This window comes from Hermetia illucens, chromosome 4, assembly GCF_905115235.1.
Source record: "Hermetia illucens chromosome 4, iHerIll2.2.curated.20191125, whole genome shotgun sequence".
In the NCBI taxonomy this organism is placed as follows: domain Eukaryota; kingdom Metazoa; phylum Arthropoda; class Insecta; order Diptera; family Stratiomyidae; genus Hermetia; species Hermetia illucens.
The window spans coordinates 32,748,773-32,820,558 of NC_051852.1; the positions used below are offsets into that span (position 1 = coordinate 32,748,773).

Here is a 71,786-nt window from a genome sequence, read left to right on the forward strand (position 1 = left end):
GAATGAAGTTTTGGGAAGTTCGTGCAACGTTGCGCAAGTCAGAAGTTATCCTAGTGAACTCCAGGGGTCCGAAAGGTGCGCATATTGCCGTTTTCGGAATGTCTTCGGGAGGATTTGGTGATACTCCTTAGCTAGATCAAAGGTCGTAAAAATGCGGCAACTCGTCAGCGATTGCACCAAATCATGGATGAGTGGAATAGGGTATCGGTCTGGAACTGTTTGTGCATCCAGATGCCTATAATCTCCGCAGGGCCGCATTCGCCATTTGGCTTAGGGACCAAATGAAGTAGAGAGGATAGATACCCTGTTTCACCAAATCACTAAATTCTTTTTTTGCAACAGCTAGCTTCTGTAGTGACAGTGGAAGCACCTTTGAGAAAATTGGGAAATCGGTAGTGTTGATGTGGTGGTGCACATCGTGCTTAACCGGCTGGGAGAAATTACTTACGAATGCGGTGGTCGACAACTCGAAAATAATTGAAAGAGTGTCATCTTTACAGGTAGAAATTATCCATGACGTCTGTAAAGAAATTGCGGAGTCTATCAAGGCCATGTTCTGCAGATCCACCAACAACCCATAGTAACGCAGGAAGTCTGCGCCAAAAATGCGAGTGCTAATGCCCGCTAGGACGAATAGCCACGCAGTCCGAGACTCACGCCCACCTGCCTATAGCCATAGGTACAGATGGGAGAGGAGTTCGCTGCCGCAGTCGCAGATTCTGTGGGATTAATGTGCTATTGAGCTCGTTGACCTCCCGAATCGCGTCTCGGGTAATCTCTGCGACAACGTCGACAGCGTCGTGACGCCAGCCAGAACAAACTGCACCTCCAATTGGCGTAACCACACCGCCGAATTGCGCCGCCAAAACTGACGCACCCTAACCGCAACGGCTGACAACGAGGAAATCGGGGAAATTGGCACTGGCTAATGTCGGCTGAGCACGTTACTTGCTGTTATTCTGCATTACAGGCTTCGTGACGAGTTTGGTGTTAAATTGCACAACGCTCTAGAAATTCCAATCACAGCTGCAATCTCTCTGATCATTTACTTAACGCTGTTATTTGGGCCTATAACAGAACCTGGTAACACGGGAACACTTTGTTCACTACCAAGTTCCGTTTTTTTGGCGACCGGTTCCTCTAGTTGAACTGTTGCCCTTTGTTCGTTCAACTGTCGGGGTGACTACTTTAGGGTTCAGTTTACCAAATAAACCATTGTAATGAGCCGCAACCCTCACCGCTAGCTCCCAACTGTCATCCCACTTCGCTTCCCTCCATGCGTTATAAAAACGTCAAGATAAATGTCAAAGACTGGCTGACCACGCACTCCGGCACCACATTGCAATCAGTGATGAATTCTAGCAGGCGTTGGTTCTAGAAATTGTTTTGGCTGGACTCTGTTGAAATTTTTGACCATTGCTTTTAATGGAAGGAATACTTTATCAACTTTCTTTGGCAGTTCTTCTTCTTTCGGTTTCCTTTGATGATGAGAGTGTACACGTCAAAATAAATACCTAACTAAGTGCCTGGGACATACATATGATTATACCTTACTTGTCGCTCAAACACAGTTTGCTTTTGTCGTGGTTACTAAAAGATATCGTTGGGGCAGTTCTTGCACAAATTGGCAAGGGTCAAGGTATCCTCTGGACTAGGTCCTCAGTTATCTAACTGCTTTGACTTCGGCGGTCCTCCAGACACCAAACAGTGACCGCGTGCCGATGTTTCGTCTTCACCTCAACCGCAGCAATGGATAAGGTTGTGCTGAAATGTACCAGTGAAGTGGAATTTTCTGAGCATTGGGACGTTCTTCCTTGCCCAACAATAACTTCATGCTGAGGTCGTAGCATCCCTAACATTTTCACTACAGGATAATTGTTGTAGTATTTTCAAGGAATTCTCTGCCGACATTAGAAGGTGGGATACTCATTCAAATTCTCTCAAATATCCTTCTCCCACTCTCTTGATGGAAAACCTCTATGACCTCCATCATATTAAAACTGCTGGGAGCTGGGGTTTAAAAACGGATTAGAAATATTACCCGCCGGTTGCATGTAAGGGAATATAAATATGTGGGCTTTGCAGGTTGCTACAAACATCTTGATACGGAGATGCCAACAGTCCTACATATAGGGGTTTACTTCAATAGCTGCGACCTTTGGCTATCGGAAGCGGCACCAGCTTGAGTGCGGATTCCGGTGATAATAGTTTGATTGTCTGGGCTTACGCAAAATGGGATAGTAGAGGATGCCACTCCCTTTAATGGTATTGTGCTTCTGTACTCTGAAGCTTATGGCAGTTATGCTTTTAACGCAAGCGAGAACGGTTGCCATTATAGGGGGGGGGGCATAGCGCATAAACTATACTTACGGGCAATCGTTTTTGGTTCCTGACAATGTGCTTCAATTCTCAACACGACGTTTTGAGAAGTTTGCACTCACCCTTCACAGTGCAAGGGTGATACATTCACCAGTTATCCTGTGATAGTGGGCTCCATTCAATGGCGTACCACGCCTTTCGCCTTTTGTCGCCTTTTGTCTTGCTGTGTACAATGTCTGCCACTTCATCAACACATACACTGCATTCCACTAGCCGACGTAGTTGCTCGTTTATTACTATCTCAGGACAGATTACTCAAATGGTGTGACTCAGACACGAGATAATGAAAGCTTGGAGTTTTCTAGTAACAGTGGCAGTTACTTTCCATGTGCTAATTTTTTCATCTAGCAACACAGCGGTAATATCATCGAGAGACAGCTCCCACTTGATTTTGATATTTGTATTTTCAAATTTTGGATGAAACACCGATAGATTTTAAGCGCTATTAATATATCAAGTGACATTAAGTTCATCGCTTAACAATGCTTCCTATATTCATATATAAAATCTCACTCCGAACCCCACGTTCACATTGTGGGAAGTCTCCAGTAAATGCCTACTATACAAAGATTTGTACTTTCCAAGTTGTGAAAAGTCACAGACTTCGAGCCCTCTATTGAATTTGAGGAATGTAGTCGCAGTCGAGGTGCAGATTTTGAAGACCTCCCCAGATTCTGGTTTCCCACAGAGAAATCTGTGAAAGACAAGCTCTCTATTACAGTGAAAAGTCTGCGCTTCGTCCCGAAAGCTCCGTTAGCTAAAAGAAAAATATAACAACCCCCATAACGAGAGAAACAAGAAACTCCACTAAGACCGCCTTTTCCTTGCTGGTCAAATCGACCAGAAAAGGGAAGAGAAAAACTCAACAGAATTGAACTTCAGCGACTATTGAAGCGGAGGGCAGGCTAAATCTTGCCTGTCAGAAGCTTCTCTTCCATGCACTTTATCATGGTTCTTAACCGTGTCACATCCTGTGAAGTACCACCTTGAGTGGATTGCCCTTTCTGGTAGAAAAGGGATGATTTCGGCCATTAATGCAATCAAACAGGGTAAAGCGGCTGGGTTTGACGGTCTCTCTCCAGAATTATTCATTGTTGAACATGCAGTTTCTACAAATCTTCTACCACCACTCGTAGGGAAATCTTGGAAATCCGAGACATTTCGAAGGGAGTGGAAGAAAGGGATAATCGTTAAGATTCCAAAAAAGACACCCGTTTTGAGTGCGACAATTGGAGGGGTATCTGTGTGCTTCCTGCCGTCACAAAATTATAGCTAAAATAATTCTGGGACTCATCAAAGAACACCTCGATTGACATCTTCTCGGATCCTCATGCACGGGCCCTATCTACACCCTACTGATCATTTTGGAATACCGGCTCTTAATCAATTACGAGACGGCAGGGAAGATACTTGCCGTGGCTTCACGCAAGAGGGACATTCTAGAGAGACCAGTAGTGACATACGGTGACATGAGATAAAATACGAGAGGAATCTAAGGGTATAAAGCTGAGTCCACCAGGGTTGCATCTTGACACCGATATTATTTCTTCTTGTTATTGGTGGACGTTGACATCTCAAGCACCAAGCCTATGCTCTCACCGGGTCATGGAACTTGATCAAATGGCTCCGGATTTGGAAGTACGCTGGCCTGATATTATCAAGCAAAGAACTTGGTCGGTGCATAGGCCTGACACCCGTGGGAAATGTGATCGGGAGGTGTAAGTGGCAGTGGTTAGATGACATAAAAATGGAAGGGCAATTGCATTCCTGGCTCTCTATGCAGTGGAACCCACTCTTCCAAGATGGCTAACGAATGGGTCGCCTCAAATCATTTGACGCAGAAGGGGCAGTGCGGGTTTTCGGGAAATCTTGGGAAAGTAGGGGGAAAGAGTTGAAGCGCATTTCTTCGGACCGCGAACAATGGTACATAGATGTGGTGATGAAAATAATCGTAATCATAGACACAAACATGGGGGGCGAATTTGAGACCCTTGTTATCAAAACTCAAAGTGGTTTCTATGCCTCTTTGACGAAAAGCGAAGGTTGATTAGAGCGCCACAAAAATACGTAATTTTGAAGAACCTAGCCAGTACTGTAAATTAGCGCGAACTGAGTTAACCAGTCTCTAAAAATCTATAAATTTCCACCTGACGCTGTTAATATTACTGGTTGTTGTCGGCCCATACAGTGCTCCTTTTCATTTTCACCATAAAATACTTTCCAGCTACCGATAACTGGAAACCCACCACCAGAGAACAATTCAGCAAGGATCAAACCAAGTGCTTCATATATGGACATGTTCCCGCGCGCTGTGCTGACCAAATTATGAGGAATCAGTACCCCGATTAGTCCAAATGCTACTATAGATGTATGTTCCGGAAAAGTAGCATCTGGGATGACACCACCGCATGCTTAGAATTTATCAACCAAGGATTCAACGTATCGTAGGATGGTATGCAACAGCAATGATATGAGGGAGAAGAATTCGTGCGTATGGGCCAATGAGCTTGCGAAATGTGTGTGGTCATACAATTATGTTAAAAGGAGCGAGTATTAGATATTCGAAACTATGTTTTTGTCACAACGAATCAATTGTCTCATTGTGTATCTTCATTAAAGTTTACCCAAAAGATAAATGTTGGTGCTAAATTATTCTAAACACTTCGGAAATTTCTCATTAATTTTTCCAGTTCTTAACTTAAAAACAAAGTAGATAACGATTTCACGCATCCATTACGGTCATGTTGATCCCCCACCAGGTCTCGACCAAGACCATGTTCGCATAACCGAAGGAAAAAATCCATTTCCATAAAATTCCCCGATAAGCAATATAATAAAAGATATTTAATGAAATATGAGGAAAAAATGTAACGAGCTATAAAATAAGAATATTTATTGACACTCATAATTCATCGAAGGATACTAAACTCGGGAAAAAAAACTCGCGCCTCCTTGCTCTTTCTCTTGTACGTGCTGCGCGCGGACGGGAGAGGCCTGTTGTCAGCTAAGGAAAAAGATATCATGAGGAGTCGTGATAATGTTTTACTGTGGGTGGTGGGAAGGACGAAAAATGTTTTAATTTCAACTTGTTTCATACCATCGCGTCTTTTTTTGGTTCGACTCTTTTGTAAGTCGATTTATTCAAGGACCTTTACACGTGGAAAATTTGAGCTCGAACTGTATGGAATCAGACGTAAGTAAGGAGAAAATTTCCTCGTCGTATGTGCTTTTCTTTGCCAATTTTGGAAATTTGGTACTAACAAATTAACAAACTCTCTCCCCAACCCAAGTTGAATCAACATTATAATTATAAAAGGGTAGCAGATCATTTCCGTTAACCTTAACTTGGTAGAGTAGGTGGAGTGTTCGTTTGGCTTAAGTGGCCGCTCGGCAAAAGGCTTCTGAAGATTCAATTTGGGCTGTAATTCAGCGTAAATAATCGCTTCCGTATTTCAGAGCTTGGGATCCAGTTGGCAGCTTTCAAGTAAGCTAATAGTCTTAGGATCTTGTGGCTGTAGTTAACCTTGGATTATATTACAATCCAAGAATGTCCTCTTCAACGTTTGATACCTTACCAGAGCCGAGCTTTCGTAAATGAAATCTGCAAGTGTGCTAGTTTCCCACCTCGCTCATTGGTGGGAGGGATAGTCTGGTGTGTCGGCAAGAACTATATCCACAGCGGCTACTAGGTCATATTTCTCTCTCTCCCTCTCTCTTTTGGAAGGGGTGCGTGAAAGCGTCTATGAGCTGACTGTTGAATTCATTCTCGCAACACGGTTATAGTGTACCTATTAATCATAGTATCTCAAGCAAGCCTATAACCGTCAGGAACTTCAGTATGTTCCCTACTTCCAGATTTTTCAACTTTGCATCTGGTATTAAGTGTTCCCGCAGATACCTCCATCTACTTTGCACAAGTGCGGGACACTGTCCGAGGATGTGTATAGAGGTTTCGCCATACTCCGCACGAAACTTGCAGGCAGTGCCCGTAGATATCCCTAACTTCCCTAGGTGATACTTTAGCTGACAGTGACCAGTGAGAACCCCCACTATAATTCGGAGGTTCTTTAGGGTGAGGTTTATACAATCCTTTGTGCGCACGGGTTTGGATCCCCCAATAAGTAAACTGGACTGCTCCATCTCTGGTAGGCCGGCCCAGTATAGTTCCCTCAACCTTCCTCTTCATTTCTTAGTGGCATAGCCATGAAGCCGTTTCCGATTCCAAAAAAGGGTTCTAGCCCGTGTAAAGGCGTTGCCTTCCAACCTTGCATGGCCTGGAACCCAAAGCATCCAGACCTTGTTGGACGATCCGAATGTATTCAGTCTCTCAAGGCATTCCCATAATAGCTTAGAGTTCACCTGGTTGGACCTAAGTGCCTTGATCGCTGTTTGGCTATCGGTGAGAATAGCAATGTTCTGCCTCCTGTAGTTCCTTTGGAGATTAAAGGAGGGATATCTGTCTATGGCGTATATTTCCGCCTGAAATATGCTAGTGTACCTGCCCATTGGCGCGAAGTCCATTTTCCTTGGACCACTGATATCAGAACCCGCTCCCTCTGCTGTGAGGGATCCGTTAGTGTACCAAGCAATCAGTTGCAGGTTTAAGCCATATGTGGCAGAATGCTCTCCCAGTTTGCCTTGTTATTCCAACGTGTTTCAAACTTCTTATTGAAGTGAAACCTCGTTGTAATGTTATTCCTTGGTATCAGTAATTCGGGATACCGCCTAGAAAGAATATCAATCTTCATTCGATTTAGGTAGGGCCCCTCTTTGCCTGCATCTGTATGTGCACATGGATAGGGGTTCATCTCAGAAGGGATGTCGTTGGGAATGTCCTCATTGCCCCATACAAGCCAGTCTTTGGAGCTTGTGTAATTCCCTGGCTTGTGTGCTGAGTTGGGTTCTTTCTGCCCAGATTACCGCTTAATAGATAATCATTGGCCTTACTATTGCAGTATATATTCAAAGTAGCATCTTCGGGCTGCAACCCCATTTTTTCCTCGTGGTTTTCCGGCAAGTGTTTCCGACATGTGTCTTCCAGAGTAATTTTTGGTGTAGCGTAATTCCCAAATATTTGACCTTTCTTTCTCGTTTCACCTCCATGTCATGTAATCTTATGGCTCTCAGGTGATCAAGCTTACGCCTCTACCATACTACCATAGTGTTTTGGCTGGTCGAGCGTAAGGTAAGGTACTTTTCCATTGGTTTTTATTCCACAATAGTCTCGTTGATCACTACGGGACGCAAGTTTGGGATCTTCTCTTCAATCTAGATGACTACTTCGACTTTTTTTAACGCAAAGCTGAAACCATAATCAGGCATCCATCCACTTTACCTGTCCCATAAATATGCCCCAATAAGTGCCGGAACATCATCTGCATAAACAACTAGGCGCGACTCTTTTGGCGTGTCGAATCCTAGAAAACTATCGCAGGATCCATTCAGGGAATAAAGCCCTAGAATGGATCCCTGTACCTTTGGCCCTTTAGTACCCTGTAGAGCAGAAAATCGGCAATGGAGTGAATTTTCTAATGTGAAGAGTATGAAAGATAAGACTCTTTCAACATTCAAAAGTTACGTCTGGAAGAGGTTCTCTGGTATAGGACAGACTGGGGACAGCATGCTGTGGAAAGCCATTAACAATTGAGTGTTTGGCCTTGACATGACCGAAAAGGCAACGATGGTTGATATTGATGGCAACCTAGCGGGTATTGTAGTTGAGAAGTACCCAAAAGACGCAGAGCTATATGGTAGCGAAACCATTCATGGCATCAAATCATGGTTCTGGGTAGTCTCCCTGGGCTAGACGAAAAGATGGTGATGGTCCAATTGCTAATCATAGCACAACAATACTGTTAATTTCCATGTTTCAAACTCGATCATTGAATACCTGGGAGTAATGATTAATGCTAATTTGAGCTTTAAGGGGACAATTGAACAATCTCTGAGGAAAGACAGCAAGGGAAAATTTATCGTGATGATGATGCCTAAAATCTGCGTGACTGACCCCATTACCCTGATCTCGTATATTGAGAGTGAGTCAAACGCAGAAACGTGGAATTCAATGCTCACCTGACGCAGTAATTGTTTCATCATTCCTGATTTATGGAGGAGGGAAGTAAATTGTACAGTTCGTGTACGTGAAACCCTATAACCCCTGTAGAGGAAATGGTATGGGATTGCGTCAAGGTAAATAAGCTCTAAAACCGTTTCGGACATGTTTCCTAAATGTAAACCAAAATCCACCCCTGAAGCAGTAATTCATCATGTGATCTCCCCGGGGATATTCATGGACGCCAGCAGTGTATTTTTAAAGTTTCCACCTCTAGCCATAGAAAAGGTAGTGGGCCCAAGGCTTTTATAGCTATCTGTACTAACTACCAAATTCCCTTGAGCAGTTGCGTACTGTTTCAGCAATTGACATCCTTTCTAGATTGTTAAATGATCTGCCTGAAAATTGTTGACCTGAGCCAGAATCACTAGCAGGGGCTATGTACTCCCGAATACACCCTCCTCCGATTTGTTGGATATAATCCTGCCAATTACAGCTTCCAAAGACCTCCCTTAGCAACGGTGCTACTATCCTTACTCCTCCAACGTAATTGGCAGTCAAAGTCGAACCACAAATCCCGCATGACAAATGACAGAGCCGATGTCAGTGCCCTTGTTTGCCCAAATTCCGAAGGAAGCTCCTAAATTTACTGCTGGCCGCAATGTGAGATTTTCGCATTCCTTGGATCGTTGTAATCATAAAGTTGATCGCATTAAAATCCTCCTGACATCCTAGCATTCTGCGGACAAAATTTTCCGGTGATAGTATTTCACCCAAAGTCCTCTCTAACTTTTCCCTTTCTTGAACGAACTTTGGGCAATAGAAGAAGGCGTAACCGCAGTTTGGACAATTAAGTGAGGTGTCCAATCTTACCCTGACACTGACGGTGAGATTATAATTGGTGACCTCGTGCTTTTTCTCCACACATTCCCCGATGTCAGGAGTCAACCTGCAGGTTCACCGACCCTTTAAGAGTGACGTCATCGCTGCTGCCTTCTACTACTGTTAAGATTTTAATGGGTAGCATTCCTGAGACGATCAAAATCTCATTTCAGATGGTTCTGAAGCCAAAACGCAAACTTAGGGCTGCTCTTCTGTAGATCACACTCATTTTATCTACTACCTTGATCCAATATAAGGATTGTTGCGCCAACGATTATTATTATTATGTGCTCCAAATTGCAACTACGCAAGATAGAACTCGCCACTCTGGCTATAAGCAACCTGCAATTATGCCGTGGAGTTAAGTACACCAAGCATAATATACGGGCTCCCTTAGGGGCAAGCCCAGTACGGAACCCAGTTTGATACCCGCGGAGACATCGTTCTTCTTGGGTTCATCATCGGCGTATTACCAGAGAATGTCTTCTTGGAAATAGCTATCGGTAACAGAGATAGACGGGAACACCAATCATTGCGAGGGACATATATATGCACCTTCAGTTGGCATTCTTCATGTCCGAGTTTACCAGTATGTAGTATTTGCTAGTACTACTTTTTGCGTGAATAGAATTTGTGGCCAAGCCAACATATTATAGATTACCCACTCTAACCTTTTTACCATAGCATCCAGAAGGACAATGGCCCACTTGGAGGTTCGCCAGCTTTAGGTAGCAATATCAACTTCTACTGTAAATAAATATCCGGTCGGACATACATATTTTGACCAATTCAGAAAATATGTCCGGTCTGGATATTTCGGCGAACTTAAGGGCCTTATTCCGTATAGATAGAGAAAGATAGATAGAGACCGATGAAAGATCACACCGCCTCTCTCTTGCTGGGGAAATAACCCTTGAATGACATTCAACAACAAAGTAGAACACATAATTTGTAGAGATGACCAATCGCTAAGTTGTTCCGTCATAATCCTCTAGGTGCTATACCATAGGTTAGGTTTACATTCGCCTTCAAGCACAGCGGCTTAAAATATTCCCCCATGTTCGACTGGATAGCGAGCCTCAGGTTTCTCTGGGTTTTCTCGTATGCACGCTCTGCCTGAAACTTGATCGATTATCTTGGCCCCCTAGCAGGCGGATCGAAGGCTGGGAACTTCACTGATTCACCAGTAGTTGGGTCTTCTATTGGGGAATATACGGCTTCTAGGCATAGACACGTTACATGACATAGCTATGCACTCTGGGAGCTCTTTCTGTGAGAAAGCCAATCTTAATAGAGCTTTTGTAGATCTCCATGATGCCTAATCTGTCAAGACACCACCCAGCAGTGCAGAGTTGACAAAGGAGAACTGAGCCAGGCTCCTCTTTCCAAAAGATATTTACATTACCTTCGCTGGCCAACGGTAACTAGACAAAGGCATCTAATAGAATTCGGCTTTTCGTTATTCTCTTTGGTTCCCCATTCGAGGAATTCGTGCATCGTGAACAAGGTTGTCTAACATGTCTTCAAACTCAAACTGAGTGGAGCATAACAGCTATGCATATAAACACCAAATCCCCGCTCCATCAATGGAATATGTAACGTCATGGGTTCTGTAGGGCAATTTCCAACTCAGATTCACAAATAGTATGCTAAAAGATTGACTAAATAATATGTTGACTTTCAGTTAACGCCTTCCTAAATTCCGTGCGTTACCATTAGGGCGGGCCGATATGTACTTAGCCTACAAAAGCAAAACAAAAATTTTGGAAACGTAGCGATTTACTTCTCAGCGTAGTCTCATCTTTGCTCGATGCACTTCACCCAGCGATACTGCAACTTCTTTAACTTCTCTGAAAAATACATTTTCTCGAGGTCAGCAAAGTAGGCCTCCGTGCAGTGATGAGCAAAGTAGGCCTCCGTGCAGTGATGACCTCTTCATTCGACTCAAATTTCTACCCGGCGAAAGGATTTTTAAAGATTGGAAACAAAAAGAAATCGCGTGGGTCTAGAGAATACTGTTAATGGGGTAGCAGTTCGTAGCGTAATTTGATCAATTTGGCCTTGTCGAAGAGCCGGTGCATTGTCATGGTGGAGAACATTTTTTCTGCAATTTGGCATCGAATCAGCCTAATGACTTGACCTTCTCCAGGTAGGCGATGCAGATCAGGCTATGTCAATTCCAGAAAATGGGGGCCATCACCCATCCGGCCGATAGGGCAGTCTTCGCCTTCTCCCGAGCATGTTCACCGGGTGGCATCCACTTTTTCGACTGTTCCTTGGTCCCTAGTATGGACCAGTCGAGCCATATTTTGCCGACTGTCACGAAACCAAGCAAAGTCTCCTTTGAGCAGCGTCAAACACTGCTCTGAAGTGGTCTAATGGTTGTGGTCCGAACGTCAACGAGTGAGCAAACGGGGCAGTCTTCTCCTGACCAAAATTTCATGCAAGGTATGACCCACGCGGTCCGTTGAGATGCCTACCATCTCAGTTATTTCGCGCACCTTCAATGGAAGGTCTGTCTGACAATGGATTTTAGCGACGTTACCCTCGGTGGCAGCCATTTTCGGGGCATCTGGAGGTGGCTCATCAAAAGCCGATGTGCGACCACGTTAAAACTCGTTAAGCCAATTTTTTAAGGTCCCATCCCAGAAGCAGAGCCACCGTACACTGGATCCAAGCGGTCTTTGATTTCGCTCCGTGATTTTCCTTCCTCTTTCTGCGGTCAAAATAAAACTACGAGTCCGATTCTTTTAGAATTTGGCAAATAGCCGTCTAGGAGAAATTACTTCACGATGGTGAATTTTTATTGCGATATTAGCGCCATAGGATAGTGCAGCTAATTATTTATCGGGCCACTCTCGTACTTCCGGCATTATTTCCGCATTTCCGTTCTCCCGATAGCTTCTGCATCGATCAGATCATTCAATGCATTTCAAATACATCTTCCGATCCGATTCGAATTTTCCCGGGCATATGCAAAATCACAATATACTCCTCGGCAAGTCCCTCCAATTTGAATTGTATGCATGCAGTTGTATGAAGGGTAATTCTTCCGGATTAGAATTTTATTCTTCATGGGTCCCGACGAGATATCTCCTTTTAAATTGGCTTTAAATTTTGGTGTTTACTGATCTCCCTTTGCTTATCTTTTTCATGAAATTTTGGCATTAGATCCCAGAGCTGACAAGCTTTTTCTGGAGTACCACGATAACAAGCTTTCTTCTTGAACAAATGCTTGAGTGTTGTTTTAGCTTTTGTCATTTTTTTTCGGCCTAGTTACTGGTGTTCTCGGTATGATGATAGAAAACCTCCTTCTCTAAATCGGTCGAGGGATATATACGATTACTTGTTCGTTTGCTTACTCCCAAAAGCCGGTACTGGGGTCCCGAACCACTACATTGTAAGTTTACTCTATCTTTCGTCTTCCATGGTCACTTTGTGTTCTGAGTATCTTTCCTGTTGCTATTTTGGTCCCTGCTCTAAAGATAACACCATGCACGGTTTGAAAAGAAAGTGAACACGTAACAATGCATTATTTGTCATTAGTGAGGAAAATACGGGGGTCTTTCGGTGGGTTAAATACTTCAAGGATCCATTCTCAAAAACTACCCAGGCGAAAAATCTGGACCCAAAATATTCTTTGCTACGATACCTGCTCCAATGAAGTTAATAATAGTACATTATTATATTTTGAAAATAGTTATAGGTATAGGTAATATAGGTTTAAATAAGAAGCATTGGACTAGAAAGTTTGGTGGAAGTCCTAGCATTACTAGCAAAGCTGTAGTCAGTCAAACTTGTCCCTTTTGCTTGAAATTACTAGTCCCTAAATAATAAAATGTCAGTATCGGGTATATTCAACGTATATACCCTGCGCACTATCATTGATATGACTCCAAAGATATTTGGTCCTAGCCGCAAAGAAAGTCGGAACGGCTGGTTAGACGCTGAATGTAAGCTAGCAACGGAACGGAAGGCTGCTCCATACCGAGTATTGTTCCATTCTCAAAGAACGCGGACACGAGCAAGGACTTATCACGAACTTGGATGAGCAGAGAAGCGACTTTACAGACGGAAACAGGAAGCCAACCATTAGGTCTGTGAACTCGAAAATTATATGGAGTAACCGTATTTTGATGAACTGCTCAAGAACCAGTATAGGGAGCAGTTGGAGGTCCCGCCAATTGAAGACGACGGACAAATGCTGCCACCACCAAGCATAGAAGAAACAGTCCGTGCAATCCACCGGCTGCATAAAGTGATTCACGATACCGGGGTAAATGCAAAAGGTACGATCCTCTTTAAGTTCGCCAATTACTGGCCTATGCTGATGACATCGACGTCATGGGAAGAACGACCCGAGACATACAAATTGCCTTCATCCAGATCGAGCAGGCAGGCAAGACAAAATATATGATGGCAACATCAGCACCAAAAACCAACCAACTAACGACATCAAACTGCACTGGTCAAATGGGAAGGAAATTACAACCACTAACAGCTATATCGAAGAAATCGCGCACGGTTGTTGGCGGCTAAAAGAGCCTATTTCAGCTTATAAAAACTGTTCCGTTCGAAACGTCTCACCATAGGGTCAAAACTCTTACTGTACAAGACTATGATCTTCCCAGTCCTCATGTATTCATCGGAGACCTGGGTTCTTAACAAGAAAAATTGCGAACTCTTGGTCGCGTTCGAGAGAAGAATCCTTCGAAGAGTTTTTGGCCCCCTACATTAGGATGGACGATTCCGTAGGCTACATAACGACGAAATCTATGAGCGATACTACGACCGTTAGGTCATGGCTAAAATCCGACTGAACAGGTTGCGGTGGGCGGGTCATTTAATCCTTGTGGATAAGGATGATCCAGCCAGGAAAGTCTATGAGGGCAATATCTATGGTAGAAAAAGAAGACGAGGCAGATCCGGTCTAAGATGGAGCGATGACGTAGGTCAGGACGCCAGACAGCTTTTAGAGATATCGAATTGGTGGACCTCGGCGCAAAACCGGGGTGTCCTATTAAGGCAGGCCTAGACCGGACACCGGTTGTTGCCCCGTTGAGGATGATGATATGCACTACGAGCTATATATAGCTGATTTTTATATAAAAACTGCATAAAGTCTTCTATACCCTAGACGACTTGCTTTTATTACCTTTAATTAATTATTATTAATCAAATTTAATAATAGTTATATTCTGCATTGAAATCCCAAAGGAATCTCTACGTGTATGGCACCCCATAAGGACAACCTCACCTAAGATCAGACGTGCAGGGTGGGAAACCGATAACCACTGTGTAGTGTTTTCATTTTACTTTCCTAGTGCAAAGTATCCGGAACGAATCTCATTGAAGTGAATTTAATGTGTTGTTTCGTCTTCTCCAATGTATTCTCTTTTTTCTATTAACCGACGGATCACCAACCCCCAAAGTAACGGTATCGAAATTTATCCTCATCATCAGCAGGATAGCGAATAGATACGACGTATTGAAGTTCGCGCGACCCTTCATTTCGTGGCATCATACTCAAGTCAATAATTTATGGTTAGGGAAATTATCCGCGTATAGGTCGCGGGAGAGGCATTTTTTCGTCTTCGTTCGGAAGAGGAGTTTTCCTCCGTATCTAAATGTTATCCTGTTGAGTTTGGAGACTCCCCCTGAAGATTTTATTTATGGAAACTGAATATGAATGATATCAATAAGGTTTTTGGATTTTGCTAGGATCAGGGCTCACTGGCAAACGCAGCGGATGAGAAAAGTTAAATTTTCAAAAAAAGCCCAGAGGTGAGCGATATTTTTCTTCTGGAAAAGATTTGTATAATCTTTAATTAACAGCTACGATTTTACCACTACCGGCGGAAGAAACCTTGCCTACCTTTCAGCACAAATGCACATACACCTTTAGATTTTTTTCCTTCTACCGAATACCATTATTATCCGCGCTATATCATCTATATTCATGGATTAGGATTCAATTTTTATAATACCACCCAACCCCGTCGTGCCAAGTATAATTCAACCCCGCCGCGAGTGTTCCTTTCAAAATGTTAGACGCAGGGAAATATATTCATAAAACCATTCAGGTCGTTAGTATTTATATATGAACGTTATCTAATCCTGGAGAAAATTTAAAACAATTGGAAAATATTCCTTAAGGATCTATTGAGCGTTTCGAATGGGTACAGCGATGTGCCTTTATTTGCTACAGAAAGTTAAGAGCTTCATCTTTCCAGCGGATGAGTAATCGGTAATGAAATTAGCACGATCTTCCAGGTGTATTGGCTCAGCCTTTGAAAAGTGGACAAAAAGGGAGAGCTAGATTCCTCACTACGTTTATATTATTTTTGCAATTTAAGAATTTCCTAGAAAAGAACATGACATCATCATTTATCATCGCGATTTCACAGATTTTACACTTCCCTGAAAGTACTGCTGACTTTTTTGCAAAGAGGAACCTTTGATATGAAAAATTCGTGATAGTCCTTTTTAGGGTTCTAACCTTAGATGTGCTCAGCGATTATGACATATTCTCAAGAAGGGCTTACCAATTGATACTGAGATGCATTTGTATTCTTCATTTCGTTCCCTATAGAATTGCTATTGGATTACGCTCCCATCGTTAAATACTGCTGAGATAAAACTCGCTGTCATACCAGTCTAAGTGCAGTCCGGAAGGGGAAAAAAACTGTTAATTCAAAGAAGCCCTTGCCATCAGCTCCCTCCAACAGTTGAGTTGAGTCTTTTTCGCAAAAATAAGAGACCGAAAGTGATGCACAACGTGACTCCATCTGCTACCGCTTTTCAGCATCTCTCTGACAACGTTGCATTGTCTGAAGAAAGCTCCTCTGTGTCTGCATAAAGTTGCTGCATTCAAGGGCCCTAGCATTAAAGTCGCCTCATCCGCGCTGAAGACTGGACACCGTCCAAATCTCCAGTGTGCGCAAAGCCATATTCGCCAGGATACCTGAAAAGAGCGCAATTCTTGCTTTCGCTGCAGGTGCTCGCTTGGTGACCTACTTGACCGCATCTGCGGCAGTGTCCTTCTGCCGGGTTCTTGGCAAGTTACTGATGTGTCACCATTGTCCAGACACTTGTAACACTTGCTGGGAGTTATCCGCATTCGTAACCGCTGTTAAGAATTTTCCACGCGTGCTGCTCGGCGACTTTCACCGCTACGAAGTTTGGGCCCGAGCATTCAAAGGGAAAACTGATCCGGGCATTTTATAGCCCATTCCTCGACCTCCACATAGAACTTTTCTGAGTGGCAGTTAAGATCTCGGATTTCTTGAGAGAATATGGAATCTAAACTAAAAACGAGGCCCCCTTCTAATAGCCCCTTGACCACCTTACACAATGTACTCTTGCTAGCCGCTTTCGCTAACTTAACGGGGATTCCGCCATCCTTCGTTTTCTGTATGTAAGACGTTTTCGATTCATTCACTGAGTACTTCCGAAAATGTTTTTCTTGCTTCGGCCTTATGAACCGACGGAATGGAACCGTTCGTTCCTGTTACTCGTTTTCTATTCGTAGCCTGAAAGGAGGAAATCATGAGAAATGGCAAGATCATTGTCTTGTGCAGTAATAGCTTTGACCCTATAATGAGACGTTTCAAGCGGAACAGCTTTTGTAAGCTGAAATAGGCTCTGTTCGCAGCCAACAACTGTGAGCGGATTTCATCGTCGTAGCTGATATCGGTTGTGATTTTCGACCCTAGATATGAGAAATTTTCAACAGTCTCAAAGTTATAATCTCCTATCTTTATTATTTTCCTTTGACTAGTGCGATTTGATGTTGGTGGTTGCTTGGTTTTTGGCGCTGACGTAGCCACCATCTACTTTGTCTTGCCTTGATTAATGTACGGCCCAAGATCTCGCGCAGCCTGCTCGATTTGGATGAAGGTAGCTTGCACATCTCGGGTTGTTCTTCTCATAATGTCAGATTTGTCACCATAGGCCGGTAGTTGGGAGGACTCGAAGAGGGTGGTGCCCCGTTTTCACGTCTGCATCGTGAATCACTTTCTTCAGGGCCAGATTAAAGAGGACCAATGGTAGGGTCTTAGACAGTTGTTGACGTTGAATGGTCTCGAGAGTGATTCTTTTTTGCAAAATAACCAAAGCACCTTATTTCGAGGGTGTGCGTGGGTTCTAGACTGGAAACTACTGCTTTTGTGCCTAGAATGCTCTGTACTGTCTTGAGGGAGGTAGTGTTCTTGTTTGCTTTCGCCCAAAGGTTGCCGGTTCAAGTCCGGCGGATAGCCTTCTTCTGGGATGGCTTTGTTACAGATTTCTACAAGAACTGTCGCTTAAGATTTTGCTTCATTCGGTTTGGTGACCTTCTCTTTCTTCTCCTCTCTTCTTCTCCTTCTCTTCGAAGTCCGGTCTTCCTCTAGATCACTTAGCTCGGCAGATCATTTTAGCTCGAAAACAAATATCCCGCAACTACACGATCTCTCCATTACACCGATAGTTTGTGTGCTTTTTTGCGAGGGCCCCCCGCCTTGCATTGCAGCATCGCATGCTCTCGATATGCGTCTCATCATTTGCTCTACCCTTTCTGGTAGCTGCACCAGCGGAGTCGTACCCTCCCAATAGCATCTCTATGAATGCATCCTCTTCAACCTTTTTCACGGACCAACCCTGATTTTCAGCTCTGCGGAAACGTACATCACCACATGGCTCATATTCGATCTGGAGGAAAATTGCCTGGTGGTCGCTATGAGTATAATGCTCACTGGTCGTAATAGGACTGTCCCAATCCACGTCTCACACGTTGAAATAAGACGCTATGATCTTGGGGTTTCGACTTCTTGCATCCGAGACTAGCATACCTAGCATTCCTTCGAATTCTGCTATCGTCGCGCTTGTTGGAGCATAAAAACTATATATGTATATGTACCAGCTATTTGTGCCATGACGAATCCAACTTCTGGAAACTCCATCACTTCCTAAATAGCTTGCACTCCAGGCATCGCTCTTATTATTGCGATAAGCTCGCTGATTATTGTAGCTTCGATTCCCTTCTCATAGATGGTCTACGAGAGAAGGATTTCCGTTGCCTCGCAGTGGTTGAGCTTGATTTGTACCGTCAAGACTCTCCTAAACTCTGGGCATCTGCTGCTGCTTGCAACGTACATTGATGCTCAGACTTGCACTCCCTGAACATATGACATCTGAAGCGGCGTTTGAGGGACCCCTACTACCTGAGTTGCAAACGACCCAACCTATTTTTACTTGACCAGCGGCCAGTAATTTGAACGCTGCTTCAGCTGGTAAACTTATAGTTGACGTTTGCGTGCCTCAGTATGCCTTCCTCAGTCCTCTGATTGCGGAATCTTGCAAGGCAAGTGGTCTGAACTGCTTTTGTTAGGAGTCGCGGATATCCTCCTTGGTCGTGATTTCATCAATGTCCTTACATTGTATAAATATCCCCTGATTTCTGGACCGTACTTGTGCTTCTTCTTCTAAAGACTTCTCCACCTTGGCGAGGAAATCAGCTCCAGCATCAAATCTAATTTATTGGGGGTATCTGGTTCGGCTGACGTTTTCTCCAAGGCCCATCAGCTCAGGATCGGATTTGACCTTCCTGAGGATATCGGCATAAGTTTTTGGAGATGATAATTAATTCGGGCCGTAATCTTCTTTAATGTGTCGCAATTACCACGCGCATGGACCACCATGCTTCCTTGATTCCTTTTTGGGGCTCTACCTCGCTTGGGTCGATTGGAGCCGGCGCCGCAGTTTCCACGATTTTGGTAGCTTTGTTTGCCGTCCCCTTTGTTGGTGAGAGGCCTTTTTGCCTTTTCACGTTCTGCAAGGATCCGAAAGAATCATTTGCGTCCTCTCTACTCCCTCTTTCATGCCGCCTACCGCCCTGGATTTTGAGAGGGTGTCGCTTGTGTTGTTTGCAGATTGTGTTTGTCCTTTATAAACTCGTACAACTCTACTATTTTCCCTCCGAGTAGGGCAAACAATGATTCGTCTATATTCTGACACTGCTCCTCTGCTGGGTTGTCCCTGGGGGCACTGGGAACTGTCGTAACTATTAGCCTTCCGAGAGCTACCCTGGCTTTCTTCCTTCATCAACGTTGATTTCGGAGGAAATCGCGGGATTGTTAAGCTTCTCCTAAATGGACCAAACACAAGGCTCCCTGCAGTATTCGACAACACGGTGGCCAAGCAATCCGCCACCGAGGTGCTGTAGTCGAGGGATATTGACGACCAGGAGCCTGCTTGTCCACTCCTATCAGCCGCCGGTACTGGGGTTCCAAGTCGCTGCACCTTACATTTTTCTCTCCTTTCTTCTCCCATATCGGTTTCCTGTTATGGGTGTTCTTTCCATGGCCAATTTTGTCCACGGGTGGGTGTCTTTCTCCCACCTACCCGACCTGCGCATAAACATACCTTTGGACGCGCACCTCAAAATGCGTACATGTGCATATTCCTACGCATCCACCGAGCATTCCCTTATCCGCACGAAGGGACGCGCCTGATGGGAGATCCGCCAACTCCGGACAGGTGACTGTCTGTCCGTTACATGTATTTTTTCCGGAGATGGTTATAGCGATTCACACCAAATTTAGTGGAAAGGTGGAAATTGTGAACACCCGCGTATACAGTGAGTTTCATAATCCTATATTATACATTTTTTTGTCATCAAATATAGTCATGAATGAAAGGTCTCGCTTAGTACTTTTCAAAGCCGGTCTTAGTTTTGACACTTGTTGCGAAGGTGGGGAGTTCATGGGGTCGAAATTGATCATTTTTTTAACGGACCCGTTCTTAGAAACTTCCCAACCGAAAAATTTGAAAAAAATCAGGTATATGGTGCCTAGGCTGCGAAATATCCTACATACCGACGTCTGTTCAAATAAAGTTAATAATAGTATATTACTATAATTTTTTGTAATTGGCTGCAAATCCTCCCTTAGACTCACTCTTATACAATGAAATTTTGCAGCAATATAGGTTAATGTAGAGCAAGATCGTATCAAGTTTGGTGGAATTCCCCCTCTGGCGGCCTGTGCTGTTTCCTCACTTCTTCTTCGGCTCTCTTCCAGGAGTTTTATTCCGTGTAATAAGGTTCAGAAATTCCTTCTTTTGCAGTTCGTTTCGCTGGATCATGGTAGCAGCCATCATTTTCCGTAAGACTACCCTTTACCTCTTGAGTAGTTTTTCTGCTCAGCCCTTGTTTTTCAGATAAGGTTTCTATTCCCACCTGGTTCACGAGTTCGGCGCACTTTTTTCGTCAAGCTAGTGTCATATAACTCGGAGCTTGCCGTCTTTTCTCGTCACCCTTTTTTCGACTTCAAACTTAATAGTGTCTCTACTCGTTGGTCACCATAACTGTTACTCTTCACCGTGCAACTTCCTTTCTCACTACCAGTCGCCTTCTCCGCTCAAGAAATAAACCTTCCTACGTTTTGGCCCCAGAGTTGAGCTACAGTTAGCATTGCGCATTCACCCACAAATGTTTGTTGGCTTTATCCTTCCTTCTCCTTCCCAAATTGAAATTAATATGATAACTTCACATAGAAATTACAAAACACCTTCCCACAGAAATCTAGCCAGCTGAAATTAAACATCACCAATAAAAAAATCACTGCATTGTATATTTCACCACATCTTCCAAATCAACCTTTTTATGCTTTCCTCTTAAGATACTTGTTATCAAACAAACATTTCGCGATAGCTGCAGACCACTTGCATGGATCATCGTTCTTTTGGTCATCGGTGGTGCATTTCTTCAGATTATCCTTTTCCACTACCCATCCAGTCGCCTCGAACGATGCAATGCCTCTCTCGATATTGAACCCATTGGTATCATCCCAGATTCCAGACTTCAATCCAATGCAACGGTAGTAGCAGCCAGGCTCGTGGGGAAACTCGCCTTTCTTGATTTGCTCTTGACAATGATGGGAGACTTTCTCTGATTCGAAGCATTCTAGACGGTCCTTAATCAAATCTTCTGGCGCCTTTGTTTTCCAATCGGCTTGAACCTGTCCATTGGAATAGAAAAATGGATTCAATATTTGGATGAAAATATGCACATTTGATTGGGACACTTACCAAGGCTAGAACTGCACAAAGCACTATCAGAAACTTCATTTTGAAAGAGAAAGTGGTTGCCGGCTAAAACTCGAAGAACGAATGGTTGAATTTTCACTATGACATGACGCCTTTATATGGCCACATAGCTTTGTTGGGAAGACATATAAGAGTTCAAGCTTGAACTTGATAAGAAAGTGATAACGATTGTAATGACCATCACGAAGTCAATATAACCAGAAGATTAGAAGGTCAGACCGTCCCTAATCTATGAGACTTTCTCTATCAGCGTTATGGGTAAATGTTATTTTAATAACGAATCTTTGGTACCATATGCGGCAAATAAGCCACAGTTAGAGAGATATTTATTTGAATTCAAATTTTGCCAGTTTTGGCGAGTGGAAAGTTGTTAGCTAGGTTATGTTATCAAAGGTGCAAGAATATGTTGCAATAATGTCCGCAACAGAGAGATTCAGTGAAGAACTAAGTCAACTAAGAGGCAAACCTTCAGGAGCTCAATGGTTTGCAACTTAAGATGAATTAATCTTCCAACAATATATCATGGGCATCGATTTGTTTGCTTCAGCTGGTCTTTAATGGACCTTTTGGGTCAAGAGCTTATCTACAATCAGGCTGGTATGAAGTCTGGACATAGTACAATAAAATCCAACGTTCTCCTGATACCAATTGCACTTGCAGACGAATATTTCCGATAGCTTCATAGACTGTTTCCAACATTAAAGCGGCATTTAGTGCTAAAGGAAAGCTTTTGGGATATGTTATAATTTTCACAATCTAAGGAACATCGTTTAAGTATGCTGAACAATGACAACTGCCAGATCTTGTCTATCAGATTTACCATCTAAAATTTCCCACTTGAATTATTCCAGTTTATTCTTCCTAGTAGTAGCCCACGAATTACCTCGTTTACAAATATGGATTTCAATATATCAATGTATGTATACAAATGAGGATATTCTCATTTTCAAGCTCCTGTCATTTTAGTTGCACTAACCCTCTTATGTTAATTACATAGCATGCTTGTTGCAAGTCCAGATAGAGGGGAGCATTTGAGGCAACGTATTTTATGCAGGTCTGACGACAAGCAGTGCAAAGAGGGGATTCCCCATGAACCGGAGTTTTCTTGGGAGCTCAAAATAGGAAGTTCAGGTGAAATAAAAGGATAATATGAGGGGCGGGGAAAATTTTCCCTTAATCACCATCATCTACGGCGCAACAACCGGTATCCGGTCTAGGTCTGCTTTAACAAGGAACTCCAGACATCCCCGTTTTGCGCCGAGGTCCATCAATTCGATATCTCTAAAAGCTGTCTGGCGTCCTGGCCTACGCCATCGCTCCATCTTAGGCAAGGTCTGCCTCGTCTTCTTTTTCTACCATAGACTTTCCGGGTGGGATCATCCTCATCCATACGGATTAAGTGACCCACCCACCGTAACCTATTGAGCCGGATTTTATCCACAACCGGATGGTCATGATATCGCTCATAGATTTCGTCATTGTGTAAGCTACGGAATCATTCATCCTCATGTAGGGGGCCAAAAATTCTTCGGAGGATTTTCCTCTCGAACGCGGCCAAGAGTTCGCAATTTTTCTTGCTAAGAATCCAAGTTCCCAAGGAATGCATAAGGACTGGCAAGATCATAGTCTTGTACAGTAAAAGCTTTGACTCTATGGTGAGACGTTTCAAGCGAAATACTGTTGGTTGCCAGCAACAGTGCGTGGTTTTCATCATCATAGCTATTATCGGTTATGATTTTCACCCCAGATAGGAGAAATTTTCAACGGTCTCAAAGTTGCAGTCTCCTATCTTCATTGTTTTCATTTGACCAGTGCGACTCGATGTTGTTAGTTTTTTCGGTTTTGGCGCTAACGACGTTGCCACCATATACTTCGTCTTCCCCTGATTAATGTGCAGTCGAAGATTTCGCCTGCTCGATCTAGTTGAAGCTAGACTGTACATCTCGGGTTATTCTTCCCATGATGTCAATATCGTCAGCGTAGGCCAGTAGTTGGGTGGACTTGAAGAGGATGGTGCCTCTTGCGTTTACATCGGCATCGCGAATCACTTTCTCAAGAGCCAGGTTGAAGAGAACGCATGGTAGCGCATCCCCTTGTCTTAGAGCGTTGTTTCGTTGGGATATCTAATTCTCTCATGGCCGTGTACAGTTTTACCCTGGCATAGGCGGTCATAGACGGCTTTAAAGTCGATGAAAAGATGATGCAATTGATAGCCATATTCCAATAATTTTTCCATCGCTTGCAGAAAATCCGATCTGTTGCTGAGTTGTTTGGAGTAAGGATCCTTTGTTATGGGCGCGCAGAATATCTTTTAGATCATATTGCAAGGAAAGTTTCTTGTATACTTGGTGGTAGCAGTATTTGACCCTCAACTTCAATTGGCAGGACCTACAACTCGCCGATGTTCTAGTTGTTAAGTAGTTCACGAAAGTATTCAACCCATCGCTCCAATATGCCCCCCCCCCCCCCCATTCTGTCGGAAATCAGATTTCCCTCTTTGCCTCGGCAGGATGAACATCGAGGTGTGTGAGGCTTCATCCTGCTGACTTGTTCTTAAAACTTCCACGCCTGGTGTGATTGCTCCCTGTAGTTTTCTAGTTCACAGACTTGTTGGTTTTCCCAGGCTTCTTTTCTCCGTCTGTGAAGTCGCTTTTCCGCTCGTCGGATTTCGTGATAAGCCGCCGGTCGAGGCCGCGTCCTTTGAGAGTACAAGAATGCTCGGAATGCAGGATTCTTCCGTTTCGCAGCTAGCCTACATTCATCGTCAAACCAGCCGTTCCGACTGTTTTGCGGTTAGGGCCAAGTATGTTTGTAGCCGTATTTATGATAACGTTCTTCTGGTGATTGTGAAGATCATTTATTGATGCTTCATCTCTAGGATCTCTGCTGAGTGCGGTTATTGCGGCACCCATTTGCCTCTTATAGTTGTTGCCTAGGGCTGTGTTGTGAATGGCTTCAATATTAACTCTCACCTGATTGTCAGAGGGAATTCTGGGTCGTGTTATTATTCGAGCTCGGAGCACTTTGTCAACCAGATAGTGATCCGAGTCTATATTGGCCCCCCTGTATGTTCTGACATTCATTAAGGCTGAGAGGTGGCGGCGTTCGATCAACATGTGGTTAATTTGATTAAAAGTGGTCCCGGCTCGAGAGATCCACATTTTTTGTGGGCCGCTTTCTGCGCAAACCAGGTACTTCCAGCAACCATTTCGTGTGATACTGCTAATTGAATAATCCGCAATCAGTTACCATTTGAATTTTGATGTAAGCTATGGGAGCCAACGTATCGCCTGAATCCGGGCCCCGTCGCTATTTGGCTGTTAAAATCTTGAAGTATAATTTTGAAATCATATCTCGGACATACTTCGAGGGTTCGTTCTACTGCTTCGTTGGAAGTATCCTGCTCCGACTCCGCAGTCTCCTCAGTAGGGGCGTGAACGTTAATGAGGCTTCTATTTCTAAATTTGCCTCACAAACGTAGAGTACACAGCCGTTCATTTTTTGGCTGACTAAGAAACCTACCCCGAGCACATGGTTTACTGGATGCCCACTATAAAATATGGTGTAGTGACTCTTCTCCAGGAAACCGATCTCTGTCGAACGCTGTTACATTAGGCCTATATTGGGACAGGCTTGGCAGCTCCATCTCTGTACAGGGAGCGAACGTTCCATGAGAAAATGTGCAAATCGTTCTTCCTTTGTCGTTGCTGGGTTCGTCGTTGTGTTATCTGTCCAGTCCAAGGCTCCTGTTGCTTCGTAATAAGTTGCTTTCCGTGTAGGGCTGTCAGCCTTACCCAATCCCCAACCTGGAGGACTCGTTGGTACAATTTTCCATGTTTTTAGGTGCGGGAGACTCGCCTTCATCCATCTCCGTCTGCAGCTTTTCGTTAAGAGAGATCTACCAGCGGTCACCACGTGGAGGTGGAGGTAGGGTTTGGTAGTAGAGCTGTTGTTGTTGGTTTAGCAAGCGTTTTCCAGTTTTTATGCTCCATCGTGGGTAACAATCCATGTTTCGCCCCCTATCTATACTACCCTTTGACCACCAATATATCTATGTATGTATACAAATGAGGATGTTTTCACTTTCAACCTCCTGTCATTTTAGTTACGCTTACCCTGGGCCCATGGGCCCGGAGTACAAGCTACTAGCTTGTTTTTTTCATAATTTGCAGCCGCTTTTGTATAATTTTTACCCTAGGATCCTCAGTAAAACAAAATCCTGAGATCAGGGAAAGAGAAAAATAAAATAAAGTAGGAGGCGTGTATATGTTTGAGGTGGAGGAGAGGCACACACTCTGGGCACTCAGACCTTAGTAGTCCATTGCCCTCGATTCCCCCGTCTAACGGAATATCCTGGATTCGTTTATGTATCGTAGGATTTTCATTAGTAGTGATGTCTGATGTCTGCACTCACATAGAAAATATTCCGTGGACTCCACTTCCTCATTACAGGATGGACATATATCAGCTTGGATAATTCCTTTTCTGGACATATGCCCAGCTAGTGAATTATGACCAGTCAGAATGCCCACAATACTTCTGCAAGTATTTCTGCTTTTCGATAGGATAACCTTTGCAGTAAGTTTGTTTGGTTCTGACAGGAAAAGTTTGGTGTGTCTAGTAGCATTAAGGCTTCGCTACATGTCGTTATGGAAAGCTTGTTCCCAGTTTTTGATAGCAGTATCAGTCTATGCTACTGACACTCCAATTGCTGGTTCCGGTCCGGGCTGCCCAGAAAGCTGAAGCCTTTTTTGCTAAGGCATCCGAGATTTCATCTCCCTCTACACCACAATGACCATGTACCCAGAGTCATTCCACCGTATTGAATCTAGAAACAGAGTTCAATCAGTTTCTACATTCCTGAACGATTTTTGAAATGATCAAAATACTACCCAACGCCCTCAATACAGCTTGACTATCGCTACAGATTGCGATGCGCATGCGCTTCAACCGCTCGTCAATCATCCAGTTTGCCGCGCTTAGGATCGCCTTCAGCCTGAAAGACCGTTGTGTATTGTCCCAAGGGTAAAACCCACTTCTCGTTTTTATTCGAGAGGCAAACTAATGCTCCAGAACCATTCTCTGTTTTTGAGCCATCGGTGTAGAAGACGTCAGTATATCCTGACATGCAGTCTTCTGATTCGTCCCAGTTTTCTCCTCGCTTTAAGATAACATCATACCTTCTACTAAACAGATGTATACGGATCTGAGAATCGGAAGGCATTGCGAAAACTAAACTCAGTTCTTCCAATGACTCTTCCAATGCTCTGTGCCCCTCACTTCCATTGTTTTCCCACAGATCTAATCGAATTAGTCTATGAGCCACTATCAGTGCAGTGCTCTGAATAAACAAATTCAAGGGCCGCGAATCGAGTAATGCATTCAGAAATGCGCCGGATGTAGTGCTCATGGCATCGGTGATACCCAGACACACAGTTCTTTGCAGTGTGGCTAGTTTACAGCGAAAACTCTTCTGTTTCACCTTAACCCACCACACTACAGATGCATAAGCGAACATCGGCCTAATGATAGCAACATACATCCACATTACTATCTGGCGCCCAAGTCCCCATGTCGAGGCAAAGGTTCGCCTACACAGCGCATAAGCTGTGAGAGCTCGTTCCATCTTTATCTCTACATGTTTGTTCCAAAGAAGCTTCTTGTCTAGAATAATTCCCAGATATTTCACTTCTTCGGAGAGTTGAAGGGTTGTACCCCTCATTTCCGAAAGGCAAAGACCATTCAGTTTCCTCCTTTTTGTAAATAATACCATTGTGGTTTTATTTGGAAGTCTATGCCTGAGACACTGAACTGTCAATCAAATCAACGGTGCGAGGTCCCGACAACCAGCCAACAGAACCACGTCATCCACATAAGCTTGAACGTGTATTGGCAGATTTTGCAATTCGGATAGTATTGAGTTTATCAGCATATTCCACAGAAGTGGCGATAGCCGAGGGCAGCCTTTCATCGCTTCCGTTGTTAGGTAGCGATCAACACCCACTTCATCCACCTTACAAGACACAACTTCAAGAGGTCTTTGGTAAGGTCCATCATAGAATATGCTGCCACTTCCACTATGAACCCTCCAAAGTAAATTGAAAACAAACTCAACTAAATATCTACTTGTATCTCGAGATCATGTTTGGGGCTGACCAGAGTCACCCCATTATACCAGGTCTTTGCTTCGCCAAAAAGAGCCACCACTCCGTCTCAGAAGGCCTCTTCTGGCAGCCAAAGCTTCTTAAATTTAAGAAAAACCTACTAATTAGTGGTGCAAAACCCAGATGCTAACAATAGTCGGTCCTCAATCTATAAGTCTGTCCGAAGCCTGTTTGATACTTTAATTCCCAACGTTATTCCCGCAACCTCTATCAAGTGTCAGGTGTGACCTAGGTGACGTCAGCAGAGTCCACGGGGCGGCGGCGTATGGAGGGCGTTAAATCAAGGGGTTTTCTGGTCCTTGTGTCAGACGTTTTTTTCAGGAGAGATGGGTCTGCCTGCATTATAGTGGGTCCTTTGAAAGTAAGTACAGTTTTGGCTGCTGAACTTTTCATCATTCTTCAGGCCATTAATGTGGCCTTCAGAATAGGTGTAAAGAAAGTTTCTTTCATTACAGACTCTCTTTATACCTGTAACTTACTCAAAACAAACTGCCCTATCGCATCACCTAGCGAATAAAATACATCCCCTTGCTTCTGACTCCCTTTTTAAGTCACTGAAAATTCTATGGTGTCCGTCTCATACGGGGTACCCACTAAACGAAGGCACCCATCTTAGAGCTCGTCAGGCTCTGGAGTCTGGTTCTACTAGATTCATCGAACCCTCGCTTGGGGATGTTTTTAAAGCCCTCCCAAACACTGCTATGGAGAATGTTTTGCATCTCAACACTCGTATACTCCGGATTCTACGATGCATGTTTTTCGGATTTCAACACTTCGTATACTGGAACCACTATAATGACTAAAAGCACTAACTTATGTCAACCCCTTATTTAACTATCATCAAACTCAATTAATTATTACTAACTCAATGACGTCCATAACCAAAAACATTCATCATCATCGACGGCGCAACAACCGGTATCCGGTCTAGGCCTGCCTTAATAAGGAACTCCAGACATCCCGGTTTTGCGCCGAGGTCTACCAATTCGATATCCCTAAAATCTGTCTGGCGTCCTGACCTACGCCATCGCTCCATCTTAGGCAGGGTCTGCCTCGTCTTCTTTTTCTACCATAGATATTGCCCTTATAGACTTTCCGGGTGGGATCATCCTCATCCATACGGATTAAGTGACCCGCCCATCGTAACCTATTGAGCCGGATTTTATCCACAACTGGACGGTCATGGTATCGCTCATAGATTTCGTCATTGTGTAGGCTACGGAATCGTCCATCCCCATGTAGGGGGCCAAAAATTCTTCGGAGGATTCTTCTCTCGAACGCGGCCAAGAGTTCGCAATTTTTCTTGCTAAGAACCCAAGTTTCCGAGGAATACATAAGGACTGGCAAGATCATAGTCTTGTACAGTAAGAGCTTTGACCCTATGGTGAGACGTTTCGAGCGGAACAGTCTTTGTAAGCTGAAATAGGCTCTGTTGGCTGACAACAACCGTGCGCGGATTTCATCATCGTAGCTATTATCGGTTGTGATTTTCGACCCTAGATAGCAGAAATTGTCAACGGTCTCAAAGTTGTATTCTCCTATCCTTATTCTTCTTCGTGTTTGTGTTTGACCAGTGCGATTTGATGTTATTGGTTGATTCGTCTTCGGTGCTGACGTTGCCACCATATACTTTGTTTTGCCTTCATTGATGTGAAGCCCAAGATCTCGCGCCGCCTGCTCGATCTGGATGAAGGCAGTTTGTACGTCCTAACCTAAACATTAATGACTAACAATTGTTAAACTTGGAACGCGTGTCCAGCTTGTCCGGGTAGGCTCTGGCACTAAAGGTTTGTAAATGTTTCTGATAATATGGGCTAAGTGCCTGCCATTAGTCCTGTTAGTGCACTGCGTGGGTATACCACCCGGGTGCCAATTTTGAACTGTTAACCTGCCGGGTCCCAGGTGAAAAACAAAAACATCATATTGGCTACCGAGGGTCAGGTAAGGGTAGGTATGTAGGTACGCTTTGTGCCCCCTTTTGATGCCACAAACTCCTAAGACCGTGACTGTTGTTATGAGAGCAGGGAAACAGAGTCCAGCTGGCTCGGATCTTCAGAGCCAGCCCGTAGCATTCACGAAGGAAAGCAGCTCTCCGACCCTGCAGCTAGAAATCTGTCTGAGGTCCCCAAAGAATGGTTTACCCAGTGTCCGCAGCCTGACTCTAGCCAGAGCTGGGCAATCGCAGAGAAAGGGTCAGGTCAATTCGTCCAAGAATGAGGCTGTCGGAGCCTTCCATATCACGGAGTACATCATGACGACATGCGACTCATCGATGCCGAGACGTAATACTTTCCTCAGTAGAAAGCCGAACTGCTGGTGGAAAAATAAACTGTCTGATCTTGCATTCACGTGTCATCGTGCCTGACGAGTGGCCCACAGAGTAGTGGGTAGGATTAACTAGAAGGCAAAGCAGCGTGTCTATAGGGAAGTTCGAAATAATCTCAAGCTAGCCATACAGCGAGGCAAGAGAGGTTGATGTAAACCCGTGGTGAAATGCCCACAGGGTTGCAATGGGGAGATTCAAAGGTCAGTCACCTCCGAAATTACGTCTCACGATCTCGTAATGAAAATTTCTGAGGCTTTATTTCCTCGAGAGAGCACGAGTCGGCAAAAAGCTTTAGATATGGCTGTAACATATCCAGCAACGATGGAGACTTATAGTAGCCTGGGAGACAACAAAGCACGGGTTCTCCATGGTATACCAAACAAAACGATTAAGTTGGTTGTTAGGTCAGTGCCGAACACATTTGTAGAGTTGTTGAAAACATGACTAGCAAATGGAATTTGTTCTGAGATATGGAAACGCCAAAGGTTAATTTTGTTTCCTAAACCTAGTAGCCCTCCTCTAGATTGATCTGGTGGGTTACGCCCGTGACATAGGGGTGATTGTTATTGTAAAATATCTCCTTGATTTGGAGCTGTATTCATCTGAAGCAAGCAATGTTATTGTGGTGGTGCGGTGGGAGAACCTGGAGCACCATTATGAATTCGCCTTCATCGCTGTCTTAATGACCGCGGAAAATTCGCTTTTTCGAAGCGGACGCCGCTATGACGAAAGCCTTCAGCCTCGACAGGGAGACCTACTTGGACCCGCCTCGTACGTCGAGCTTGAATGAGCCGTTGCACCGCCATAATATAACAAGTGCCTGATGCAGGTCTTGCACTCGTGAAGGATGAAATAGAGGCGGCGTAAGGAAACCACTGTCCATATCAAAACGGGGAACCATATCATCACTTCAAAACCAACAGTTAAATATTTTTGAGTAATGACAGATGCGAGGCTGAATTTCAAGCAACATTTGCAACATGTTTGTATTAAGGCGTCCAATTTTAGCAAGGCCCTGGCTAGAGTAATATCAAATGTTAGAAGGATACGAAGCACCCGTAGGCTGCTAATAACTATAGTGATGGGCACTACACTACTCTAAGCAGTGCCAGTTTGGACAACCACACAGCATACTATAAGCGATGTTCAAAATATGCGCATTTTTTGGAAAGATCGCCTTAAAAGTATGTTGATTTTAAAGCTATCTCAAATGAAGCGGCCTAAGGATAGCCGGAATGATATGAGATCGAAAATTTGGCCGACGAGGAGGCCGGTACCTATGATGGATTTGTTTCTTTCTTTGAACAGCGGCTGAGAAACGACGAAAGGGAGGAATTTTTAAACAGGTCAATGGTCAATGGACCCACAGGTTGATTCCCAGCATCAAGGTGTGGACGCAGAGAACGCATGGTGAGGTAAACTACGATCGCACGCAGTTTCTCATGGGATACGGTGAATGCCATAGATACTTATAATGGTTTAAACTGGAAAACCGACCTAACTGTCAAACTGCGACGATATTCAGGAGAATCGGAAGCATGTCTTCTTCCATTGCCGTAGATTCGCAGAGGATAGGAGAAGTCTAGCGAAGAATTTCGGGGGAACAGTAGCAGCGGAAAGTGTTATTAGAAAAATGCTTGCGTGTCAGGAGAGCTGGAATGCAGTAACCACATGGTGGCGCGAACTCAGTGCAGGTTGAAAGAGGCAGAGGAGGGGGGTTGCGAATGCAACTGAAGGGCGAAGAGAGAGGATAGAATGGCTGTGGAGAAAGCAGGTTAGTAGCTTAAGTCCGCGATCGGGTTGTGCGATGCTATTATCACGAGTCTTCGTTGACTCCACAGAGGAAAAAGAACTACTGTTGAAACCAAGAAATAAAAGTAGCACAATTTTCGAAATAACCTCAAAAATATAGAGAAGCTAGCGGCGAAGTTGCAAGAACTAGGTCCTGGGGCGTAAATAAACCCCTCGCTCACTGCCTAATTGCTTGCTCGGTAGAAAAATCAGAGCCTAGTTTCATTGTCAAAATAATAAAAAGGTGTCCATGAGATCCTCTTGTGAATTTCCTATCAGTCTCCTAGACGTTATGGGAAGAATGTTGGAGAGCTCTAGTCCAGGCTGCAATAGAAGCTGGACTGAAGTCGACAGGGGTTAGTTCATGGCTCACGATAATAGTGCTCAACGTCATAGAATCCTAGTGTGTTATGATCTACATTTTTACTCGGCTCCTGCCTGAATGGAGGATCCTCTGTAGGGTTGTTGAGGAAAATTGCATATTTGCATCTATATAATATCTGGTCCACCAAAGTTCACTTTTTTCTCCTTCCTCCCAAACTAAATTTGTTTTTTCATAATCTCAAAGACGGAGGAGCCACTAAAAAAACACCACATTAAACAATTCAGATATTAAACAATCCAACATATTTTCAACTCTTTTACGCCTTCTTCTTTAGATACTTGTTGTCAAACATACATTTCGCTATAGCCGCAGCCCACTTGCATGGATCATTATCCTTTTGATTGGCGGAATAGCATTTCTTTAGATTGTCCTTGTCTACTTCCCATCCATTCGCCGTCAATGAGTCGTGACTCCTTTCCATATTGAATCCATGAGTATCATCCCACATTCCTGCTTTCACACCAATGCAGCGGAAGTAGCAGCCAGGTTCAGGGGGAAATTCGCCTCTCTTGATTTCCTCTTGGCAATGTTGAGATATTTTCTCAGATTCAAAACATTCCGCACGATGCTTAGCCCATTCCTCTGAGGTCATTGGTTTCCAATCGGCGTGAACCTGGTCAGAAGATTTCATATTCCTTGGGATGAAAATAATCACATTTGATTGGTAAACCTACCAAAACTAGAACTGCACAAAAGACGACCAGAAACTTCATTGTGAATGATACAGTTGTGCCGGCTTAAACTCAAAAACTGAATGATTGAATTTTCGTAATAACCTGAATCTTATATGAACACATATTTTATTTTGAAGACGTGCAAAAGTTCAAGGCAGAGCCTGATAAGAGGACTGATAACGATTGCGTTCACCATCACGAATCAATAAATACAAAAAATTAAAAGGTTGAAGCATCTCTAATTCTTGAACTCTGGCTCAGATATAGAACTGTAGAACGACTGAATGCACTGTGAGAGGATTTAATGAGAAGTGAACTGTTGGCGTCATATGTACATAGATAAGAAAAACAGGCTGAATTCTGGGGACATTTGGGTCTATATTTCGGTGGTTTTGATGCGCAGTAACTATCCATGGTCATATTAAACGGAAGATAAATTCTTTAAAGCTTTCATTCAAGTAGGTAAGAAATGGCGGGTGCATCAAAATTGATCATCTCAAGAGGTCCCTTTTCGAAATTTTTGGGTGGTCAGGAAGTAACGTCTTTGGGCACTGAAAGTCGCTCATTCCCTCTTGCCGTTCCTTAACTTCCCGCACGTCGATCTCTGCCTCCCTCCGGGCCCCCTTGCTATTGGCGTACTTTTGAACCAAGAAGAGTGCTGCCGTTACAGCATTGTTGTGACCTTCCCTCCTCGTCTTGTGATGACTGTACACCACTCGTGCACCTAGACGCCGGAAAGGCTTTTAGGGCTCCCTGTGAGAAAAACAATATAGCCCGGGAGTGACTCCATCCACTCCAGTGCCTATTTAAGGTAAATAATTACCTTTGTTCAAAATTTGCAAAAAGTAGAAATGGATTTTTGGATATAATAATAATAATCGTTGTGAAAACAATCCATAGTGGATCAGGACCTTGAAGTGTGTTAGAGCATTTCATTCAAGACCGTAACGGTACAATACAGGATAGCCTATAGGAGGTAATGTGGCCAGCATTGCGCTCGCCCGAGATTATTACCCTGATTTGACTCAGGTACTCATTCACAGCTGAGTCGACTACATTGGGGACTTCAGCACCGTCATCCATAGAATGCATTGAGGTACTTCCTTGAAAGAGGCAAGCAAACTACGTCCACGACTTATTGCTAAGGCTTTAAAAAAAAGCTCAAAGTACCCAAAAGCCGGCAAAAGGCCAGATCAACCGACTATCTCGGATATTGGTACGTACTTGGAGAAAGTATCGACGAAAAAGTTACCTCAAACAATTCCATATACCGGTTGAATACTTAATTTTTGCAACATCATCGTTTAGACTTTGCCCGATATATTGGTTGACTATTTATCGAATTACGTAAAGTTTCACGCGCAGTCAGCTGTTTAGAATGAACGTGTGGAACGTAAAGTTCCCACGGAGTCCACAGCCCACTGCCTGTATTGCGCCTAACGCACCTATACTTTATTTGTATTTATTTTAATTGTAACAATTACATCAGGAATTTACCAGGAACTGCGGAGCACGCTGTATGTAGTATGTTTTACGGCAACACGTGTGGCGCAGCGAGGTTAAAAGCATTCGAAATTTATTTCGAATGTTGTTAATTCGACTGACGGTTGCCACCACCGGTGTTCTCCGTGGTGGAGTAGGCGTTGATTTTCGAAATGAAAAATAATAGAAGTAAGGAAATGATTATTGACGTTTTGTTTTCCAATTAAGAAAAAGGTGCGCGCGGTAGGCAGTAAATTAAGAAAATAACATTTATATCAGTAATATTATTTGAGTTTGATTTTCTAGGCACATTTTATTGTGACATTAAGAACATATAAATTAATAAAAAGTCGACATATACAACTTGAAGTCACTAAAATTACCGGATCGGATAGTGAATGCCATCAAAAATGCATCCTATATGAGCTCCACAAATTAGATAGGAGCTCTATCGTCTCAAAAAGACTCAAGACGAAAACCTAGTATGATCTGCCGCAGCATCTGTTAAAAAATGGGGTAGTGGCTCCGCTACCGAGCGGGACAATCCGTTGCTTCAAGCAGCGTCTTCGAATACACTGTCTGCTGCTGCTTAATCGAGCATCAGCGTAATCTTGGCTTTTGTGGAGATCATGCCTTGCTCTACAGATAGTCTGGCGGGGACTGTGGCTAACAGCATTGACCCGATACCTAAGTCACCTCAACCGACAAATCCCCTCGCATTCTTTGCCATACACGATTCTAGTGTAATGACAAAAAACCGTGCCGCCCCGATGGTCCTAAGAAGTTCCGACGATTGTCCTATTGTCACTGAACCCGCGTCTCCGCGCAATCCCTTCAGGGCCACAACAATGCCTACCCCAGTTGAACCGCTGGCCACAGTCGGCGCCATCCCGACTTTTTCACCAAAACTGGTTGCATGACAGGATTTTAAATCCCGAACCGCAACCTTTTTCTACACGAAGATTTCTTTAACAGATTATTAGAAGTCCCAATCCTAGTGCCCGCGCCCCCCATCTTCTTTTAATCCTAAGTAGCAACTTGATCTAGTCTTCCCCTACCTTCCAGTGCGCTGCCTTCCCCAATCCAACGTTGCTCCTAATGCCTATAATCCTGCTCCCGAGTTTGATTCCCAGACCACCTTAATTCACTCCCTATCGTGCACAAGCCTGCCAGGTTTAACTTTCGTGAGACAAACTTCGAAGGTATGAGCTCAGCTCTTGCGACAATTAGCTGGACCCCTTCTCTCTCCATTAACATGTGGCTCCTGACACTCAACACCTTCTATATCATTTTGTCAGATCTTTATCCCTGTTACGTCCCCTCCTTTCTTAAGTCCATGCGCTCTTACCCTGTCTAGTTCGCCACTGAAGTTCAGAAAAAACTCACTGCTAGGAAGATGTTTCTGCATTCTGTTAACTATGGTGACTCCATCTTTTCCAAAATTCTGAGTTCTTCGGTCAAGTGTTAATACTTAAATTCAGAAAGGAATATCTGGCCAGTGTAGAAGATGCCAGTTTCGCAGAGTACTTAACTTTCATGATGTACACCACCAATTACAAGAAAGACAGTATGGCTGAAATCCGTAATTATTGGTCGTTAAATACATAGGACGACGTCGTACTGAACTCCTGTATACATAACATTTTACGTAGTAGGACCTTTAAGCCTTTGAAAGTCCGGGGTTATGTAGTCCTTCATTCCCCACGCGGCTTCTATGCAGCCGTAAATGGGAAAAGTTAACTTAAAATTGTAGGGTTGGGGATGTAGAAAATGGGCCTTCAAGATTCGTTCTTGTCTAGGCGAAATAAACAGCCTTCCTGCTAGTACTGTTTTCTCCTCGCGATTTACACTAGTCAATTTGGATTCGTATTCTACGTACCGACTTCACAGACGGAAAAAGGAAGAGTTAGAGAACCAACAGGTCTATGAACGCAAAAGGTACAGGGAGCAACTACACCGCAGAAGTTCTACCAACAAGTCAGCAGGATGAAGCCTTACACACCTCGATGTTCATCCTGTCGAGAGAAAGAGGAAGATCTGATTTCCGACAGAATGGGCATATTGGCACGATGGATTGAGTAGTTTTATGAACTACTAAACAACTAGAACATCGACGAGTTGGAGGTCCCGCCAGCTGAAGAAGTTCGTGCAATTTATCGGCTTAAAAATCATAAATGGTCAATGTCTGATGATTGGCAACGAGGCATTATTTGTATCATACATAAAAAGGGAGATATGACACAGTGTCGCAATTATAAAGGTATCAAGTTGCTGAGTACCATCTATAAGATATTCTCCGCCATCTTGCTAGGTCAGATAGTCCCATACGCCCCGAACATCATTGGCCCATGCCAAATAGGCTTCACTCCAGGCAAAATAGCAACAGATCAAATATTCTCTCTGCGGCAAGCGATGCAAAGACTGCTGGAATATGGACATCAGTTTCACCATCACTTTAACGCCGTCTATTATAGCGTAGCCAAGGTAAAACTGTACACGGCCATGAGTGAATTCGGTATCCCGACGAAATTAATAAGACTGACTAGGCTGAAGCTGACTAATGTGCGAGGCCAGATAAAAGAAACAGCATCACTCTCAAGACCATTCGACATCAAAAACGGTCTACGGCAAGGAGATGCCCTATCATGCGTCCTCTTTAACCTGTCCTCGAGAAAATGATCCGAGCTGCTGAGGTAAATGCAAGAGGTACGATCCTCTTTAAGTCCATCCAACTACTGACCTAAGCGATGTTGATATCGCCATATCATGGGAGGAACGACCCGAGACGTCTGCCTTCATCCAGATCTAGCAGGCGGCGCGAGGTCTGGGGCTGCATATCAATGAAGGCAAGACAAAGTATATGGTGGCAATGTCAGCACCAAAAGTCAACTAACCAACAACATCAAACCGCACTGGTCAAACGGGATGAATGAAGATAGGAGACTACAGCTTTGAGACCGTTGATAATTTCTCCTATCTAGGGTCAAAAATCACAACCGATAACAGCTATGATGATGAAATCCGCGCACGGTTGTTGTCAGCCAACAGAGCCTATTCCAGCTTACAAAAAACTGTTCCGCTCGAAACGTCTCACCATAGGGTCAAAGGTCTTACTGTATAAGGCAATGATCTTGCCGGTCCTCATGTATTCCTCGGAGACTTGGGCTCCTATAAAGAAAAATTGCGAACTCTTGGCCGCGTTCGAGAGAAGAATCCTCCGAAGAATTTTTGGCCGCCTACATGAGGATGGACGATTCCATAGCCTACATAACAACGAAATCTATGAGCGATACCATGACCGTCAGGTTGTAAATAAAATCCGGCTCATTAGGTTACGGTGGGTGGGTCACTTAATTTGTATGGATGAGGGTGATCCAGCGGGGAAAGTCTATAAGGGCAATATCTATGGTAGAAAAAGCGATGACGTAGATCAGGACGCCAGACAGCTTTTAGGGATATCAAATTGGTGGACCCCGGCGCAAAAACGGTATGTCTGGAGTTCCTTATTATGGTAGGCCTAGACCGGGTACCGGTTGTTGCGCCGTTGATGATGATGATGGTTCTGCGTATTATCCTCCTTACGAGTTGCAATAAACTACGGGAAAGTCAGTAACATCGGAAGATTATGTCTCACCTGACACAAGAACTCAAAAGTCCGTGGGGTTTTTAGGCGAAATTGCGTATTTGCATCTCTTACAAATTTATGCAACCACAAATAAAAGTAATATCTTGGACACGATAGTTCACTTTCTTCTTATTGGTCTCATAACCTTAAATGGGCGTGATACACATTCATACTCATAAGGAGTCACTAGAATAACACGATATAAAACAATTGACATAATTGTATACTCCAGTGCATCAAACTCTACTTCCTTATTCCTTCCTTTTCAGATACTTGTTATCAAACATACATTTCGCGATAGCCGCAGACCACTTGCATGGATCATCTTCCTTTGGATTGGCGGAGGTACATTTCTTGAGATTGTCCTTTTCCACTTCCCATCCAGTCGCTACCAAAGCTTCGTGGCCCTTCTCGATATCGAATCCGTTTGTATCATGCCAGATCCCTGTCTTCGTTCCAATACAACGGAAGTAGCAACCAGGCTCATGGGGATATTCGCCTCTCTTGATTTCCTCTTGGCAATGTTGGGAGACTTTCTCAGATTCGAAACATTCTGCACGATTTTTAACCCACTCTTCGAGGGTTTTTGGTTTCCAATCGGCGTAAACCTGGTTAGGAGATTTAATATCCGTTAGAAGGAAAATAAGCACGTTTGATTGGTAATACCTACCAAAGCCAGAACTGCACAAAATACTAACAAAACTTTCATTTTGAACGAGAAATTGGTCACCGATTTAAACTCTAAGAATTAATGAGTGGATTTCGCAATAACCTGGGCTTTATATGGACACAAAATTGTCTTATGAAAACATGTAAGAGTTCAAGGCAGACCATGATAAGAAGTGTGATAACGATTGCATTGTCTGACCGTCATTAATCAGTAAACACCAGAAAATTGAAAGGTCGAATCATCTCCAATCTGTTGAACCTAGTACCGCCTTGGAAATTTGAAGCTTTTAAAACAATTGAATGAGCTTTGGGAGGATTTTATAAAAAGTAAATTGTTGGGTGGTCAAAGGGTAGTATAGGTCCCGGGGCGAAACGTGGATTGGTACCCACGATGGAGCATAAAACCTGGGAAATGCCTGCTGAACCAACACCAACAGCTCTACTACCAAACCCTATCTCCACCTCCACGTGGTGACCGCTGGGAGCTCTTTCTTAACGAAAAGCTGCAGACGGAGAAGGATGAAGGCGAGTCTCCCGCGCCTAAAAACGGGACAAATTGTACCAACTGGTCCTCCAGGTTGGGGGTTGGGTAGGGCTGACAACCCTACACGGAAAACAACCGTTACGAAGCCACAACAGGAGCCTCGGATAGGACGGATATTAAAACGACGGACCCGGCAACGACAAAGGAACAACGATTTGCGCATTTTCTCATGGAACGTGCGCTCCCTGTACAGAGATGAAGCTGATAATCAGCTGGCCGATACCCTGTCCCAATACAGGGCTGATGTAACAGCGTTGCAAGAGATGCGATGGACAGGGACCGGTTTCCTGGAGAAGAGCCACTACACCATATATTATAGCGGCCATCCAGTAAACCATGTGCTCGGAGTAGGTTTCTTAGTCAGCCAAAAAATGAAACCTGCTGTTATCGGTTTTGAAAGTATAAGCGAACGGCTATGCACTCTGCGCTTGCGAGGCAAGTTTAGAAATATAAGCCTCATAAACGTTCACGCCCCTACAGAGGAGACTGCAGAGTCGGAGAAGGATACCTTCTACGAGGCAGTAGAAAGAGCCCTCGAAGCCTGTCCCAGATATGATATCAAAATCATACTTGGGGATTTCAACAGCCAAGTAGGGAAGGAGCCCGTATTCAGGCGATACGTTGGCTCCCATAGCTTACACGAAAAAACAAATGATAACGGACTGCGGACTATTCAATTAGCAGGGTCACACGAAATGGTTGTTGGAAGTACCTGGTTTGCGCGGAAAGCGGTCCACAAACATACGTGGGCCTCTCCAGACGGGACCACTTTCAACCAAATTGACCACGTGTTGATCGAACGCCGCCACCTCTCAGCCTTGATGAATGTCAGAACATATAGGGGGGCCAATATAGACTCGGATCACTATCTCGTTGGCATGGTGCTCCGAGCTCGAATAACAATACCACCTAGAATCCCCTCTGATAATCAGGTGAGAGTGAACACTGAAGCCATCCACAACACAACCCTCCGCGACACCTATAAGAGGGAAATGGATGCCGCAATAACCGCAGTCAATAGAGGACCTGGAGATGAAGCATCAACTAATGATCTTCACAACCACCTGAAGAACGTTATCATGGATACGGCCACAAATATACTTGGCCCCAGCCGCAAAAGGAGTCGGAACGGCTGGTTTGACGATGAATGTAAGCTAGCAACGGAACGGAAGAATGCCGCATACCGAGTAATGTTGCATTCTCAAAGAACGCGGGCACGCGCAGAGACTTATCATGAACTCCGTCGAGCGGAGAAGCGACTTCACAGACGGAAAAAGGAAGCCTGGGAGAACCAACAAGTCTGTGAACTAGAAAAGTACAGGGAGCAACCGCACCAGGCGCGGAAGTTTTACCAACAAGTCAGCAGGATGAAGCCTTATACACCTCGATGCTCATCCTGCCGAGACAAAGAGGGAAATCTGATTTCCGACAGAATGGGCATATTAGAGCGATGGGTTGAGTACTTTGATGAGCTACTGAACAACCAGAACATCGGCGAGTTGGAGGTCCCGCCAACTGAAGACGACGGACAAATACTGCCACCACCAAGTTTAGGAGAAACAGTCCGTGCAATTCATCGGCTAAAAAATCATAAGTCGCCAGGAGCCGATGGAATTACAGCCGAATTGGTTAAATATGGAGGCGACCAGTTACACCAAGTGGTTCATCAACTTGTGCTCAAGGTATGGGACAGCGAATCAATGCCTGACGATTGGCAGCGAGGCATAATCTGTCTCATACATAAAAAGGGAGATATCACACAGTGCAGCAATTATAGAGGTATCACGTTGCTGAGTACCATCTATAAGATATTCTCCACTATCTTGCTAGGCCGGATAGCCCCATACGCCCAGAACATCATTGGCCCATACCAAAGAGGCTTCGCTCCAGGCAAATCAGCAACAGATCAGATTTTCTCTCTGCGGCAGGCGATGGAAAAACTGTTGGAATATGGACAACAGTTGCACCATCTGTTCATCGACTTTAAAGCCGCCTATGATAGCATAGCCAGGGTAAAACTGTACACGGCCATGAGAGAATTCGGTATCCCGACGAAATTAATAAGACTGACTAGGCTGACCCTGACCAATGTGCGAGGCCAGATAAAAGCAGCAGGATCACTCTCAAGACCATTCGACATCAATAACGGTCTACGACAAGGGGATGCGCTATCATGCGTCCTCTTTAACCTGGCCCTCGAGAAGGTGATCCGTGATGCTGAGGTGAATGCAAGAGGTACGATCCTCTTCAAGTCCACCCAACTACTGGCCTATGCTGACGATATCGACATCATGGGAAGAACCGCCCGAGACGTTCAAACTGCCTTCATCCAGATCGAGCAGGCGGCGCGAGATCTTGGGCTGCACATCAATGAAGGCAAGACAAAATATATGGTGGCAACGTCAGCACCGAAGACGAATCAACCAACAACATCAAACCGCACTGGTCAAACACAAGCACGAACAAGAATAAGGATAGGGGAATACAACTTTGAGACCGTTGACAATTTCTCCTATCTAGGGTCGAAAATCACAACCGATAACAACTACGATGAGGAAATCCGCGCACGGTTGTTGTCAGCCAACAGAGCCTACTTCAGCTTACAAAGACTGTTCCGCTCGAAACGTCTCACCATAGGGTCAAAGCTCTTACTGTACAAGACTATGATCTTGCCAGTCCTCATGTATTCCTCGGAAACTTGGGTTCTTAGCAAGAAAAATTGCGAACTCTTGGCCGCGTTCGAGAGAAGAATCCTCCGAAGAATTTTTGGCCCCCTACATGAGGATGGACGATTCCGTAGCCTACACAATGACGAAATCTATGAGCGATACCATGACCGTACGGTTGTGGATAAAATCCGGCTCAATAGGTTACGGTGGGCGGGTCACTTAATCCGTATGGATGAAGATGATCCCACCCGGAAAGTCTATAAGGGCAATATCTATGGTAGGAAAAGAAGACGAGGCAGACCCTGCCTAAGATGGAGCGATGGCGTGGGCCAGGACGCCAGACAGCTTTTAGGGATATCGAATTGGTGGACCTCGGCGCAAAACCGGGATGTCTGGAGTTCCTTATTAAGGCAGGCCTAGACCGGATACCGGTTGTTGCGCCGTTGATGATGATGAAATTGTTGGGATCATTTAACTGAAATCCGGTAAAATTCCAGAAATATCTGAATTTACATTATCAAGGTTTTGATGTTTAAAGCTATTGTTCCTGGAGTAGCTGGACTGCTTTAAGTAGTGACTTTTCAAACACATCAAAAACAGCAATCTAGACCGAGCTGATTAAATGGGCCAGGAATCAAAGCCTTCATTTGTAGAAAGTCCGCTATTAAAATTGCTTATCTCATAAAGGCATGCTGTCCTGTGAGTATTAAGGTTCAGATTTTCAGGATGATACATACTTAGGACAGATCGGTATGACATGGTCCAATATTTCGATGACATAAAGAATTACTTTCATGTGAAGGATTGTGCAGGATGGCACGCCTACTGTCAACATTTCAATTGAGTGTGTTTGTGGGGTGGGGGAGAAGCATAGCCAATCAGCATTCCCCGTTTAACGAAACATCACAAATAAGTTAATGTATCTGGATTCAGCTTCCTCATTATAGGAGGGACACGTACCATTCTGCACAATTCATAATCTGACCATATGTCCAACTTGTGAATGCCCACAATACCTTTGCAAGTCTTCCTACTTTTCGACAGGATAAACTTTGCAATATGCTTATTTGGCTCTGACAGTGAAAGTTTGGTGTGTCTGGCAGCATGTAGGGTTTTTAACTAACGCGATCGATACTTCAATTTCTAGCTCCGGCCGGAGATTAAACCCTCTTTTGTTAAGGCGTCCGAGATTTCATTTCCCTCAATACCACAGTGACCAGGTACCCAGAATAGTTCCTCTGTATTGAATCGAGAGATTGAGTTCAAACTGTTTCTCCATTCGTGAAAGATTTCCCAGATAACCAAAGGACAATTCAACGCCTTCACTGCAGCCCGGCTATCACTGCAACCGCTCATCCACCACCCAGTTTACCGCCGTTAGGATCGTATCTACTTCGGCCTTAAAGACAGTTGAATATTGTATCAAAGCAAAATCCCACTCCGGAGCTCGTTTTCTTTTTGAGCAATTGGTGTATAATACGTCCGTATATCCCGCGATGCATTCCACTGTGATCTACCAATCCTCTCTACGTTTTAAAGAAATCGGAAACCATTTCAAGAACTGGATTCAGTTCTCCCAATAACCATTCCAATGCTCTGTGCCCCTACGGTCCCCATTGATCTTTTGGCTGTGAACTGTTCTCATTTTAGCGCTTTGAATAATTATATCGAGGGGTTGCAAACTGAGTAATGCATTCAGACCTGCACCGATGTCATGCTCATGGCGCCGGTAATACCCAGACACATAGTTTTTGTAGCACAGCTAGTTTACGGTGAAAACTTTTCCATCCGATCATCTGAGCGTATATCGGCAAATTTTGCAGTTTGCACAGTAGCGAGTCGATTAACATACTCCATAGAAGCGGCGGTGCATACTTTTTGGGGGCAACACTTCAATGCTTCTGATGTTAGGTAGCGATCCAAACCCACATCAGCACCCTTCTTCCCTGTTCTTCCGGATGGTGTAGTTTTAAGAGATTCAGTAGGGATTCCATCTTCTGGTTTTCTTAGAGGGTCCAACTTGGCCGACTCATCCCTCTGCACACCAATGACGGGCCTCTTATATTCACGCTGTGAGTTCCGCAAGTATAACCAGTCATCATTCTTATTGCTTTTCCAAGCGTCCCAGGAGTCGTCTCGTTGATTTACAGCGCTTTGCAGTTTTTGGTTCCAAAAAGGGACCGCTTTACCGCTTTTGCCTCGAAAACAGGCAGTCATAAAGCCAGTTGAAGTGATGAAATCAAATAGCTTCTCTCCTTTCGGATTGCATTTACATCTTCCCCAACAAATATGTTGAGGGTTCGCATCACAACCTTATAAGAGTTTAAAGCCGCTAGATTCTGCATATTCCAGCAGCTCCTTAGTTCTTGCGTCGGTGGAGGGCACAAAGTATCATAAGGTAAATAAGCAGAGGCAACTAATATGTTTTTCCTCCCGCCAGAAATCTGGTATTGTAAGGCGACAGTAACTAGATCCTGAAAATAGAACTGATTCAACATAGTTGCCTTTAATCTTCTTGACATCAGGACACAAATTCTCGTTCTTGTGGATCTTTCATTGTATAAGATCACAGCCCCCCTGCGTGATCCGGTGTCTCAGATTCTATTAAATAGAATTCACGGCTCTTGGGCCAAGAAAATATATGGGTACTCCTGCATCTTTGTCAGCCTTGTTACCGCCAGATAGAAATAGGCTTTCGCATGCTCCCGGTTAATTTGATCAAGCTTTATGATCTCCGGCATACGCTTAGTCTCATATGCAATAGAAAACAGTTAAAACGTATACGACGGTCGGCGTACAACCAGGTTTACTTCACGGTCGTACCGTCAGAAACTCAATTCCTTCATGTTTGGTTTCTTTGGGAATTTTGGAATCAAATGAGTTTCGCTCACGGCCCTGGCCGTAAAAGGTTCAGGACAAGTCACTAGCAAGTAGGATTTATTCAGTAATCCCTTCGCCAGTGCGATCTCCCTTCAGACTCTATTAGTCCAGTTGGAATATCAAATTGAAATATTTCACGTTTGTAAATTGGCCCCGCTTGGTATTGATAAACTGGAGGAGGCCATTGTGAAAGCCTTGATTGTCAAATATTGGCTTGGTTCAAAGATCCAGTATTTTTTCCCACCGGCACTCTCGGAGGATGCCAAATTGACTCTCCTTGTTGCCGTTCCTGGAGAAAACAATCACAACATCGGCCAGGCAAGCTGCGACTCCATCTTGCACATATGTGCCCTTCTTTATCCACTTTATGTTCAGCTTAGTCGAGAGAGAGCAGGCTGGGTTTCGCTATTTATCCTCCTAAACTGAACGCATCAACATCCTTCCGATCAGTACGGAAAGTTGTTCGGGTTACAGATCTCTACTTCCATCACTTTTAATTAATGTCGATAAGGCTTTCGACGGCGTGAATAGGGAGTCAATATGAAACTCTTTATACGCGCCGAGATAAAATCTAAAAAGCATTTGAATTCCTCCGAGCCCGCCGACGTTACAGTTGGTCACCAATACGTTCCTTATCGTTATCGGTGACGTTCTTCATGCTGCCTTGTATAGGACTTTAATGGACCGTAACATCGGGTAGTTGAGGGTTCAACTGAGCTGATTGCATCTATTGTGGATTTACAAAAGGAGGCAAGAAAAGTACCACTGAAATCAAACACCAATATGACCAAGGTTCTTAATTTAATGGGTCACAGCACTCTTCCAATCTACATTCACAAACACACCATCAAGGGTTGTTCTGCTCCAATGCTCCTCATGTGGTATTATATGGCAGCAAATAAAAATGACCTCTTTGACAATGATCTTTGTCATGCCATCGATGTAGTCTGATCCGGCACAATTTTGAATGAACAGCCACTTCGGCAAACAGATCAGCTACAATGAAGCGCATTTCTCCGATTCAGGAGGGATGGCGTGTAAGCGTGACCGTCAAAAGTATTTTTAACTTGATTAATTGGGGTTTCATTAACCTACTTTGGTATTATCGAAAAAATATATCCTCACGACAGAACCACTAACGTGAAATACTAGGTAGGATTTCCGGAACTGGAGAAAACAACGGTAGCTGATTTCACAGATTACCTGGCTGCAGTCATAGTCATAAAGGGTGTTAAGAACATGGAGTTATGCTAAAGGCAGTTCAGTTTAGTTAAGTGGGGAAGCTACAGCTCCAAGCATTCAGGCCTTTATTATGCCCGAAAATCGCCTATTCAATGATTTCCCGCCTGTGGCAGAGAGTGCGCAGATTCTTCGATGGATGGATGGCCCTTTAAAAGCCCTACTTCTTAAAGGATAACAAAAGTGCCGTTGTAACTGCCCAGGGTTCTTTTACAAAGATTTTTGTGTGACAAGAGTTCAAATTTGACTGCGTAGATCCTTGCAATTTCACCCTTCAGAGTTGACCTACCAGTGGATGGCCGAATGCCAAAAGCTGGCTGTGGCCCCACCATTGTTGATCTAGACCCTTGACGAGGCAGTCTGTTAGTTTGCTACTTCCTAGCTATGTTTGAGTGCTCTGATACCAACATCAGGCATGCTTCGTTTAGTCGGCCAAGTTTCAGCAACAACTGGTGGCAACTCCACATTAACTGCCTTGATATGATGCTTTCCCTAGGTGTTGGACCAGTTTCATTATCGGTTTTCCCGACAACACTCCTGCGGCCAATCTGTGTTCCCTGACTGGCCGGTCAGTGAAGGTTCTTAGATCTTTTATCCTCAAAGACTCGTAGCCATATAGCGACCATTCTTCTTCATATGATCGACGCGGATCAAAGCCACCTAATGTTTGCTCTAAAATTTCCAGATGGACGCATGACCTTATGATTGGCAGCCTTGTTACGCGCCAATGGTATAAAGTTTATATCGTCTAACCTATCGGAGTCCTACAACACCAGAGCAATCTGTAAGATTTTTGGTATTATTTTTAGATGGATATCGTGCTTCCGCGTTAGCTTGGAGTCTTGATGTACTCGCCAAATACTTAACTATTTGTACCAGCTGGATTTCCGCCCCTGATAAGATGTAACCTAACGTTACTAGTCCAGTCTTTCTAACGTTTAAGGTAAGTTCATTGCGGAGACACCAACTGTATACGTCAGAACACGATTGAGGAGCACCCTTGCCGTTCTCCCCTGTTTTGCCGAACCCGAGTTCGACCATGGTGTTTTACCCTTCTTTGGCGTCTTGAGTCGACATCTATCTTCGAAAGCTCCTCTCATGCTAGTTGTGATCATCCTGGTTGTTTTCTCAATTCCAGTAGTGAATTTGATGCGTCTCTCAAGGATCGTAACTCGGGCGCTCAGTTATATTCTATACGTCGGCTATCATCTTCCGCAGATTTCGAAATGGAATGGCCAACGATGAGTTCACGTCCATAACGAAATCAATACGCCCATGATTCGAGGTGTGCTATTGTTTGTTACTCTCCACTCTTCGACAAAGGCTGCAGTATCTTGTGATACTGTGTTCTTCGGACAAATGCTTAATACTTAAATCCAGAAAGGAATATCTGGCCAGTGTTGAAGACTCACTGGAGCACGGAAACCTCAAATCAATCTGGTTCCACATTCGCAACTACCGCGGTCCCACCTAGCTATGTCCTCCTTCCATTAAATGATGTAGAGCTACTGAAGTGCAAGAAAAAATTGTAGCGAGTTTCGCCGAGTATCTAACTTTCACACCACCAATTACAAGAAGGGCAGTATTGCAGAAATCCGTAATTATTGGTCGTTCAATACATAGGAGTTATGGTTGACGTCATACTGAACTCCTGTATGCTTAACATTTTACGTAGTAGGACCTTTAAGTCTATGCAAGGCCGGGGTTATGTAGTCCTTCTTTGCCCATGTGGTTTCTTGGCAGCTGTAAATGGGAAAAGTTAATTTAAAATTGTAGGGTCGGGATGTACAAAATGGGCCTTCAAGATTGGCTCTTGTCTTGGTGAAATAAACAGCCTTCCTGCTAGTACTTATTTCCCCTCGCGGTTTACAATAGTCAATTTGGATTCGTATTCTATGTATCACCCTCCTTACGAGTTGTAATAAACTAGGAGAAAGTCAGTAACATCGAAAGATTATGTCTCACCTGACACAAGAACTCAAAAGTCCCGGTTTCTTCCTCATAAATTTATGCAACCAGATATTCACGAGATTAGGCAATAAAAGTAGTATCTTGTCCACGATAGTTCACTTTCTTCTTATTGATGTCATAACTTTAAAAAAGGGTCATGATACACATTCATATTCATAAGGAGTCGCTAAAATAACACGATATTAAACAATTGACATAACTGCATGCTCCAGTGCATCAAAGTCGACTTCCTTATTCCTTCCTTTTCAGATACTTGTTTTCATACACACATTTCGCGACAGCCGTAGACCACTTGCATGGATCATCTTCCTTTGGATTGGCGGAGAAACATTTCTTCAGATTGTCCTTTTCCACTTCCCATCCAGTCGCTACCAAAGCTTCGTGAGTCTTCTCGATATCGAATCCGTTTGTATCATGCCAGATCCCTGTCTTCATTCCAATGCAGCGGAAATAGCAACCACACTCATGGGGATGTTCGTCTCTCTTGAGTTCCTCTTGGCAACGTTGGGAAACTTTCTCAGATTCGAAACATTCTGCACGACTTTTATTCCACTCTTCGAGGGTCTTTGGTTTCCAATTGGCGTAAACCTGGTCAGGATATTTAATATTGGTTAGGATGAAAATAAGGGCGATTAATTGATATACCTACCAAAGCCAGAACTGCACAAAACACTACCAGAACTTTCATTTTGAACGAGAAATTGGTCACCGATTTAAACTTTAAGAATTAATGAGTGAATTTTTGGGAATAACCTGGGCTTTATATGGATACAAAATTGTCTTTTGAAAACATGTAAGACTATGATAAGAACTGTGATAACGATTGCACTGTCTGGCCGTCATGACCAATCAGTAAAAACCAGAAAATTGAAAGGTCGAAACATCACCAATCTCTTGAACCTAATACCGCTTTGGAAATTTGAAGCTTTTAAAACAATCGAATGAGCTTTGGGAGGATTTTATAACGAGTAAATTGTTGGCATCATTTAACTGAAATGCAGTAAAATTCCAGAAATATCTGAATTTACATTTTCATGGTTTTTGATGTTTAAAGCTATTATTCCTGAAACTAGCTGCACTGCTTTGAGTAGTGACTTTCCAAACACATCAAAAACAGCAATCTAGGCAGAGCTGATCAAATTGGCAGTGAATCAAAGCCTTCATTCGTAGAAAGTCCTCTATTAAAATTGCTTATCTCATAAAGGCATCCTGTCCTGTGAGTATTAAGGTTCAGATTTTCAGGATGATACATACTCCAATGTTTCGATGACATAAAGAAGTCCTTTCATGTGAAGGATTGTGCAGGATGGCATGCCTACTGTCAACATTTCAATTGAGTGTGTTTGTGGGGGGGGGGGGGGGGGGAAGCATAGCCAATCAGCATTCCCCGTTTAACGAAACATCACAAATAAGTTAATGTATCTGGATTCCACTTCCTCATTATAGGAGGGACACGTACCATCCTGTACAATTCACAATCTGAACATACGTCCGACTTGTGAATGCTCACAATACCTTTACATGTCTTCCTGCTTTTCGACAGGATAGAATTTGCAGTATGCTTGTTTGGCTCTGACAGTGAAAGGTTGGTGTGTCTGGCAGCATGTAGGGTTTTTAACCCACGCTACCGTTACTCCAATTTCTAGGTCTGGCCCCCATATGGGGGAGATTAACCCCTGTTTTGTAAACGCGTCCGAGATTTCATTTCCCTCAATACCACAGTGGACAGGTACCCAGAATATTAGGTTATTGTATATGAAGTGGCCGATTTGGCAGTCAAGTGAAGTTAATTGCGATTTTTCTGTATCAAACCACCACCAGTTGGCACTGTTGGTGTGGGATAATGAAATATAAATGCTCCTTCATCTAATCAAGGAGTCATTTCAGTTTTGACCAACGTTGTGATAACAGTAAATAAAAAGGAAACAAGTCGGGAAACCGGAAGCTTGACGCTTCAGGTATAAAAGGTTTTGTGTTTCCCTATGTGAGGAGCATAATGTAGTTGTCCATTGGCTTATAGCATATTGAAATCGCTCAGTTCTGGGCAGGTTACTGCCATTGCCAGAACTCAGCGATTTAAATATCTCGAGTTAATGCTATAAGCCAATGGAGAACTGCGTAATGAAATTGTTTCACACATTAATGCAACCTGGATGAAGTGGCATTCCCCAACTGGTGTTCTTTGTGATCTACGTATCAGCGCACGTCTCAAACCTAAAATTTACTGCAATGTCGTCCATCTGCCGCTCTATAGTTCTGAATGTTGGCCGACTATAAAGGACAATGAACGACGTCTTGCGGTAATGGGGACGAAGATGTTGCATTGCACTGGTGGCGTGATACGTTTTGATTACGTCTGAAATGAGAATATCCGCGATCGAACGGGTTTGCACCGATCGTGGAAAAATTGCAAGAGAGGCGTTTTCGATGGTGTGGTCACGTAATTCACGCTAACGAGAATTCAACAACCAGTATTGGTCAGAACATCGAAAGCAATGGTAAGCAACCAAAAAGCCGGCCAAAACAATGGTGGCTTGATACGCAGGATGGGGATTTAAAGGTCTCGAGATTACATCTTGATCAGGCATTTGATAAAATAAAATGACGAAACCGATCACCACGAGCCGACCCCGCTTGTGAACTGAAGGCTGAAGAAAAAGAAAAAGATGTGAGGACCGACGAGTGGACGACAGCTCCATGTAATATAGCTAAAAATTCCATTGCCCTCTATTTTCTAGAAAGCGATTTAAATAAATCATTTGATTGAAAGCCCTGTGTTGACAATGGTCAACCTCATATGCTTCAGGCTCTGAGTTTAATATTATTAGCAAATGCCAACAATTTAACCAACATCAAATATAAAAAAAGGCTGGGGAGAATTAGATTCTTCTTGGATGGAATTTTAATATTTCACTCGAATTTCAATTATTCTCGTTAATTATGACGTCAGCATCTTCTTTGTATGGCTTAGGATGCTGTTAATTAGTACGAAATTGATAAGTTCCAACTTCTATAACTTTGATACTAATAGTTGGATTTCCATGGAACTTGGCGTGCGTATGCATGAGACTGTCCTCTATGCCGTTGCATTGGTACACCTAGGATGAACTTAAGGGGAGTTTTTTAGTCAATTTCTAAAAGTTGATAATATACTATTAGTAAATTTATTTAAGCAGATACCGGAATGGGACATCTCTCGAAGATTAGATTTCACATAAGTGTTTTACACAAAACCTTAAAAAGGGCTGCAGATAAATAGATTCTTCATAAATGGGACTTTAATATTTCACGCGAATGTCAATTATTCCGGGTAATTATGACGTCAGCATCTGATTTGCATGGCTTTGGAAGCAGTAAATTCCGCTAAGTTTGAACAGCTATAACTTTGGCGTTAATGGCCAGATTTCCAGCACGTATATACGAAATATTGTCCTCTATGCTGGTACAAAATTCGGAAGTCCTACGATGAATTTAAGGGGGGTTCTCAGTAAATTTCTAAAAAGTAGTAATATACTATTAGTAAGTTTATTTGAGCAGATATCGGAATGGGACATATTTTGAGGCCTAGATTTCATCTAGGCGCACCACCCTGATTTTTTTCGAATTTTTAGATTGGGTAGTTTCCGAAAATGAGTCCTGAGTCAAGTGCGTACATTTTGATTCCTTACTCACGCACTTCGCAATTTATGTTTCGGAAAGTACAAATCGAGACCTTTCATTCGATACCCTATACAACTATATCCGGTGAAAAAAACTTTTGAATCCCCCCTTTGCATGTATGGGGAGCCCCCCTTTAAACTCCACCTAAATTTATGCCACTCGCTGTATGCGTGGGATTTCACAGCTTCCATCCGTCCACCAAATTTCGTTCGGATCGGTTTAGCCGTTTTGGAGAAAAGTGCGTGTGACAGACAGACAGACAGACATTGAATCGATTTTAATAAGGTTTTGTTTTACACAAAACCTTAAAAAGGATGGAAAAGAGCCAAGACCGTATACTTTTTCTGTATTGTATGAGTTCAATTAACATCACATTTGGAACTGATGCGGTAAGCGAACGAACCACAGGGCGGCGGTTCGAAAAATTCCTGTCAGGCGACGTAAACCTTCAAAGTGAGCCACGTGGACATCCAGGACCATCGATTGACAACGACGAGCTACGTTTGCTAGTCGAATCCGACACACGTCAGTCTGTGAGAGACATTGCAGAGAAACTGAGCGTACACTATTCGACAGTTTCCTGGCACTTGCATCAACTTGGAAAGGTGAAAAAGCTCGACAAATGGGTTCCGCATGTCCTTACGGAGCAAAACATGGCGCTTCGAATGAAAATTTGCAGTTCTTTACTAACCCGTAGCAGAAGCGATCCCTTTTTGCACAGAATAGTGACATGTGATAAAAAGTGGATATTATACAATCATCGCTGATCAGCACAATGGCTAGATGCTGATGAACCACCGAAGCATATGCCGAAATCGAGACTTCATCCGAAGAAGGTATTGGTGACTGTTTGGTGGTCTACAGCTGGAGTTATCCACTATTCTTTTTTGGTTCCTGGAGAAACGAGAAATGCACAGAAATACTGCGCCTAATTCGAGGAAATGCACCAAAAATTGAGTATTCAATGACCGAAATTAGTCAACAGAGATGGTGTGATACTCCTTCACGACAATGCACGATGTCATGTCTCCAGAACAACGGTTGAAAACGTTTTGCAGTATGAAACTCTACCTCATCCACCATATTCTAAGCATTTGGATCATTTTTGGCGAAAAAATTATTTAGGAACGAAGAGGCTGCCAAAATTGCCTTCGACGAATTTATCAACACCCGACAGTTGGACTTCTACGAAACTGGCATACATGCTCTTCAATCTCGCTGGGACAAGTGTTTTGAATCGACTGGCACCTATTTTGATTAAATAAATAAATGTTTGTAAGCTTTACAGTCATTTCAAATGTTAGTACTAAAGCGGCCATTTCATTTGCAACAACCTAATAGTTCCTCTGTATTGAATCAAACGGCTCCTCCATTCGTTAAAGATTTCCGAGATAACCAAAAGACTACTTAACGCCTTCAATGCCGCCTGGCTATCACTGCAACCGCTCGTCCATCACTCAGTTTACCGCCGTTAGGATCGTATATACTTCGGCCTTAAAGACAGTTGCATATTGTCTCAAAGGAAAAGCTCACTTTTCTTTTTTATTCGTGAGGTAGACTCCGGCTCCGGAACTCGTTTTGTTTTTGAGCAATTGGTGTAGAATCCGACCGTATATCCCGCGATGCATTCCACTGTGATCTACCAATCCTCTCTACGTTTTATAAAAAACGGAAACCATTTCAAGAACTGGATTAAGTTCTCCCAATAACTCTTCCAATGCACTTTATTGTGTTCTGAACCGCACGATTCGAAGATGTATTAGAATCGGTGTGCCATGAGGTGATCAAATCAGCGAGAAAGACTTCAACGAAGCTGAACCCCTCTATAGGAATACGGACATGAAGGGGGGAAAGAAGGGTACGTATGCGCAAGGTGGAGTCGCAGCTTGCCTGACCGATGTTGTGATGGTTTCCTCCAGGAACGGCAAAAAAGAGAGACAATTTGCCATCCTCCGAGAGTGCCGGTGGGAAAAAATACTGGAACTTTGAACCAAGCCAAGATTTGACAATCAAGGTTTTCACAATGGCCACCTCCATCAATACCAAGCGGGGTCAATTTACAAACGTGAAGTATTTCAGTTTGATATTCCAACTGGACTAAAAGAGTCTGAAGGGAGAGTCACCATATGGTACTTCACTTTTTCCTGGATAGTTTGAAATTCAATCATTTTAGAAAACTGTAGAGCATCATCCTCGTTTTGGCAGCGAAGCACAATGATGGTCTCCGATTCGCAGAAATTAGATCAAATTACAGCATCCTCATTGCTTTTTCCCACAATGGAATTACCCTCGGAGGCTAATGCATAGAGTGGTGAACACTCATGTCGGTGATCGCACTGGCGAAGGGCTTACTGAATAAATCCTACCTGCTAGTGACTTGTCCTGAACCTTTTGCGGAACAAGTGGAAGAAAGGGATGCTAGGGACGGACTTTGGAACAAACATGTAGAGGTAAAGATGAAACGAGCTTTCGGAGCCTACGCGCAGTGCAGACGAACCTTTGCCTCGACATAGGGACTCAGGCCTCAAGTGGTAATGTGGATATACGTTGCTATTATTAGGCCGATGTTCGCTTATGCGTTCATACTGTGGTGGGTTAAGTTGAGAGAAAAAAGTTTTCACCGTAAACTAGCTGCGCTACAAAAACTATGTGTCTGGGTATTACCGGCGCCATGAGCATTACATCCGGCGCAGGTCTAAACGCATTACTCAGTTTGCAACACCTGGATATATTTATTCAAAGCGCTAAAATGAGAACAGTTCGCAGCCAAATTGGAAAAGATCAATGGGGAGGCAACGGACGTAGGGGCAGAGTAGACTTACCAGTGGATGGCCGGACGCCAAAAGCGGGCTCTGGCCCCACCATTGTAGGTCTAGACCCTTGACGAGGCAGTCTCCCAGTTTGCTACTTCCTAGCTATGTTTGAGTGCTCCGAAACCAACATCAGACATTCTTCGTGGTGGCAACTCCACATTAACTGCCTTGGTATGATGTTGTTCCGAGGTGTCGGACCAGTTTCATAACCGGTTTTCCCGAGAAAACTCTTGCGACCAATCTGTATTCCCTGACTGGCCGGTCAGTAAAGGTTCTTAGGTCTTTTATCGTCAAAGACTCGTAAACATATATCGACCATTCTTCTTCATATGATGGGCGCGGATCGTAGCCACCTAATCTTTCCTCTAAAATTTCCAGATGGACGCATGACCTTATGATTGGTCGCCTTTCTACGCGCCAATGGTATAAAGTTCATATCGTCTAACCTATCGGAGTCCTACAACACCAGAGCAATCTGCAAGATTCCACGTTAGCTTGGAGTCTTGATGTATTCGTCAAATACGTAACTATTTATACCAGCTGGATTTCCGCCCCTAATAAGATGTAACCTAACGTTACTAGTCCAGTCTTTCTAACGTTGAAGGTAAGCCCATTGCGGAGACACCAACTGTGGATTACATGCAGAGTTGCATTCAAATAGTTGGATATTGTGTCGGCAGTTATTACGGCTACACCGTCCACAAATGCTTGCGCGAAGGCTAGTTCCCCCAGGAGCCATGGCAAAATGTCCATTATTGGGAGTCATAACAAAGAAGGGAGAACCCTTCCCTGTGGTCTTTTTCTTTAGAGATTTCGGTGCCTCTTTGCGCCGATTGTAGCCAGCAGCTGAATTAGACGTCAGAGAACGATTGAGGCGGACCCTTGCCGTTCTCCTCTGTTTTGGCGATCCCGAGTTCGACCATGGTGTTTTACCCTTCATTGGTGTCTTGAGTGGACATCTCTCTTCGAAAGCTCCTCTCGTGCTAGTTGTGATCATCCTGGTTGTTTTCTCAATTCCAGCAGCGTATTTGATGCGTCTCTCAAAGATCGTAACTCGGGCGCTCAGTTCTATTCTATACGTCGGCTAATTCATCTTCTGCAGATTTCGAAATGGAATGGCCAGTCTCGATTCTCTCACGTTGATGTTGGCACTTTTCCAGCTTAAGTTGTGAGCATTAACATCAGATCCTGCTACTACCCTCTGCCTTTATTTTTGGCATATTGGATAGCTCTGATAAACGTTCCACTGCGAGCTTCTTCTGTGTCATAAGGGAAATATGCAGTGCACCATAGAATCTCCTCGTTTCCCTTTTCACGTTTTATGCTTAGTTTGGCCGCTGTGGTGTCGTCCCCATATTGGCTTTAACGAAGGTATCTTGGAGGTCTTTCGAGACCACCATGCAACAATGGGATCGATCACTTTCAGTGGCTTACTGATACCCACCAATAACTCATAGTTCTTACATTTGATTGATCCGACGACTGATAAATACGGTCGCTGCTATACCATGCTGCAAATTTATTTAAAAAATATGGCCTCTCATCTACGCTTCACTTCTAACGTGGCGGTCCCAAGCGCTTAGTAGAGCTGTCAGCCCGCTTGCTCCCAAAACTTCTTAATAAACAGTTCAGGAACATCGATAGTAGGGAAAGTTCCCGGACTATCGGTGCTCTGCTGCTTTGCCTATCAGCATCCAGGTGGAGGTATTGAAGTTGTTTTGGACACCTAAGTTTTCCAGGATCTCAGCACAATTACGGTCCTCTTTTGAAAGCCAGAGAAAGCGCTTTTGGACGATGCAACTTAGAGATGTCTTCAAGGTTAATCACGAATCCAGACACAAATCGTTGAAGAAGGAGCTACTGACTCAAAGTGAAGCTTAATGCCTTGCAAAGATGCAGTCCTTACAGGTAGGAGGAGTTTCCTTCTAAGCTATTCGCATAGTTTAGTATCGTAACCAGATGGTTTGGCGTTGCTATACATACTATTCGTCGGCTTGGTTGCCCATGAAGGCTTAGACGTTGCCGGGCAAGCCCTCTGTGTTCCCTTTTGTGTTGAAGAATTGGGATTGTCCGAGGGCCGCTGTGGCTTGAGTTTACATGTAACCGGTTACCCCTCCCCTCAATCTTGGTACAGTCTTTGCTTTATGATTTGGCCAGAGGCGGTTTGCCAGAAGGCTATTTGCTGTCAGAGAACAGATGCTTACCCGTAGGCAAAACTTTAGTCTCAGCAGGTGGGGCCGAATGGAGTCCGAGGTCGTGAGTGCTCACGGAAGAAGCCTGCTTCGGCTCGTCTGTAAAAGACTGGGTCCCGATTGGATTAGTTTTTACTTGAATAAGTGCAGAATCCGAGTCTAGAAATAGGTTCTCTATCGGTTATCTTCAGGCTAACCTCTAGCTCAGGGCTCGATCGACATCCAGAATTAATTCAAGTTTTTGTTTACTTATACCTTCGTAGTTTTTCATACTTAACTGCCATGACCTTAGTTTTACTGGGGAAATTAAGTGGATCTCGGCAGATCCCCTTTTTTTCCGAGAGTTATTTGACAATCACTTTGCCTGGCACCTAGACTTCATCGTTCACGGTAACTTCTTAGCCCTTGTGGTTTTCCATATTTGACTCCATTTTCAACGTCGTTCTATGCATCCCCAATATTATCAGTCCATTTAAACTATGAGACAGTTCTGAAAATCTGAAATCATACGTTGCACTTACAATGAAGCATATGAGCTAAACAACAATATTGATGGACTATTTCCCATCTGACTCAAGACCTTAAGAGACATTATATATTCTGTCGATAATGGCAGATTTGTGCCTCCTTAAAAGGAGACGATACACATTTGTACTGAACTTCGCAATAAAGAATTCACACAGTTGTATCTTTCAAAACCAACTCTTTAATATCTTCTTTGGTACCTGTTATCAAACAAACATTTCGCAACAGCTGCAGACCACCTGCAGGGATCATCATCCTTCTTATCTGCGGAGTCGCATTCCTTCACATTGTCCTTTCTTACTTCCCATACAGTTGACATCAATGTTTCGTAGTCACTGTCAATATTGTATCCATTTGTATCATCTCAGGTTCCTGTTTTCAATCTAATGCACCGAAAATAGCAGCCTGGGTTGTGGGGATATTCGTCGCTCATGATTTCTTCTTGGCAATTAAGAGAGACTTTTTCAGATTCGGAACATTCTGTACATGCCTGAGTTCACTCTTCGAGAGTCTTTGGTTTCCAATGGGCGTGAACCTGGAAGAGAGATTTAATGTTCGTTATGATAAAGATAAGCACATTTGACTAGTACATATACCCACCAAAATTAGAACTGCACAAACACCACCAGAAGCTTCATTTTGAACGAGAAAGTACTTGATGATTTAAACTTGAGGAGATAATGATTGGATTCTTTGCAATAGCGTGCGCTTTATATGAATACGAGACTTTGTTTGGCAGACATGGAATAGTTCAAGACACGTCACAATAAGCGTGATAACGATTGCATTCTCTGTTCGTCATCAATTAATAAAGACTAGAAAATTATCTGCAATTTTTTTGACTCTGTTTCTGCTGTGAAAAGCTTTAAGAATAATTGGATGTTTTTTGGGAGAATTTTATGACGCTGACATCATTTAATCCACTATAAACATAGTGCGGTCGAGAAAAGAATCGTCCGAAGAAATTTTGGATCCCTACATGAGAATGGACGATTCCGTAGCCTAAATTTATGAGCGGTACCAGGACTGTCTAGGGTAGGTATCAGTGCTCGCTCCGAGGAGTTGTCCTGTGGTGGGTGTTTTTGTTACCATAAACTCCTAAGACAATGACGGTCCCACAAGACATCTAAACATCTCTCAGAGGTTCTCAAAGAATGGTCTCTTGCCTGGCTTCTAGCTAGAGCTGGGAAGTCGCAAAGGAAGTACCTGAGGCTTTCTGCCTCTTTTCCGCAGCCCAGCAATGTTAATTTTAGGATATTTCAAGTATAGCGGCCTGGTCTCCTATAGACCAGGTCCCGTGCAAGCCACCGTAATCATGTATGCATTTGCCCGCATTTGGCATAAGAACTCTCGTGATTTTGTTGTAGACGGACCTCTCTGACTTGGCAAAGGTAGGCAAAGGATAATAATCTCGGGCGAATACAATGACAATGAAAGTTATTTTGTGGGGTGGGTGAATGCATTAATGCACAGAGTGCGATGGGCGTCATCCATAAGTCCATTGCAAAACACATAGTCCGGAGATCGTGCGTTTCCAATCTTGTCCAGGTAAGACTGAAAACATACATGTCCTCACTTAACAACTGAGTAAGGAAATAGTCAGTCTCACCATGCTTCTGATTCAGTCACGCATCTATGTTTTCAATGAGCTGCGCAGTCCATCTGTCTACAGTTTCATTTTTCCAAGAGAGTTCCCCACGCATCTAGGGTGCGTTGCGATTCTTCACAAGCAACTGCCTCCCTTGACTCTTCTCCCTTGCACATATAAATGGTTTTACACTCACTTCTATGGATTTACCTGCTTTAGAACCGAACTGCCGTGGAGATAAGTCTCCAGCAGCGCGAGTTTACTTCTGATGAGCTTTTTAAGTACTTTTCCAGCAGTGTCAAGCATACAAAGTGGGCAGTATGAAAACGGCATCTCAGGGTCGCTTTTCCCTCTGCTGATCAGCGCAGGCCTCGTTACCTCCCAAAGAATGCGCCGAGCAGTTGGTCTGGCGATGTTGAAGTACCAGCTTGTATACCTCTGCTGGAATACCATCGTGTCCTGCCGTCTTTTTGTTTTTCATAGAGAGGACTGCCTGTTCCAACTCCTTTATAGAGAAAAATGAACAGTCCTCCGCGCTCTCCGCGCCGCCTGGGATAGTGCCCGTACAATGCGGTCCATCTGATCGGCTCACTTAGAACAGGGTTTCCGCAGACCTACGATTTTTCGGGTTACCTGTTTGTAACCTAGTCTCCACGGGTCTCCATTCACCTCGTCGACCGGATCCTGCTAGCACCGACCTTTGCTTCTGTTTATTGCGCTGCGGAGTCTCCTTTTGGCTGATCTGTGCCCTGTCATTATGGTACATGCCTTCTCCCGGTCATTCAGACGTTGTGTGAAGCGGCGGAGTTTGTGACACTCCTTCCGGAGTTCTGCATTTTCCACCGTCCATCAATACATAAAAGATTTGACACGTCTCGATGCCTGGGCATGCAGGCTCCCCAAGCCATCGTTGTCAGTTTCATAACTGAATTTACGACAGTGTCGGCTGCAGCACCACTGCCCCCAGGAGTACCCTCCAGCACGGCCTCACCTGTTCCAAGAGTTTATACAAACCTCCCAGTGTTCACTTTTACAATGCTGAACGTACAGAAAAAGCGCACACCGAGAGTTTGTGTCCACCACTTCAAAGGTAATGTATTGATGGTCGCTTGCCGAGAAGTCTTCCTGAACTCACCACCCGTCCACCAGCGATGCTAATGACTCCGACAAAAAGGTTACGTCTGGAATGCCTCCCTTGCAACCTAGGCACCGGAACGTTGGGGTGGATCCGCTGTTTAAAATTCCAGTCCTGTTCTCGCCGCCGTTTCGAGAATTCCTTTCCCTCTGGAGTCTGAGTCCCGTATACCCCCTTCAAGTGCACTGGCATAGAAGTGACCCCCGGCTAGGACCCGCCGATCCTTGCCCAAGATAACGCCCTCCAAAGCAAGCCTACGTCAAAATTCCTCTCATACGGCGTAAGATAAACACTAAAAAAACGTTATCCCTAGACACCAAATTCAGACAAAGCCGTCCCCTCGGCCTTGGGCAAGAACCCTAAGAAAGGTGCCGTCCCGAACCCGGAGGGCGGCGGTACCTGATTTGGCAAGGTGCCATGAAACGGGGTACTACTAAATCAGCTTTAGTCTCCGCGCCGAACTGCGCTTGCAACCCGTGACCGGTTGCACTCCGGTGCATTTTGATTTGCATGATGCAAATCATGTTGACCACGACTTGGCTCCTTCCAGTTCCGCTCTAAACACTGGACACCATCTCGAGTCCGCAGTGTGCACAGCGTTCTCATAAGACGCGTTCCCTGCATGGGGCGGAGCCCTCCTTTCATTACAGGTGTTCGCATTATGGCCTGTCTAACCACATTTACGGCATGTTTCCCCTCTGTCAAGTCGCCGACATGTTGTAGACGTGTGCCCATAATCCAAACGTCTGCAAGATTTGGTTAGGGTGGCCCGGACTCGTATCGTTCACACTGCCCAGCCATTTCTGATTTTTTCCGCTGTTTATAAGCTTCTTGGCGTATTGCTCATACCAGCGAGTCTCTGGCTTCGGGAATTCGCAGATGTCCAGGGCTCCATCCAGGGCTCCATCAGCCAGTTTTTCACCCTTTTGCTGAAGTTTTTCTTGAGGAAAGTCCTAGATCGCAAGCGCTTCACAACTGCCGCGCATTTCTTAATAAGCCTTTCCTCTTCAGCTTTCACCAGAGTAGTTGACAGTGCCCACACTCGGCTTATGTTCGAAACCATTTGATTAGTTTCGGCAGTTTCCACTGTGCCTCTTTCTGCAACTTTAGCACTACATGGTATTGCCTGGGTTCCCGTCTCCGTTGCAGGTGCTGCATCACTTTGCTAGTCTTCTCTTCTGTTAGCGTATTCCGATGTCTCGTCGGGTATTTCAGCCCTTTCTGCGTCCTCCGCTGAGCGCTGGGGCGAACGACGCATTTTCGTGACGCGTCTAATCGCCGCCAGCTCACTATCCATTTCTTCGTTCGTTTTGTTTGTATTCGCCATTTAAGTCTTTTACCAACGAATTGTGTCCAAGTGAGCGAGCTGCAATAGTCAGGAACTGGTATACCTACGGGGAGAAAGCTTCTATACCAGTTGCCGCCTAACCTACGATTAGCTTATTCCGGAACTCACGGGCAGGCTCGTTCGGGACAACGCGGTCTACTAATATTGGTTCAATGTACACTACCCGACCAGGGTCCCCAAGGAGTCCCGGCGTATATTGGTCATTAGCAGTTCACTCTTCACCGAGAAACTTTATCGAGGCTACTACTTAGGACGCAGGTATTATGCCAGCTAGGGCAGAACTACTTGCTCCGGTACCTCGGCGACGCCACTCCCCATATCGTAAGCGACCCGTTAAGGATCGTGCGCTAGTAGCTGGTGAGCGGTTGCGCTCCGGTGCATGTCAATTTGTAGGACGCGGATCATGCTAGTCGCGCCCTAGCTATTTTTAGTTCCGTACTAAAGATTGGACACCGCCCCGAACCAGCAGTGTGTGCCAGGTCTGCACTAAATGCACCATGATCCATGCAGAGATCACAATTTTTGCTTTCATTACAGCCCTTCGCTTGGTGCCCTACCTGGTCGCATCTGCTATGTGCTGTCCTCCTGTCCTATCTCCTGTGTGCATAGTTCAGACACTTGTAAAACTTGATGGGAGTTATTCGCATTCACTTCCTGCATACTACCCACCCAATTTTGATTTTCTCGCTACCAAGGAGTTTCCTCGCGTATTGCTTAGGGACTTCCACTACGGCGAGTTTCTGCTTTTGAGCCTTTACAGGGGTGATAGCTATCTGGGCATTGGTTACCTCTGGACATTCACGCTTTATGGCCTCCTCAACTTCTGTGAGGGAGTCTAGACTAGAAATGATAGCCTTTTCGCTTAGTAGTCCCTTGACCGTTTCGCTTAACATTCTCTTGCTAGTCGTCGTCAGGCCTTGTTCGACGTGAACTCCGCCGCTCTTCATTTTCCGTATGGAAGATACTTCGGCTCCATTGTCTTCAGGTTTCACTTTGTAGTGAATTTCACTGAGGACTTTCGCTAATAGTTTGTCGTCCGTCGATTTAACCAGCAGAACCAACGTTTTAGTCCTTCTTTGCCTCCTCGTCTTTTTTGTTATTGGCTTTTGGTTTGTAGCCCAATTGTCTTTAGGTAAATGGGCGACGCAGCGAGTTCCTTCCTTTTATCCTGCTTTTTTTTTGGCCCCAGAGACTACTTGGATAAACTTTCCTTCAGGCGCGTTTTCTGCTTTTGGCTTTTTCCCCAGTTCACGTTCCAGTCTGCGATGCGTTTGGCGGTTGTAATTTTCTCGGTGGAAATGTGACTATTTCTGATTTGCGCACAATTTCCACTATGGTCCACGTTCGCCTGAGGAACGAGATGCCAGTAGTTCCTCCAGTCCAATCAGCCTGTTTTGACGATCTTCTAGAGGAACGTTGCCTACCGCGCAGTGCATTTCCTGATGAGTTTTTCCTCTTCGGATCTAACTTGGACGATCGATGGCACTTCCACTCGGTTCATGTCCAAATTCACCTGCTCAATTCTAACGATTTTGGCTGAGCGATTTTCCGGACCTCCCCGCACCGTCAGTCGCGCCACTTTGTAAAGCATCCTTTTTATTTGTGCATCCCGGTGTCACATCGGGTGTTTCAGCTCCTACTGGCTCTTTCGCTGGTCGCGAGCGATGCATTTTCGTGCTGCGCCCAAACGGAGTCAAATCTTATTCTTTCCCTAATATTCCGGAGATTTGTTTTGCTTTATTATGTTTATTGTTCATGGAAATTTCACCAGGGTAACTCAGCTTTCAAAAATGGAACTGATTCTCAGAGAGGTTGCCTTCTTTTTCGGCAATCGGAATCAGTCTGTTATAATTATAGCCTTTTACCTTTGACTTTTGACATTATTGTCTTGTAGGCGTCACCCTCAAAATGTCTCCTCTTTCACGCACGACATTTGATGATAGCTATATATAATTTTTGTTGTGCCTCTTTGTATTCTTCATGTAGTTGCTCGTATCCAGATAGGTTTCTGTTTCGCTGACTGCGTCTTATGGCCTCAAAACCGGCCCTGATTTCAGAGTTCCACCAAAAGTTTGGAGCTCGTTTCTGCGATATAATACACCTTTGCATAGACGCGTCACATGTTCGTCGCAGCTTTTCACCGATCTGTAAAAATTTATCGTCTGCGTTTCTTTCAAGCGCTGTATTTTGCTGGAAAACATCTTTGAAAATCTCCTTATCAAACAGATTGGCTGCCCATTTTTCAGTTATCTTCAGGGACCACTTTATTCTTGTCTATATTGTGTATATTCTTCTGTTCTTATTCCCAACCCAAATCCCATATCTGGATCTTTGTCCCATTTTGAGCGATGACGAAGTCGATTTTCTTTTAAAATTTCGTCTGGGAAAGCAAACCCGCAGCTCGGTAAAGGTTTAGGTTCAACTCCAAGATCCCCATTTGCGCATAATGCTGAACACCTTTCTTAAAAGCGGACATATGCCGCTGGATGTCGCCATATTTTCTGTGTCCTCTTGCTAACTGATAGCCACTTATTCGCAGGAACATTTTTCATCGCCAAGTTGTTTCGTTGATCTCCTGGGATCCAACTAACTCCAGGAGGCTTCCTGTGGATACATGCTTCTTAATTACACTATGCTCATTCCTTTCCATTGTCACTAAGTAAATCATATTATAATCATCGGGGAAATCGGTTTATTTCAATTTGGCACTAGTCATTAAATGTCTTGTACTTTTGATGTCGGCTCTCTTTATCCTATCATTAAAAAGTTTACAGAAAAACTGTAGAATTATGATGATTTTCAGAACGGGGTACAGTTGTCAAATTCACCGAGTCCTGCATGAACCTCGAAGGTAAACATTAATGTATTTCGGAAAAGCTCTGCATTTTTAGTTTCCGAGTATTTCAGAGCCATTTCAAGCCTAATAGAAGTATGCTAACAGGTTTGATGATGATTTGAGAACCTTTAATCATCAGACACACGTCTAAAATAACTGAAGGCTGTAAAATGAGCCCATGGTAAGACATTTTTGATGTATCTTTCGGGATCCATGGTCCTTACCTTAGTTATATGCCGATACTGACGGATATCAGCTTTCCTCTTTGTTTCAGCGGCACTGTGGTATACATGACTTCATCCTCCTGGCTAGATCTTAAAGGTTGCATATCTAGTGTAGTTAACTCCATGTACTATTCACAGATCTGCTGGTTGTCCCAAGCTTCCTTTTTCCGTCTGTGAAGTTAATGCGATTAGTGAATTGAAAGAGGGAATGAAGGACAGTAGAAGGAAAATAAGCGAAATGATTGGCATTTCGTGAAATTGGAGCAGTCCGTATCGGCATACTGCGGTGGTTTGGAATATCAGCAATAAGTGTCGGACCTTCATCGGATGTTATAAGATCTAGAGAGTGGTGAAGCTCTTCAGCTGCTCATCATCTACGAAGAGAAGCGTCCCCCACAGAATAATTAAAACTTGAAATTATCTGCAACCCCTTTCGTAAAGCCATATACGATAGCAAAATCAGTGCTATTGGCGAAAGCGTCTTCTTCTCAGACCAAAGCAATGGTGGATTTGTTTTTACACGAACTATACTCCACTGTATTTTTCGTACTTTTTCTCACATCATCCATTTAAACGTTTCCGAAGTCAACCAGTTTTGTGATATTATTTTTATATGTGGCCCACCACTTTACCTATGTCAGAGAGCTACAATTATATTCAGACTGCTTGTTTAGAGTTTGTGTGTACTGAACAGCAAAAAATTATCCCCACAAATGAATGACCACCGGACTGCGGAGACCGGTTTGATATGGAAATGCCGAAATCAGTCATAGAGCGTTTTGGGTAGCCAAAGGTTGCAATCTTGACGCCATTATCCAAGGCCCTTTTGAGGTATCGGCTGGGTTTGCATAGAGAAGTTACCCCAACTATACATTATTTGATTTTCACTGATCTCAGCAATTTTATTTTTATTTCACTGAAGTTAGTGCCGACTCACCGTCAGTGCAATTAATTTTGCTCTATCTTGTTTCCATTAGCGAATTCTTGATCTCTGTAATTTCACCCTCTACAATTTCTACACGACTTCTCTAGACGCTCGAACTGGTCCTCTACTGTTCTGCGCCAAGTGTTCTTGGGGCGACCCAGTCTCGGCCATCATGGGAGAGTGGATTCTATTGCATGGCATAGTCCGCAATGCAATTGTTGACGTTCCTTAAAGTGTGACCTATCCACTGCCACTTCCATCTTCCTATCCCATCGAATACGAGTGCCAAGCCTATGCGCCGACCAAGTTCTTCATTCGAGATATGTCAGGCCAACGTACTCCGATGAGCTCTTGAGTAACAGTGAAGTTCACTTAACATGTGCTATTTTCACATAGCAACACAGAAAAAACACTAGCACTAAGCAATGTCAAATTAATCATAGTATTGAGATAACTGCATTTTCAGATTTTAGACAGCGAGAGCGCTGTAAATGCGTCGGCTAGTTTGGTACCGCCGTCGGCAGAAACCACGTCTCCTAGATATATAAATTAATCGACGCTTTCAATGCCCTGCCGCCTAGAGTACTCCATATACACTCCCTGTTCACGCTATAGAAAGCTTTCTCGAAATCAATGAAGAGCAGGTGCAGCGAAGATGTAAATTCTGGGCACTGTTCCAAAATGATTTATTGAATGTTGCTGTGGTCAATTCAGGAGAATCCCGAGCGGAAACTAGCCTGCGTTCTGTAGGTCAAGCTTTCGAGATGTTCTTCGATGCATTCCAGGGTTATTTCAGCTATTATCTTTGCGATGGCAGGAAGCACGCAGATACCGCTCCAACTGTCATACTTAAAACGGGTGCCCGTTTTTGGAATCTTAACGATCATCCCCTTCTTCCACTCTCTGGGAAAGGTCTCAGATTCCCAAGATGTCCATAGGAAAGGAAGTTGATCTGCAATAACTGCAGGTGGACGGATAAATAACTTTGCGGGAGACTTTTAAGCCCAGCGACTTTACTCCGTTTCAGTGCATTGATGGCCCAAATGATTTCTCTGCTGCTTGGAGGAAGAGTTCGTATCCACATGTTACGGTGACTAGCCGTTTCATTCACCAGAAGCGGAACCTCACAGAATATGATACGGTTAAGAACCACAGTGAAGTATTCTTTCATGTAAGTTCTTTCGTGATGCGGTATGTAGTTCTGAAGGCGAGGCCATCTTCCACATTCCTGACCAGTGCAATAGCAAATTCTCTTTTGTCATTTCATACACGGCCATCTGATGGTTATCCCTTTCGAGGTCGGTGGCAGCGCCACTCTCGTTACGCACATCCAGAAGACAACTCCGTGAAGTAGTCGATCTGATTGCTGGTAAGGCGTCAGTCAGTAGAAACCCAACTGACCTTATGGCACACTCTGAGCTCGATCAATGTGCTTTCGATGGCGAGGCGGGGGAAGTTGCAGAAATCCAGGAACCTCCCACCGTTACGGTCGCCAAGACCGTGCTTCCCTGTCACAGGCCCGAGCAAGCTGTTGTCAGATCCGACCTTGGCATTCAGATCACCCATCACAATCACAATATTACCTTCAGCAAGTTTCCCCTGAACTACATTTGCAATTGCTTATAGAAGGTCAGTCCCTATTCAAGGCGGTGTGACTTTTCGGTAGCAGTAGAGTTTAAAAATTTGCTAATTGTTAGCCCACAAATTTTCATCCTTTTTAGTCGCCTCTTATGGCAAGCAGGTAAGGCTTCGAGCGCATTCTTAAGCCTCAACTGACAGGACACAATCGACCCATTTCTAGCCAAAAATTCCCTTAGCTAGATAGTGATAATCCATTGGATGATCATTAAAAAAACCTTGAAACTAGGATCACTTCTAATACACTCAATTTGTAACGAGTCTTTGGGATAGCCCATATCACTTTTCGCGTGAAAATATAATATATAGATTCCAATTCGTAAGGGTTCAAACACACATTCTAAGTTATTCGTGTCCAAAAGTTACCGGAAGGAAAAGTATATAAATGAATTTTGAATATTTAATACGGATTAAGAAAAAACACCAAGGTAGGAGGAGCTATACCTCCCAAATATCCACTAAAGCACCAATGCTTGTTTTACCATCGATTATTAGTATCAAGCGTCCTTTCTTTTGATTAGGACGTTACCCCACAAGCATTTTGCAACAGCTGCGGACCATTTGCATAGATCAGCATCCTTCTTATCAGGTGTATTGCATTTCCTTAAGCTATCCTTAGTCACTTCCCATCCCTCCGCTGTCAGCAGCTCGTAGCCTCTGTCGACACTGTAACCATTTACATCGTCCCAAATTCCAGTTTTAAGGCCATTACAGCGATAGTAGCAGCTTGGCTTGGTAGGATACAGACCCTTATTAAGCAGATCTTGGTCATCTTTGGAAATATTTTCGGAAACGAAACACTCCTTGCGATAATTTAGATACTCTTCGAAAGTTGATGGTGCCCAAGCTTGAACCTATAATGGTCAATGTTGTAATAATGGCGTAGGGGGTATAATTATTGATATTGAAAAGACTTGTAGGTCATTACTTACCAAAGCGAAAACTGTGCATAATGCGATCAATAATTTCATCTTGAATAAATCCAAACAGTGAAGCACTTGAAACTGAACAGAAGGAAGAACTTGGCAATTAACTGAAAAAGTTCCCCATCGAGCGGTTTTATACCGGTGCATCAAGAAAGCGAATTACGTTTCGAGATCATGCAATTAATTAATTTAAATAATTTTAATTGCACCTGATAGTCAACAGGGTTTCAGGGAGAAATTCAAATGTAGATAGCGGGCGAGCTTAACCATTTTTTCCAGCTTCTGAATTCTTACAATACTTCGCTATTCATAAACGAAGGTAGCTTTAATTAATTTTCACTTAATTCCCGCGCTACGCAGCTTTTCGCAAAGGCATTGCGCATCAAAGTAAAAATGCAATGCAGACTAGGTCTGGAAAAATTTATTCAGATACTCGGTTCCTTGCGTGTGTTCGTAGAAAAGATTCAGCAATCAAAGTACAAACTATATCCAATAAACCCTGAAAAAAAAACTCGATAATAGGTAGACATGCGTCATTGATCTTAATTCAGCGGATGAGTATTATTCTATGTGGAAACTTTTCAATTGACCCTGGATTTTTCACTATCTTTAGGTATTACATAAGTTGACTCAGACAATAAAGTTTATTTTCAGGTGCTATAGATCTGACTGAAGAGAACATTAGCACTGACAGAAAATTGATGGTTTATTGGTCTGGTCTGTCTGCCTGTCTTTTTTTAAGGAGGTAGAAATTTTCAAGTGACACTTACTGGGCACGCCAGTGTCTTCATTTTTTTCAGCCTTTGTCCCGTTCACAAGCGGGGTCGGCCCGTCGTAAACGGATTCATCATTTGGATCTATTAAATGTCTGATCTGAATGTAATCGCAAGATTTTTAAATCCCCATGCAGCGTATCAAGCCAAAATCAAGACTAATCTTGAGAAGTGAACTCCCGGCCCATACCATCGGAGACGCCTCTTTCGCCGTTTTCAGCGATTGGTGGGTCCCCATATCAATCGCGAATATCCTCATTTCGGATGTAATCAAAACCTGTCATGCCATTAGCCCAACGCAACATCTTCGTCTTTATTATTGCAAGACACCGTTCGTTGTCTTTTATAACCGGTCAACACTCAGAACAATAGAGAGCGACAGGACGGGCTCCATTGCGGTGGAATTTCTACCCTCCAAAACTACTTTCGACTTGTTAAGTAAAACATGGGTATCCAACAAACCTCGTTTGAGTGGTGCCATCCCTGTTGCCATCTAATTGTAGATATCTCCCTTTTGGGGTTTTTCGCATTCGATAAGGGAGAGACGGACTTGATGTTATATATGCTCATCCTCTCATCTGCCAAAATGACAATCGGCATCAAAGCTATGCTGGCGATGCTGCTTAAAACTGACCTTGCATCTATCATCACTCCCAAGTATTTGATGCTAGGTTTGAAAGTAATGATATGACCCTTTATTCTAACGCAAGTGAAATTTATTTCTTGGTGTTTAGTAATGAGGATCATTTTTATCTTTTCGTCTGTGAGTGTCAGTCCAACGAGAACAGCTTAGTATCTCCGAGATGCTTTGTAATCACAACCAGTGCAATGTCGTCGGCGTAGCCCACCACCGTGATCTGCTGCGTAACTGGGAGATTAAGCATATGATGTTCCAAGGTAGTGTACCCAATGCGGATTCCTGCGGGACACCCGCAACTATCCACAATGGCAGCGGGATAGGACAAAAGCCTCCAATAAACGTCGGTCCTTTGCGTCATTCTCCCTGCTTCTCTACTCCAGGGCTCACGCATTAAAGTCACCGGCAATCACCAGAATTGAACAGGGTGCCTACCATATCCTCAAACACAGACAATGTGAGACTAGATGGCGCGTAGCAGCGTACACACTGCCTATTTTGGCCCAGACAAAGCGAGTGGTCGACAAACTCATGGTGCATTGTATAGCTTGTCTACCTCAAGCCCATATCGCTTCTCCATAATTCGAGCCGGTGACGCATACCTGAATGGTTTACTTACGTTGGCAACTTCCATCTCGGACTCGTGGGTGGTCTGCTCAAGAAAACCCTGAGCGACCCTGCAACGATTGAAGTTTATTTGAAGGAACATCATTTTTTCATTGAAGTCAACACCTTCTTAAATTCCTGGCATTTATTACTTCGGGCATGGATTCTGGTTATCCCGGCTTTACTTTTCTTCACATAATAGACATTTGCGGTCCCTATTGCATTCTTTGGAAATATGCCTTTCTCCTTGCACTTTCTGCAAGTGTCCAAACATGAAACACTTAATGAAAGTTGCTCTCTCAGACGGCAGATAATCCATGCCCTTCGAACTTTTCCTGCCGCTAATAGCTTCTGCGCTGCCTCCACTGGTGTGGTTGATTGAGTACTACCATAGACTTTCCTCAGATTCATAATGGATTCTTCATCCAGTTCTTCCAACTTAAATTGTTGTTTCGATACAGCGCAAACTTCTCTTTTGGATGTTACTTCGTCGAGATCCTTGCACTGTGCATATATATTATAGATTTCATGTTTTTGGACCAGTACCGCTACATTCTCCCCAGATGAGCTTGTAATTGGGTTACGAAAGTCATCAGTTTTGCTCAGCTCAACAGAAAATCGCGTCTAAGTCGGGGTCAGCTTTAACTTTTTTTACCATCTCTGCGCATGATTGATTATCCTTGCTGGAGATAGCAATTTCCTCTGGGCGGGTTGGCATCTTCCTTTTTATTTTTCGCTTTTTGTAAATAATCTTGGTCCATCCAATATTTTCGGTTGCCTTAGGTTTCACTTCGGATGCGGACGATCGCACTAAGGGTTCAGGCTCCATCTTTTCCTTGCTTTTACCTCCACTCTTCGGAAAAAATAGTGTGCATTTTTAAGGTTTTGTGTAAACACAAAATCTTATTAAAATCGGTTTACTGTCTGTCTGTCTTTTTTTCTTTTATACGTTGGAAGGTGGAAAGGTTCAAAACCTACCGCTGGCTCCTGCCATACGGTTATGTGAGACTTTTACTCACCAAAACCACCTCCTTCTCCTTCGCTTACCCCCGCGGGACTGCCATTTCGGTGTTATATCGCGGGGCAGGATCAGTTATGAACTGCGGCTTCTGTCGTTATTCATCACTTTCCTCCGAAGCTCCTCCCTCCTCAGCAGATTGGGGATCGTCTTCATTAATTTTCCAACCGCCCTCCAAGATGTTTCAGAGGCTAGCATGTGGTCCACGATATTCTCGGGTGTCAACCGTGCCTCGGCGTTAATTTCCGCCTCCGCTCTGTGTGCAGCGAACCGCGGGCAGTTAAAAACAACATGCTCCGCATCTTCCGGAGTCATCACGCATGTTGGGCAATACGGGGAGTCGTCACGCCCGAAGCGATGAAGGTATGCACGGTACCCTCCATGTCCGCTTAGGAATTGAGTTAGGTGGTAACTAACCTCACCGTGTCTTCGCTTGATTTGGAGACATCTGGAATAATCCTGTGTGCCCAGCGTCCTTTAGGTGAATCATCCCACCTTTTCTGCCATTCCAAAATAGAATCACTTCGTGCCAATTGCCGACGATTGGTATAAGACTCACCGATTGCATATAATGGGTCATAGAGGCGTCGACCCTCATTCGCCAAGATGTCGATGGGGATCATGTCGGCTATCACACAAGCTGCTTCATCTGAAGTTGTACGGTAAGCGCATGACGTACGTAATGCGCTCAATCGGTATGGGGCTGCGATTTTTCTTCTGTTTGCTTCCACCTTCAAAGACGATGCCCAGACTGGAGCTGCATAAAGCAAGATGGAGCTAACAACTCTCGAGATCAGGAGCCGAAGGCTTTGCCTAGGACCACCTATATTGGGTAACATTCTTGCCAACAATGTACCCACTCCGGAAGCCTTGGTTGCTAAATTTTCAAGATGAGACTTGAATTTCAGTCTTTGGTCAACCGTGACTCCCAGGTATTTAAGCGCTGGCTGCGACTGTATTATGTGTTCTCCAATCCTGACATTTACCGACGTCTGCTTCCTTCGCTTTGTAATCAAAACTACCTCGGTTTTATGCTCCGCGAGTGTCAGACCAGCTTCCTCTAGCCAAGACCTGATTTCAAAAATTGCCTCGTTTGTGAGTACCTCGATCTCATCAATGTCTTGTG

At 44.0% G+C, this 71,786-nt stretch overlaps 4 protein-coding genes across 6 annotated transcripts; all 4 read right to left on the reverse strand.

Annotated features, from left to right (window-relative positions):
• Positions 1–20,901: 20,901 nt before the first annotated feature.
• On the reverse strand, positions 20,902–21,539 carry LOC119656090 (general odorant-binding protein 99a-like). The gene is made up of 2 exons (XM_038062393.1): positions 21,380–21,539; positions 20,902–21,309 (listed from the first exon to the last, which is right to left on the reverse strand). The coding sequence occupies exons 1-2, from the start codon at positions 21,416–21,418 to the stop codon at positions 20,953–20,955; spliced, it is 396 nt and encodes a 131-aa protein (XP_037918321.1). The 5' UTR covers positions 21,419–21,539; the 3' UTR covers positions 20,902–20,952.
• Positions 21,540–32,288: 10,749 nt separating this feature from the next.
• LOC119654851 (general odorant-binding protein 99a-like) lies at positions 32,289–32,896 on the reverse strand. Its single transcript, XM_038060431.1, has 2 exons — positions 32,738–32,896; positions 32,289–32,676 (listed from the first exon to the last, which is right to left on the reverse strand). Exons 1-2 carry the CDS (start codon positions 32,774–32,776, stop codon positions 32,320–32,322), a joined length of 396 nt encoding a protein of 131 aa, XP_037916359.1. The 5' UTR covers positions 32,777–32,896; the 3' UTR covers positions 32,289–32,319.
• A 5,052-nt stretch (positions 32,897–37,948) lies between these two features.
• LOC119655972 (general odorant-binding protein 99a-like) lies at positions 37,949–48,680 on the reverse strand. 3 transcript variants are annotated; one of them, XM_038062206.1, is made up of 2 exons: positions 48,466–48,635; positions 37,949–38,452 (listed from the first exon to the last, which is right to left on the reverse strand). In XM_038062206.1, exons 1-2 carry the CDS (start codon positions 48,502–48,504, stop codon positions 38,096–38,098), a joined length of 396 nt encoding a protein of 131 aa, XP_037918134.1. In that variant the 5' UTR covers positions 48,505–48,635; the 3' UTR covers positions 37,949–38,095. The 3 variants fall into 3 exon arrangements, with proteins under 3 accessions (XP_037918134.1, XP_037918133.1, XP_037918135.1); XM_038062205.1 differs by lacking the exon at positions 48,466–48,635 and adding an exon at positions 38,515–38,671; XM_038062207.1 differs by lacking the exon at positions 37,949–38,452 and adding an exon at positions 47,898–48,404 and having other exon boundaries at positions 48,466–48,680.
• Positions 48,681–67,086: 18,406 nt separating this feature from the next.
• On the reverse strand, positions 67,087–67,793 carry LOC119656184. The gene is made up of 2 exons (XM_038062534.1): positions 67,633–67,793; positions 67,087–67,554 (listed from the first exon to the last, which is right to left on the reverse strand). Exons 1-2 carry the CDS (start codon positions 67,771–67,773, stop codon positions 67,198–67,200), a joined length of 498 nt encoding a protein of 165 aa, XP_037918462.1. The 5' UTR covers positions 67,774–67,793; the 3' UTR covers positions 67,087–67,197.
• Positions 67,794–71,786: the final 3,993 nt, after the last annotated feature.

Coding starts and splice junctions, on each gene's coding strand:
- LOC119656184 (XM_038062534.1), bottom strand. CDS start 67,773: ATGCACCGGTATAAAACCGCTCGATGGGGAACTTTTTCAGTTAATTGC. Junction 67,555..67,632: donor TATGCACAGTTTTCGCTTTG/GTAAGTAATGAC, acceptor TGACCATTATAG/GTTCAAGCTTGGGCACCATC.
- LOC119655972 (XM_038062206.1), bottom strand. CDS start 48,504: ATGAAAGTTCTGGTAGTGTTTTGTGCAGTTCTGGCTTTG. Junction 38,453..48,465: donor TTTGTGCAGTTCTGGCTTTG/GTAGGTATATCA, acceptor TCTCCTAACCAG/GTTTACGCCGATTGGAAACC.
- LOC119654851 (XM_038060431.1), bottom strand. CDS start 32,776: ATGAAGTTTCTGGTCGTCTTTTGTGCAGTTCTAGTTTTG. Junction 32,677..32,737: donor TTTGTGCAGTTCTAGTTTTG/GTAGGTTTACCA, acceptor TCTTCTGACCAG/GTTCACGCCGATTGGAAACC.
- LOC119656090 (XM_038062393.1), bottom strand. CDS start 21,418: ATGAAGTTTCTGATAGTGCTTTGTGCAGTTCTAGCCTTG. Junction 21,310..21,379: donor TTTGTGCAGTTCTAGCCTTG/GTAAGTGTCCCA, acceptor TCCAATGGACAG/GTTCAAGCCGATTGGAAAAC.